General features: G+C 32.2%; 6 protein-coding genes and 1 non-coding gene across 9 annotated transcripts; 4 read left to right on the plus strand and 3 right to left on the minus strand.

Annotated features, from left to right (window-relative positions):
• The first annotated feature begins 2,252 nt into the window (after positions 1-2,252).
• Positions 2,253-7,784, plus strand: LOC148206751 (putative disease resistance protein At5g66900). Its single transcript, XM_088114640.1, has 6 exons — positions 2,253-2,358; positions 4,272-4,527; positions 5,421-5,824; positions 6,053-6,417; positions 6,500-6,771; positions 6,850-7,784. The coding sequence occupies exons 2-6, from the start codon at positions 4,311-4,313 to the stop codon at positions 7,668-7,670; spliced, it is 2,079 nt and encodes a 692-aa protein (XP_087970766.1). The 5' UTR covers positions 2,253-2,358; positions 4,272-4,310; the 3' UTR covers positions 7,671-7,784.
• Positions 7,785-15,087: 7,303 nt separating this feature from the next.
• On the plus strand, positions 15,088-18,717 carry LOC124835336 (putative disease resistance protein At5g66900). The gene is made up of 6 exons (XM_088114644.1): positions 15,088-15,206; positions 15,485-15,712; positions 15,813-16,216; positions 16,759-17,120; positions 17,316-17,587; positions 17,712-18,717. Exons 2-6 carry the CDS (start codon positions 15,511-15,513, stop codon positions 18,536-18,538), a joined length of 2,067 nt encoding a protein of 688 aa, XP_087970770.1. The 5' UTR covers positions 15,088-15,206; positions 15,485-15,510; the 3' UTR covers positions 18,539-18,717.
• Positions 18,718-27,130: 8,413 nt separating this feature from the next.
• On the plus strand, positions 27,131-30,191 carry LOC124835345 (pollen receptor-like kinase 1). The gene is made up of 3 exons (XM_047310263.2): positions 27,131-28,248; positions 28,581-29,171; positions 29,343-30,191. The coding sequence occupies exons 1-3, from the start codon at positions 27,585-27,587 to the stop codon at positions 29,978-29,980; spliced, it is 1,893 nt and encodes a 630-aa protein (XP_047166219.2). The 5' UTR covers positions 27,131-27,584; the 3' UTR covers positions 29,981-30,191.
• A 5,575-nt stretch (positions 30,192-35,766) lies between these two features.
• LOC124835374 (small nucleolar RNA snoR113) lies at positions 35,767-35,854 on the minus strand. The gene has a single exon (XR_007028568.1). It is a non-coding gene; the product is annotated as a small nucleolar RNA snoR113 (small nucleolar RNA).
• Positions 35,855-38,602: 2,748 nt separating this feature from the next.
• LOC124835309 (putative disease resistance protein At5g66900) lies at positions 38,603-42,999 on the plus strand. 2 transcript variants are annotated; one of them, XM_047310224.2, is made up of 6 exons: positions 38,603-38,844; positions 38,978-39,634; positions 40,110-40,525; positions 40,751-41,112; positions 41,436-41,707; positions 41,828-42,999. In XM_047310224.2, the coding sequence occupies exons 2-6, from the start codon at positions 39,004-39,006 to the stop codon at positions 42,655-42,657; spliced, it is 2,511 nt and encodes an 836-aa protein (XP_047166180.1). In that variant the 5' UTR covers positions 38,603-38,844; positions 38,978-39,003; the 3' UTR covers positions 42,658-42,999. The 2 variants fall into 2 exon arrangements, with proteins under 2 accessions (XP_047166180.1, XP_047166174.1); XM_047310218.2 differs by having other exon boundaries at positions 38,603-38,823.
• Positions 43,000-48,162: 5,163 nt separating this feature from the next.
• LOC124835300 (serine/threonine-protein kinase SRK2I-like) lies at positions 48,163-53,370 on the minus strand. 2 transcript variants are annotated; one of them, XM_047310207.2, is made up of 9 exons: positions 52,826-53,370; positions 52,383-52,457; positions 51,958-52,059; positions 51,803-51,856; positions 51,567-51,659; positions 50,872-50,964; positions 49,396-49,500; positions 49,220-49,318; positions 48,163-48,815 (listed from the first exon to the last, which is right to left on the minus strand). In XM_047310207.2, the coding sequence occupies exons 1-9, from the start codon at positions 53,000-53,002 to the stop codon at positions 48,531-48,533; spliced, it is 1,083 nt and encodes a 360-aa protein (XP_047166163.1). In that variant the 5' UTR covers positions 53,003-53,370; the 3' UTR covers positions 48,163-48,530. The 2 variants fall into 2 exon arrangements, with proteins under 2 accessions (XP_047166163.1, XP_087960799.1); XM_088104673.1 differs by having other exon boundaries at positions 53,060-53,362.
• A 6,753-nt stretch (positions 53,371-60,123) lies between these two features.
• On the minus strand, positions 60,124-60,707 carry LOC148206752 (uncharacterized). Its single transcript, XM_088114648.1, has 2 exons — positions 60,505-60,707; positions 60,124-60,420 (listed from the first exon to the last, which is right to left on the minus strand). The coding sequence occupies exons 1-2, from the start codon at positions 60,694-60,696 to the stop codon at positions 60,214-60,216; spliced, it is 399 nt and encodes a 132-aa protein (XP_087970774.1). The 5' UTR covers positions 60,697-60,707; the 3' UTR covers positions 60,124-60,213.
• Between the last annotated feature and the right edge of the window lie 241 nt (positions 60,708-60,948).

A 60,948-nucleotide genomic window follows, 5' to 3' on the forward strand; every position in this document is an offset into this window, starting at 1 on the left:
AGTGAGTTTTAATGGATTCTCACACTTTAAGAGGAGGGATTATTGTTACATCTTTTTTAAGCTATTAATTTAAATTTATAGAAATTAAAGTTAAGTTGTACTGAAAATATAAATCCATTAAAAACACATTTTAATTATAAGAATATTCTCGAAAACAGAAAATAAAAGTCACCTTAACATGCCTGCTGATAAAGTCATCATTATAAATGTCATTGGACGACCTTCAGACATACATAAAACTCCTTGTATTGGTCTCCTTTGGGTCAAATAAATTAAAAGAAACAGGGTTGTTAGTTAAATTGAAGCAATTCTACAAAATATTTATTAAATTAAAGTTCTTTGAAGTTGACATCTTCATCATTATTTTATACAACTATTATATAATTAAATATATTGCTATTTTATTTTAAAATTTTATTTATATCTATTGTTATCATCTAATATAATATTTTATCTAAAAAAAAAACTTAAATAGTTCTTTGAGAAAAAGTGAGTTGTTAATAGAAAAAAGCCATTTACTTTTTGGTTTTGAGGAGGTCACATACGTAGCACCATTTTCTTTATACAGTTTTCTTCCATAGCTGACGCAGGTTTCATATGGTAAGATGACGTCAGCTTCCAATAGTCTTCTCCTTTCCTCAACACCACCATTTTGAATACAAACTATTAATCAGCTTTTATATTTAAGACTTAAATCTTTTATTAAAAAAGTTATTGCAACTTCTCTTAAATTTAAAATGCGAGTTACTAATAACATATATAATTATAATTATTAAAAGAAAGATCACACTTTTAATATATAAGAATAGATAACTTTATATATATATATGGTTCATAACATTTACTCTTCTCTTTACTTTTTCTCATTCGTAGTAAGCAGCATTTTGGCAAGTGTTGACTTTATATATCTATCTAATACATATTATATTAATAAGTCATAGTCCTTTTTTACAATCAAATTGCCTTCTTTAACCCGTTCCTGCTAGGATGCATGCATGCATGCAAGTTTCATATTGTATTATATATATATAAAGCATTGATTCCTTTTCACGTATTATGAACATTTTCCAAGTCTTGACGTAAATTACTGTGATATTTCTCAGCAATAACTTCTATACGATAGATATAAGAAAAGAAACTCGAACAAACTTTTCTATAAAGAATTAGTCTCTTATTTAGTAATTGTCCACACTTACCCTCAAGTTAGTATGACAACTGGAAACAATACTAATATTCACTTCACACGAACGTATAGCTAAAATTAAATTTAGCGAAAAATAAAGTACGACTTAATAAAAAAATACTTAAGCTTTTATAGTAATTAGTATGTGTTTTCGGTGGACGAAAGTGTTGTTCTATGAGCGAAAGGATTTTGAAATGGTTTTCTCATTTTGGATTTAATTTAAGTTTCCACTTCTCTAAAAAATTGATACGAAAGATAATTACTTGTATATCCAATAAAAAAAATTGTTTAAATCCTAATAAACTTTTCTTAAAATAAACAAAAACAAAATATTATAAATGACATGAATAGAATGCCCACTTAGAACTTGTTAGGATAGGCACTAACCATGGCTCTGATACCATATTAGAAAGTGGGTTTTAAGCCTAACTCAACCCCACAAAACCAGCTTGTAGGGTGAGGTTTGCACCTCACTTATATATTATAAATTGGCCTTATCTCTAGTCGACGTGGGACTTCCAACATTATCTCTAGTCGATGTGGGACTTCCAACACAAATTTTAAGAAAATTGAATGCCCTTGCATATTTCAGATCCATTATGCTGAAAAAAAAAAACACAGTGAGAACGCAACATGCTCCAAATCGAATCCCTCAAAATATAAAGAATAGTTGCTTAGCAATATATAGTTAGCCACTTCTGGGAGCTTTGACAGAGTAAACCCAATCCCACACTGTCATTAAAAATAACAGCAAAAAGTCTCATGTATTGGATGAGAAGACAAGAAAAGCTTCTATATCCCAAAGTTGAACTTAAACTGGTATATATATATACCATTATAATTTAAATAATAAAATTAATACTTGTTTATCTTTATCCACATAACACCTTTGAACATTTTCCAATGAAGTTTCATAGAAAATAAAATCACTTTTATATAGGTATTGGTGACCAAACGTAGAAACCACGCAAGAAAATGATGAAATAAAAATGAGGAAAATGTATAGAAATTGCTGATTCTTGTGTATATGTTGATTATAAATGTGTTGTTCTAAGCATTATAAAGTTCCATTGTTTGAAATAACCTGATAAAATAAGCCTTCAAAATCCAATTGTTCGTCTGATTTAGGAGGAGGAGGAGAGAAGAATTCAAATTCATCAATCGCGATTCCAAAGGTATATGCATAACTTATACGTAAGTGGGTAGCCAAAAATACCATAACTATCATGCACCTATATATACTTGAAACTCTTATTTGTTTTCTACACATATTATTAAATAAAACAATTTCAACACAAGTAAATTCAGTTTTCAAGTAAAACCGTGTGTGTGTGTGTATATTATATATATATATATATATATATATATATATATATATATATATATATATATATATATATATATATATATATATATATATATATATATATATTGAAAATTAAATTAAAATATTAGCATTATTTTCGTATTATAATTTTGAAACTCCAATTTTACTAGTAAACATATTTGCTAATTTCTTAAGTGTCGTGACTCGTGTATGGTGCTTTTCCACCGTACTTTTCTACACGTTTCTTATTTTTTTATGCTAATATTTAGATTTAATCTATTTTTAACTTAAATTTCAAAAGTTTAAAGCATTAGTCTATTATAATAACTTGACAGGTACAATATGTTTATCCTGATCATCACATTTTATTTATATGATTTTTTAAAATGTAATCTATTTTATGTAGTATAATCTTAATTATTGGAAATAATTTTCTTACTATTGTATTTTTACCCTTTCTCACACAGTTCAATAGTATTAATCTTCTGGTCTTGTGTTTTTTTTTTTAAATAATTAAAATAATCCCGACGTACACGCAACTTATTTTATAGTACACTTAATTTTGACGAATAATAATTAACACTTACGCATATATCATTACAACCTTAAGTTATATTTTACAAATTTTGTAATAATAAACTAACTTCTAAAACATATAAATTTTTCTTATATTATTTCTTTAAAACATATTGTTAACAAGTTAATATCTTAAAATTTAATAAATTTGTTCCTAAATCAATCACTTACAAGATTTAAAATGATCACCGTATCCTTCTCGTGGAACACTAAAATGGTAACAAAATGGCTTATCAAGATCTATATAATTTTCTCTAATCAATGTGTCTTTTTAAAAAATAAATATTTTTGTATGTTTTTGTTAAGTATAATCAAATATAAATCAATTTCACATTATTTAATGAAAAGACTTCTAAAATATTTTTCATTGAATTCTTTCAAAAATTTTAAATTTCTTAATTTGTATTCAAGTTTAATAAAAGTATAAAAATTGGTTTTTAAATGTGATTAATACAAATCAAATAATAAATGTCAAATTTCTTAATTAGTATGGATTATTATTTTTATATTTTTACTTACATTGGAGACAAAGTGTTTTTCTGTTCAAATAGGAAAATAATTATTTGACACACCTAAATTTTTTACATTCATTTGACATTACCTTTATTTACTTTTTACTCTCTTTTAGAAAAATATAAAACTTTATACTTTTCTGACAATTTTATCCTTGTACCCTCTGTCAAATGAATGTAAAAGTGTATCACTCATTCAAATAAGATGATCGTATGAATCTTTTGTGTTGGAAGTCTCATATCGATTAGAGATAAGGTCAATTCATAGTTTATAAGTGGGTACAAACCTTACAAACTAATTTTATGGAGTTGAGTTAAAGTCCACTTCTAATATTTTGTGTATCCATTAATAAAACTTTTGTACAAAAAAGTTAATTTACATATTTAGTCCTTTAGTTTTTATATATCATGTTTACATTTTTTAATCCTTACAAGTTTATTGGATGAATTCAAATTAAAAGAGATTAAAAATAACATATAAATAAACAGTAAAGAGAAAAAGAGTAAAAAGGGTTGTTTAAAGATTGATATGAATAATTTATTACGAGAAATGAAAAGAATTTGTTTTTGAATTTGAAAAAGTAGATGAGTAAATAACAAATAAAAACCAACGTGTGAAAGTAAAAGAGATTAAAAAAATGGAAATGAATTAAATGGTTTTACATACATGCAGGCAGCAGCACTTAGAAAGGCGGTTGGTTATTAAGTATTGATGGAAGAGAGGAGAAAAGGAGTTGGGTTTGGAAGGATGAAGGGTCCCTTTGGTGTTCCTGAAAAGCCAGAATTCTGTGTTGGGTTGGATACTCCATTGACCAAGGTGAAGATCGACCTTCTCAATCGACCAAAGTCCATTATTCTGGTCACTGGTTTTGGAGGATCTGGGAAAACCACTCTCGCTACTTTGCTCTGTTGGGATCAACATATCAAGAGTAAGTCATATCTCTTTTTTGCTTCTCTATCTCATAAATCAATTAAGAGAGTGAAAAGGAGAGAAAGTATGAGATATAATAAACTATAAAAAGAAACTTGAACGGTTATCTCAGGCCACTCTTGAGTTTATCGAAGAAAATGTTTATTTTGAGAGATATAAATACTGAACTAATTATATAAGAGATCAACAAAACTCTCTAAAAAAACCTTTAAAATAATAAATTAATAAATTTTTTATTTTTATATAATATTCTACTCTTTCATTTTTTATCAAGTTAGACTTACTTGGATTCTAACTATAAATACTTTAATCAAATAAGTTTTACTATATGTACTATAAAAGTTTAAGGAATTATGTGAAAAGTAGATACAACTCACGTTTATTTAAGTATACTTGACTCGTTTTCTGCTACAAGAAGTTTGTTGTTAATTGTTTTTAGGTCAAATCTACTTCAACTAACGGCTTGAATATGCAATCGATTTTTATTAAGACAGCTTATATGTATCTTTAAATCAACCTTTTTCAGATGCAAGTTATTGACTAAAGAAGCAATATATATCCTGACCTGTATGTAGTCAAGTCTTTGTTTAGTGCTAATATATATATATTTTTAATTTAATATACAATATTTTGTATAAATAGCATGGTACTATATTTATGATAGATTGTGTATTTTAAATTGTCTATTATAAAGTATACCTTAACTTTTATATTTTTATTTTATAAGAGGAACGGACTCGATTTTGTTTCATTTATTTTGGATCTTAATGGATAAAATATAAATTGAAATGAATGACTGGATCAAAAGATTTTCTGTCTCTCCATCCGTATATGAATAAATAAGGAAACATATGAAATGCTCTGAACTCAGGGTTATTTTGATTTCACAAGGTAAATTCAGGGAAAATATATTTTTTGTGACCTTTTCGAAAACGCCTAAGTTGAAGATCATGGTGGAAAAACTATTTGAACACCTTGGATATGAAGTACCTAAGTTTCAAAACGATGAAGAGGGAATTAATCAATTGGGAGTTTTACTAAGGAAATTGAAGGGAAGCCCAACGTTGATGATTCTGGATGATGTTTGGCCTGACTCAGAAGATCTGGTGGAGAAATTTAAATTCCATTTATCAGATTATAAACTTTTGGTTACTTCAAGGGTTGCATTCCCAAGATTTGGCACCCCATGTGTCTTAAAACCACTCCTTCATCAAGATGCAATGACCTTTTTCGGTCACTGTGCTCGCTTGGACAGCAACGGTTTAAATATTCCAGACGAAGATACAATCCACAAGGTGCTTCTTCTTAATCATACTTCATGTTCTTCTGCATAATGCAGTCAAAAACAAATTTTAGGACGTTTTTTTATAACTTTATTAGTGTTTTATTTGAAATTTACTTTTTAAACTTTTCAAGATATAAAATTACTTACTAAATTATTGTATGGTAATAATTTTGTTTGATCTATTTAAAGTAAAAATATCATTGTAGTGTTATTTTACCTTTACTTGCACTGGTTGCAGATTGTGAAAGGTTGCATGGGTTTACCACTTGCCATTAAAGTGATTGGTAGGTCACTGAGTCATGGACCAAATGAGTTATGGCAAAAGATGGTGTTAGAATTGTCACTTGGTAATTCCATATTACTTGATTGTAACACTGAATTGTTAACCTACCTTCCTAAGATATTATATGTACTCGAAGATAATACAGTCATCAAAGAGTGCTTCATGGACCTAGGGTTATTTCCTGAAGATCAAAGAATTCCTGTTACTGCTCTCATTGACATCTGGGCAGAGTTGTATGGACTAGACAATGACGGCATAGAAGCAATGGCCATTATCAACAAATTAGAATCCATGAATCTTGCTAATGTCTTAATAACACGGTGAAATGAATGTTTTCTTCTGTTTTGAGGACAAATATTACATTGCAAGTAATCTAAGAATTCATTTCTGCTATTTTAACAGGAAGAATACAAGTGACACAGACAACTATTACTACAATAACCACTTCATCGTCCTTCATGATCTTCTGAGAGAGTTGGCAATTTATGAAAGCACCCTGGAACCAATTGAAGAGAGAAAAAGACTGATCATTCGCACAAACGAAAATGAAAGTGAAGGGGGGCTTGATGATAAGCAACAAGGCTTTGTGACTCGCATATTATCAAATTGTTTTAAATATTGTTGTAAACACAAACCCCAACAGATCACTGCTCGCACATTGTCCATATCAATTGGTTAGTTATCCCTTTGGAATTTTAGTTGCAAAAGTTCTTTTCTTCAATTGACATCGATCGTATGAGTTGCTTTTGCAGATGAAAATGTTTCTTCATATTGGTCACACATGCATCCAACCCAAGCAAAGGTTCTAATTTTGAATCTTCGAGTTAAACAGTACTCCTTTCCAGAATCCATGCAGAAAATGAGAAAACTGAAAGCTCTGATAATCACAAATTACAATTCCCATCCATCTGAGCTGACCAATATTGAGCTACTTGGCTCTTTATCCAACCTGAAAAGAATTAGATTAGAGAGGATTGGTGTTCTTTCATCATTTGTCACACTGAAGAGCCTTAGAAAACTATCCATATACATGAGCCAAGCTTTTCAAAATGGCATCCTCCTAACTTCAGATGCATTTCCAAACCTAGTGGATTTGAACATTGACTATTGCAAAGATATGGTGGTGTTGCCAAGTGGTTTGTGTGATATTATCCCACTGAAGAAACTCAGTGTCACTAATTGCCACAAGCTCTTAGCACTACCTCAGGAGATTGGACAGTTGGTAAATTTGGAACTGCTAAGGCTCAGTTCTTGTACCGATCTGGAAGCGTTACCAGATTGTATTGGAAGGCTTCAAAATCTAAGGCATCTTGACATCTCAAACTGCATAAGCCTTTCAAATTTACCAGAAGACGTTGGAAAATTGTGTAATCTGAGAAATCTGAGCATGATAAATTGTGAAAGGTGTGAATTGCCATACTCAGTGGCGAATCTTGTGAATTTGAAGACAGTGAGTTGCGATGAAGAGACAGCTACTTCATGGGAAGGGTTCAAAGCTATGCTTCCGAATCTACTGATAGAGGTGTCTCAAGTTGATGTAAACTTAAACTGGCTTCCTTCAGTTAGCTCCTAAGCCTCTTTCTGTCACGTGCTAGTCTTTCATTTCCTGCTCAATGAGTTTCTTCTAGTTTTGCTCTTGTAGCATATATTGCTGGTTTCTTTATAATTATACTTTCTTTTCATTATCCTTCATAATACTATTTTATTCAATAATTTAATTTAATATTTTATTATTAACTATGGTTGTCAAAGTATAACTTCTCCTTCTTGTAAATACTATGGCACTTGAAAGAGGTAGGAGATTTGATTTATGTTATGTCATGGTTAAAAATACATGGTTTGGTGTTTCCAACAAAAAATATTATTAATTTATTGTTTTTGGACTTTAATTTCTTTTTATTGAAAACTTTGACTACTTTTACTTTATTTAATAACATTTTTTTAAAATATTTTAACTTTAATTAATTTGTACATAATATGATTACAACTACTAACGGAAACAAAAATGTTATGTATTATCGGAAATTTTATTACTCTAAAATAAGGTGATTTTAAAAAGAATTTAAAAGTATATAATTTTGTAGGAATAATTTTAAAATGATTGTGCGAAAAATATCTGATATTGTAAGACAATCAAGTTGACTTTTAAATCATTTAACATAAGAAAATTACTTTTATTTAATAAAGAATAAAATATTTTCAAGTAAAAATATCATTAAAATTAGTTATAAAAGCGTACATATTATTATATAACGATATATATAATGGTGTTTAAAAATAAATTTTTGTGTAGTATAACTTGAAGTTAAAATTGTAACATTCAAAAAATACAGTATAAAATCATATACGAGAATCATCACATATTAATAATACTACAAATCAGTTCTACACAGAATGAGATACGATTATGGCCAAACGACCTTACATAATAACAAGGGATTTAAAAAGTACGCCAGCTACTACTAGACCGAATGTTTAACAAAATACACTAATATTGTACGGTCTTTACAAAAGATAAAGCCAACACTAGACCGAACGCTCTCAAGGTTCGACCTTCACTTCCGTTGCATCTTCCAATACTTCTTACAGCAACTCTTCTCCTTCTGCTCACATCCACACGGATGATCATTGCAATAGGACAACGACAGGACGCACAACACAGACAAAAATGATAAACAGGGTAAGCTTATATGTAATTTAATTTATTCAATAACAACATACAACATTCATAATTAAACCAACAACACCCAATTTATCATTCATACGTCAATGCATGCAAATAACGACCACTTGACTCTGACTGTCCGGATTGTATGAATCCTGTGTAGCTACGACGTTCGTGCACCTGGGTGATGTAGTAACTCGGATACCCTCAACAGTTGCCACTCGAGGTTGATCTGTTCCCTCCAAGTTAACCTTATGGACTAGGACCTCCTGCCATTCCCACACATGACTTACTCCTCTCTACATGAGAACGAGTAATCATGGAATATCAGGATGAACGCCCGCTAAGCTTTGCCCACATTCATACTTTACCAATCAATAACCACTTCTTGAGATATTCCTCCCTGGAATACTCGTTCATAATAACGCTATTTCATTCACATCACATTTCAAACTCCATTAAAATCAATCATTAATACATTCGATTGAAATACAATCACACTCTCTCATTATCTCATAAATTCGACTGGAATAACATTTCTTAGAAACTAACATGACTGAGCGTTACTTATTAACTTAAATAAACAGACCACTAAGAGTTCAAAACGGATGTCACGAAACCTAGGTCGTGTACTAAGACTCTAGGCCAAACACCTTTTAAAGACCAACACTGTTTGACGCACGATACTAATATTGATGAGAAACTATGAGTAACGAACGCTATCGAGTTTGAATAAAGACTCTTATTCTAAACACGGTAATAATATATATTATAGAAAACAAGACCCAGTGCTTGATTTAAGACCGAGCCCTGTAGAAACCGAACAATATTGAACGAGCGTTGGTCTAAGACCAAGTGCTTATCAGGAACGAGCGCTACTGAGACTGAACGCTTCATCCAAGACCGATCACTAATAAACTCACATAAAACGAATGAATATAAATCTATACAACTAAGCCACCACTTATTCTGAATGAATAAGAACAATAACGTCTACGACCTTAAGTAGTATACAACACATTAACTAAACTGTTTAGGAAGTCTAAAGAAGAACTACACTTAGGTTGAACACTCATATATACATATCTACTATTATAACACACTCTTCATTAACGAAATCCTTCTAGAAGAAGAACTTAATATGAACGGACGCTCAATGAAAACTGAACGATGAATACAAACTCTTTGTCACAGTTTATCTATTACTTATATAATATTACAGAAAGACTCTTAAACACTACGGTTCGAAGATTAAACTATATCCCAACTCAGTTCGCAGTGTATATCATACATCCATCCACACATCCAAACAAGCAGTACAATCATATTTCATACTCATCAAATAATCAAAGAATGTATCATGCAAGCATACAAACATTCAACACAACAATCTAAATCAAATTATATAAGCTTCCCTTACCTCTATACGTAACCGAACGCTCAACTATGCAGAATTAGAGCTCCCTACTACCAAAGACTTAACGTCCGACGACCACGTTTTAGGAATACTGAACCACACAGAAAATCAGAAACGTTCAGAATAATACTACTCGCTCAGGCGACCAGGAATAGAGGTTTGCATGCGAGAATAAACGAACGTGCTAAAGAGGAAGAAACTCACCAGCTCAGAATCACAAACCGATCAGTTTAAACGGAAGCTCTTGACGCCGAGAGTGTTCTAGCAGTGCCTGAGAGGTGATCGGAAGAAGAAAAAGTAAGGTTTTCTTAGAGAGAATGAGGAGCTTTTAGAGAGAAGGAGGAGAAAAGAGTTTCAACAGTTTGGAGAAGAAGAAAGGCATGCAGAGAAGTGACCCGTCATTTGAAATTTGGCCTTAAATATTATCGTCACCCAAAACGAACGGTCACTCTCCTGCAGCCACCTGTTTTCCACTAACTGGGACGCTTACTCTCTCCCTGGCACATGGATTCCACTACTTGGGGTTTTGAGTGTGTTTTAATGGGATCTGACAAAAATTTGTTTTAATTTTTTAATAAAATTAATTAACTAAATATTTACTTTTTCTATTTTGAAGTTTTAATTGTATAGAGTAAGAAATAGTTTAAAGCAACACAAATATGTTACCATTAAAATTTAGAGTATTGATTTAACATTTTGTATTGAATCGTCATATTGAAGTTTACTATGTGGAATTCATATGTCAACCAATACACAGAAAGCAACTTTTTGTATAAGTTGTGAGAAAATGTTTCAGACAAATCAACGCGTGTAAGACGGGAATTTACTTTTCCTTTGAAGGAAACAAGTCATTCGTTTGCATTCAAAGAGAATTAAAGAGAAAAAGTAGAGGAATGGGAGAAGAAATTAGGACACCATTTTTCCGTAGACTCAAGTTGGACCAATAGTTTATACATTTAATCTAACAACAACTTAAAAATAATAATAATAATATTTTTTAAGAATTAGCATAGTAGTGCATTAATTATTTCTTCAGTGCATAGAGGTCTCATCTGGAACATAAACGGAGCTTGGATAAGCAAGAATGATAAAATAAGGAATCATAAGTATTATCCGTTATACTGATTATATGCATGTCGTTTCCTTTATAAAAATACGTATTATTGTCCCTGTTGTTTGAGGCTTGATCCAATCCTCAAATATGAACATTAAATGTTCAAAAGCTGAATTAAAGCTATGGGTTTAGAAATTGAACTTAAATCAACTTGTTTTTTAATTTAAATTTTATTGATAAATACTATTATATAAGAGATTTGATAGATAATTATTATTTTTATCATTTTTATTTTGTTTTTTAATTTAAAGAAGTTATTATTTTTGTAATTTTTATTATGGTTATTCTTATGTTTTTGGAGAATAAAAATTATTTGTAACTATTTTATCTATAAATAAAACACTAATTTCTATGGTCAAAAGATAGAATTAATTTTGGCCTAAAAGTAGTCATAAACTTTGAATCAAGAGATATTCTTATTATTTTTTATTTTCGGTAAGAACACTCAGTTTTTTAAGAATAAATTGGCGTTTATATATTGTTTTTGTTGTAAGTGTTTATCGCGTTTAATTCGAGATACGTTTTGCACAAGCATCATACATTATTGTTCTAAGTTTAAAGTATGTTTAATATTCATATACTAAGAGCTCGAATCAGAGCAATGAGGCTTGTATATGAGCCGTAACAATTTGTATTTTACTTCCTCGAATTCAACATGAGATGTGAGCTTCATATATTGTTTTAAGTATGTTTAATTTTTCATATGTTGAGGGCTCAAATAAGGGACAATTACTTTATATCATATCATTTTATCTCTGAAAAATTGCAATGCTCGGATGATAACTAAGCCTTGACATTCAATTCAATGGAAAATCTTATAATCGAGAGCTCACATATTAGCAGTTTAGATGTTTTAACTTATTCAATTACTTTTTATTACTCAATTACTTTTCTTATTACTGAAATACCTTAATGAGATGTGATAACGAGTCAAAACACTTAGATGATTACTTACATTATTCTTGACTTTTCAAAGTTACTTTATATTTGATTTTACCATTTTTCTTTGTTGAGACATCACGAGATATATGATAGGTAAGTTTTCACACCTAAGTTATTCACTTAGTGTTGGGATAAACTTAAATTTTAGGTTTTTATTAATAATTTTGTTTAAATCTTATTTTATTAGTTTTTGGGTATAATAATATTTAGTTTGATTTGATAGAGATAAAATAGGGACACGTAGTTATGATTTTCGATTTATCTAGGTACAATATTATTTTATTATAGATTAAGGAGATTTTATTTTTAAGATAGTTGATATTTTATTTTTATTTCTCGTAATATTGTAAGTGTTATGGCTATTTAAAGCCCTTCAATTATAATGATTAATAAGTCTCAATTTTAGGAAAATATTTGAGTGTGTGTATTGTGAGATTTTCCCAACACTTAGGGCTCATGAAGGTTGTTGATCCCGAGTTATAAACTTGTCATTTATATATACTTGTCATTTGTTTGTTTTTCTTGTCACTAAGGGGTCATGAAATATCAATCTAAAAACACAAGGCAAAAGAAATCCCAAGCTCGACTAGGGAAGAAACACCCATTTAAAGCAAACTCAACACGACTAGGAGTTGTTATTGGTCAACTGAAACAAAACCAAAAAGTTATTTATTTTGCAGGTAAAGTAAATTATGTCACAAATTATTAGGCAGCTAGAGATGGATGTCATATATAACAAAAAAAGAAGAAATTTACCTAAAGAAGAATAAAGTGAAAACTAAGTGGTTACGTGCAAAGAGATAACACCAAATTTAAGCACTAACAAGACGAATGGATTAGTTAAAATAAAACAAGTGAAAAAGTTTGACAAGAAAGTATTCAAGATTGAGGGGTGGTGTACCGTTATCATCCGAAGCTCAATCTATACTAAAAGATGGTAGAAGGGTTATGACAACCTTTCGTCTAAAAAACGGAAGACTAAAAAGGTTGGAAGGTTGTAAATGTCTCAGTTGTTTGAGACTCAGACCCGATACTCAAAGATGGATATTAAACATCCAAAAGTCGACTTAAAGTTATGAACTCAGGAATTGAGTCTAAATCTCACCTATTTTCAGTTTAAATTTTGTTAATGACGTGGCACGTGGTCGCCTTAGGTGAAATTTATTTTATTTCAAGTTTTAAATAATTAAACCTTCAGAACCTAATTAAACCTAATTTATTCTAACAACATGCTCCGTCGCCACACAACTTCAGAACCTTCCTCAACACTGTTGTCACGCACGTCGTGTCCTCGCATGTCTCCTTCTACATCTCCCTCGTCGAAGACACCGCCTCCACCAACTTCAGCACCTTCTCCATCATCGCTGCTCCCAGCTCCGCCTCCGCTAACAGCCTCGACAATGCCCTCATCGCACTGAGATTCACCAGCTTCAGTTTGTTCCGCTTCGATGCCGAAATCGCGATCAAGCTCGCCAGCGCGATCTCGACTAAGGCGCCGCCGACTTCAGCAATTCTGCAACCACGCCTTCCTTCTCGGCTACTAAAATATTCGACTCAGCGTTCGCAACGATGATCCTAAAAGGTGTATTCTTTTTAGTTTGGGGATATTTTAATTCTAGTTTTCTCTATCTGGTTAAGCTTCTCAATTCTTTGGGATGGACTTTCCAAGGTAACCGGATTACCCAACAATGATGATTTACTGGTTAAGATTTGAAGATTCTGGAATGTATTAACCCCTTAAGTTGTATTAATTTAAAAGTTTAAACATTTAGGCCATTTTTGCTTATTGTTTTCAAAAATAGTATTGGATGAACGAAATTGAGGCACTGATTGTGGTAGCTGATTGACTAATCTCAGTCTTTGCGGTATTTGATGGCTAAGAGAAATACAGAAAAGATAAAATACTTTTGAATGATCTGTGTGAAATCATTGCAACTTCGAAAACCTTAATAGGAAGAGGACACCCAAGGAAGAAGACAATGTTTTAAATTTCACCTAATGCATAATTAAATTCTATCTAATGCGATCTCAGTGTGCCATATCATTAAAATTTGCTTGGTCAGCATGCCATGACTCAATAAATTTTACGCCGTCCACTGAAATTAACGGTAAGATTTCAATTAACTCAATTTTACAGAAATAGGACCTAATTGAGATAAAAAAATACGAAAACCTATTTGAGACGATTCTGGATAAAAACGTACAAAATGATTAAAACAAATATAAAAAATACTTCTCATTTCCTATATTATTTTTGGTGTAATTTTTAATTATTAAATTAAAAAGTGATTCTTTTAAATAATCGCGGCGAATCGACGTACTTCGACCCATAACATTTTTGTTTGAATCAGTGGTCAACCGTCAAATATTGAGAGAGAAAGAAACTACGATGAATAGGGCACAAACACGTTCACTCGGTTGGAATAAATTACCACCAAATCACGACGTAGTTACCGAAACAAATTCTGAGACCAACGGAGGTTATTTCATTTCAATCAGTAATTAAACCTTAAATGAGAAACCTATCTTGTCAATATTTACCTCTTTTTCATGACTAAGCTAAAGCAAAGTAATATTATACTATGAATTTCATTCTTGTAAAACAAGAAATGCATTTGAACAAGTTTTTAAAGCCATGATATTAAAAAATACACGTAAAATAATTAAAGTTTTTGCATTTGCTTAAAATGAAAGGTCTTTCGTCTTTTCTTATTACTATATTTCATCTTTATCGTGGAGGCAAAGAAAAAGTAAAACACGCAACTACGTGTTAGATCAAGACAATTGAACGAACACGACATGCACGCTATAAATATGTCTGCCTTACGATTCAAACCAACCTTTCAACTGCAGTTCACCATACACAAGAACTTCTTTCACAAAACATTCCAAAATTTGACTATCCTCGTAGGTTTGCAGCCCCCGTTGACAAACAGAAAAACATATTCATAGAAAGCATATTTCAATTAAGGTATCGTTTACTGTCGCATTTTATTACTACTATAAGTTTTTTTCATATAGGGTTCAAATATTGAGTTTTCCAGTTCTTCCTAACCAGCTCTCTTGTTAATAATATACAACATACTTTTAGCAAATGAATGGAATAAGCTAACACGAAAAAACTATGCCTTTCCCGTGGCATGGGTTTGGAATACAATGTTTTCTCTTATTATAATGAAAAAAAAAAAAACTTATGCGGCAAAGTTGAGTTTCTCTCCTTAATTCTCACTACTTGATCCTTGTTTATAGAAAGGACTCGAAAAGTTGGTTTGTTCATGGAAGAGACAGCACAACAAATGAAGCGTCCATTTGGAATTCCTGAAAAGCCAGAATTTAGTGTTGGTTTGGATGTACCATTGAAGAAGTTGAAACTGAATGTTCTGAGTGAAGGTGCGTCCGTAATTGTGTTGACCGGTTTGGGAGGATCGGGGAAAACCACTCTGGCCACAATGCTCTGTTGGGATGAACAAGTCATAGGTAGGTTCATTTTTTATTCTCCACTATAACAAATATATATTCAACCATAATAACTTCTTCTTATACACTTCTTCTTAAATGAGTCTTTGGTTTTATCCAGGTAAATTCAAGGAAAATATTTTATTTGTCACCTTCTCAAAAGCGCCCCAGCTGAAAATTATTGTAGAAAGATTATTGGAACGCTTTGGATATCAAGTGCCAGAGCTTCAAAGCGATGGAGATGCAATTGATCAATTGGTACTTTTGCTGAGGAAAATTAATGCAAATCCAATGTTGTTAGTCCTGGATGATGTTTGGTCTTGCTCAGAAGCCGTTGTTGAGAAACTTAAATTTCAGATATCAGATTATAAAATTTTGGTGACTTCAAGGATTGCATTTCCTACATTTGGAACTTCACTCGTCTTAAAACCTCTTGTTCCTGAAGATGCAATAACCCTTTTCCGACACCATGCTTTCTTGAAAAGAGCAAGTTCAAATATTCCTGACGAAGATCTTGTCCAAAAGGTGCTTCTTCCTTCTTTCTGACTCTTAGTTAGATTTTTCTATTACTTTTGTTCTTTCGGTTTCTTGTTGATAACTGTTCGACTTTTTTCTTTCGACTTTTTTCTGGTTTTTGTGGTCGAACCGTTCTCTTGTGAGCATTCGACTATGTACGTTCGATTTTTTGTTCTTAGTTGTACTGTTTGGTCTTTGTTGTACTCGGCCTATGTTCGGCCTCTAGTGTTTACGGTCGTTCAGTTTTATTTTTGTCGCTTGGATTGGCTATACATTATAGTCTGTCTTTGTTTTCTAAATGATTCAATCTCGAAATATTCAGATCATTTCTCTCTGTGTTTTCTCTTCTTTCTTTTCTGGGTTTTTTGTTTCTCTGTTTCACACTCGAATTCAACACTGACATTATACAAGTAATCCATACTTGTTAAGCTAAAATTACTATATTTTTTTTGAAACAAAAAATAACATATTTTGACACCCAGAAAGTGCAATATGTAATGCTTGGGTGCCGGAGTCATAGGAAACTAAATTTACTTGCCCTGGAAATGCAGGTTGTGAGACATTGCAAGGGTTTACCGCTTGCCATTACAGTGATTGGAAGATCACTGAGTCATCAGTCTATTGAGTTGTGGCAAAAGATGGTGGGGGAGTTGTCAGAAGGTCATTGTATACTTGATTCCAACACTGAATTACTTAGTTCCCTCCAAAAGATCTTGGATGTATTGGAAGATAATCCCATCATCAAAGAGTGCTTCATGGACTTAGCTTTATTTCCTGAACACCAAAGAATTCCTGTTGCTGCTCTTGTTGATATGTGGGTTGAGTTGTATGGACTAGATAATTATGGCCTCAAAGCAATTGCCATAGTCAACAGATTGGATTCCATGAATTTAGCAAATGTCACTGTAACAAGGTACTGCACAATGACTTCTTATATTTCTTCTCCACTGCTTCATCCTAACATACTCTACAGCACATGAGAGGAATATTTAATACCTTATAAATTGTTCCATAGTTACCTTGTTAACTTGAGAAATTAAACTTGCATTATGTAATTTATAGAGAGCATGGATTCTTATAATGTAATTATGTTCTGCTAATTGATCAGGAAAAATTTAAGTGACACGGACAGTTATTACTATAACAACCATTTCATTGTCCTTCATGATATTCTAAGAGACTTGGCAATTTATCAAAGCAACAAGGCTCAAATTGAACTGAGAAAAAGACTGATGATTGGCATCAATGAAACTAAACCTGAAGTGTGTCTTGGAGAGAAGCAGCAAGGCATTATGATCCGCACATTGTCAAATAATTTTAGATGGTGTGATGAACAGAAAACCCAAGAGATTCCTTCCGGAACATTGTCTATATCATCTGGTTAGTAATGCCTTTCACTAAAGTATAGACATTACATTTAGAAAGTAAAGTTGCTAAAGAGAAAGTCACTATGATCTATCATTTGTTTCTGTTTTACTGCTGACACCATGAGTTGCTTTTGCAGATGAAACTTGGACTTCATATTGGTCGCACCTACGACCAGCTCAAGCTGAGGTTCTGATCTTAAACATTCGAACTAATCAGTACTCCTTTCCAAAGTACCTGAAAGAAATGAGCAACCTAAAAGTTCTGATAGTCATGAATTATGGTTTCCATCCGTGTGAATTGTTCGATTTTGAACTACTTGGCACATTATCAGTCCTAAAAAGATTGAGACTAGAGAGGATTTCGATTCCTTCCTTTGTCTCACTGAAGAATCTTAAAAAGTTATCCCTCTACTTGTGTGATACACGCGAGGCTTTCGAAAACAGTAACATTCTAATTTCAGACGCTTTTCCAAATCTAGAGGACTTGAATATTGAGTATAGCAAAGATATGGTTGGACTGCCTAAGGGACTGTGTAATATCACCTCCTTAAATATGCTCAGCATCAGTAACTGCCATAAGCTTTCTGCATTGCCTCAAGAAATTGGAAACTTGGAGAATCTGAAACTTTTGAGACTAAGCTCATGTACCGATTTGCAAGTGATACCAAATTCTGTTGGAAGGCTTTCAAATCTACGGCATATGGACATCTCAAACTGCATAAACCTTCCTAATTTACCAGAGGAATTTGGTAATCTATGTAATCTAAGAATTCTCTACATGACAAGTTGTGAAAGGTGTGAACTCCCATCCTCAATCATCAATCTTAAGAATTTAAAGGAGGTGGTATGCGATGAAGAGACAGCTTTTCAATGGGAAGCTTTCAAACCTATGCTTCCAAATCTGAAGATAGATGTTCCTCAACTTGATGTAAACTTGAATTGGCTTCATGCAATTCACTCCTAATATCTGTTTCATACAATTTTTTTTTGTTTGCAAGTGGTGGTTGAAAGTAAAGGGAAGAAAATAAGGCTTCGTTCTCACAATGGATTATCGTAAAAGGATAGTTTTAAGTTCTAAATCTACGTTAGTTGGTTCGAAGGGGTTAATATTTGCCTTGTTCTTACAAAAATATAGTGCTGTCAAAATGACGTGGTGAGTTGGGTTACCAACCCACCTAATTTAATTAAATTATTTATTATTTTGTGTTTCAATATTGTTAGTTAGTATTTTTTATTATATTATAGATGGTGATATAGAAGATGTTTTAAGAGAAAAAAATATTATAAATTTATCTATTCAAAACTCTAATAAATGGACAAGTGATACAAAAATTATTAATATTAAAAACTTATTTGTTCACCTTTTGTATATATTTTTGGATTATGCTTGGATTGTATGATATTTTTTTTTATTTTGAATTATCTTGGAGTTTAACATCATTTTAGTATGAAATTTATTTAAATTTGAATTAGAAAATTGTAACTTTTTTTTATTTTAAGAAAAACTTATAATTAAATTAGTCTGTGTACCAATCCATTTAATTCACCAATCCATTTAATTCACCAACCCATTTAATTCACCAACCCATTTAATCCACTAACCCATTTAACCCACCATGCATTTGGCTTCACAAAATTTTAGAACATTTTGGAGTTGAAAAAAATGAAACAACCACAAATTTATGTGAAAACAATTCTACTATTAAATTGTCCAAAAATTTTGTCTTTAATGGAGGTAGTAAATACATTGCAGTGAGGTTTTACTTTCTTAGAAATATGGTACTTGATCACGTGATTCAATTGAAATATAATACTCATAAACAAGTGGCTCATATATAATGACCAAAGTTGTGAAACTTGAACAGTTTGAGAAGCTTTGACAAATGCCTGACATAGTTGACATTACAGTAAGCTAGAGCTTAATGGAGAGATTATTAGCTTATTTATGCATTTTTTTAATTATTTTCTCATTTTGAACTAGTCTCTCAATCAGCTATTTTTTAGTTGTGTGTGATCTATTTTGTATTCATTTAGTTTTCAAGTGTTCCATGTAAAGGCTTATAAAAGTCATCTTCTTTTCAAATAAGATGTAGAATATTTTCTATCTCCAAGCACCGTGTGATGTAAGTCTTTAACAACTTCATTTTTCATTGCTAGCTCCCACTTAGTATATTCATCTTCCTAAAGAGGATAAGAGAATAGAATAACTCACAATTTATTAAAACTTTACAATAAATCTTTTATTAATTTCCAATTACATCCCTTAATTAAGTAAGGATGGATTTCCAACACAACATTCTCATCTAAACTAAATGAAGCTGTGATTGATAGATTCATTATAACATTGAAAGCTATATATATCGTATAGTTTGTCTAAGAATGAGTTTATTAGACAAATATTCTACATTTAACAAGGGTGTTTAATAGTCACTAAAAAATATGTAAATATGTAAATATTAAATATATCAAATATAACTATTAGAATTATAAGAGATAAGAATAATTTTTTTATGTTTTTATTTAGCATATTATGTTGAAAATTTTAATTTGAGCTCTCTCAAAATTATTTTCGAATTAGAGTAATTAAGTATTCCATGAAAATACTTATTTTCATTTTAATAAATTATGTTATCTTAAATTTCATATATCATGAAATCAATTATGAAAATTTTAAGAGATATGTATATATATATATATATATATATATATATATATATATATATATATATATATATTTATAAATCAAGTATATAAGAATACAATGGATGGTTGAATTGTATATTAATTTTTTTAAAAAATATATAGTAAAATCATTGCATGATATAAATGAGATGGATTACCAAAGACTACATATCATATAAGCCTATCTAAACACAAATTTATCGTAAAGATTTATATGTACACTACTTTTTTTATATAAGGTTATTAGACTAAATAAGTGTTAGACGTCTGTAAATATAAAATGATATAATATCAAATATGACTATTAAAATTATAATTTATAAATTAAATTGCATTAATATTTTTATTTTCAGTACAATTAATATAGTAAAGTTTTTCTAATTCACAATAATGTCATTACGTCAATTTTTATACTTAGTGAATTTTAACAATTATAAAAAATCATAATAAAAAATATTTTTTACTGTTGTTAAGATAAAAAAATCAAATAAAAGAGAAAATTAATTATTTTAATTTAATACAGTTAAGAAGAAAAAATAAAAATTTTATATCTAAGCTATTACTCTAACTATGGAAGTAAAACATTATGAATTTTGTCCATACATATTACAGTTATTGTCAATTTTTTCAAATGGTATCAAATTATTATTCAAAAGAATTTACTGTTAATAAATTTAAAATTTAAGTTTAAGAACGAAATATCTATAAAGTTAAATTTTAGCAAAACATCACAATTAATAAATAACAAAAATCATGTTAATTATTATTATATTTAATTTTTTATTAATTATATCCTTTTTTAAATTTATTCAACTGAACTTTTCCACATATACATATTTACGGATTACTTGCTAATTAGTTTATTAAAAATAAAGTTGAATATAAATAAATAAATTGATATAGAGAGTATAATTTGGTTTTGATTGGTTGAACCAACTCAGTTATATATATGATTTTACTATTTTGCCTCGTACACACTATATTATAAGAGTAAGACAAACATGTGGTCACAAACATAAACATGCAAGTCAAGTCATTGACAATGCAACCTGGAAACACCAAACGCGTCAGTTCATCGTTTTCCTCTAAAAAATCTACAAACTATGGGTATATATAGATTAGGACAATGATATTTTTGATAATATTTTTTTTATAATATTTTGATATTGTTTACATGTTATTGGTTTAAAATTATTTTACAATCAATAATAATAATTATAAAAACTACATAAATCAATAAGAAAATGACATATATATTGATTTTAAAATATTGTTAAAAAAATATTATCGAAGTATCATTATCTATCTCATATACGTCATCTTTATATTTCTTCAAACTTTTCTTCTTTTTTTCTTCAGCTAGCGTATAATACTTCAATAATATATGCAACCAATAGTATGATCAGTTGCTTTACGCAGTGTTCGTTTTTGGGATAATATACTATATTTTAACTCACGAATCTGTGGTTTAATTTACGTTTGTTTTTTTTAACTTTGAAGAGATGACTGACGATGAGATGTGGGGTGTAAAACTTTTTCATTCTTAGCTGAGTGTAGAAGGACAATATCGTGAAAGTGTTATTACTTAGGTTATTACCACACAGATTTTTTAGTAAAGAAATTTTTAAAATCTTTTTAATAATGAAGAATTTAGTGGAAGTACTGTAGGAAACAACTGCCTTTTTGAGATCTCTTGCATAGCCTTTTTCCTTGTTAACGAAACCAAATTTTGCTTCTTTTTTTTTCATATACGTTTTGAAATGTTGGTAGGAATAATATTCTTCATTATAATATTCAAAAGCTGAGATTTCTAAATATATTATATCATTTCATAAAACGAAATCCTCCTTATAATTATCAATGATTCTCATTATTAATTTAGTCATATTATCATTTAATCTTATGATTTCTGAATCGTCCTAATTTAGTTTAACTCGTTTCTATTTCAGTTAGTTTTATATTGAAAAAATGGCTAATTTAGTGCTCTTCAATCTCCTTTCCCAAATAATTATAATAATTATTATTATTATTTTATTATTATCATTAAGCTAATTATTATTCTTAATAACCATTAAAAGTAACTTGATTGAAGAGTCATGTGTCTAATCCAATAAATTAATTTGACACGTGTCTAAGTTTGCTAATTTGAGAAGGTGACACCTTGTTAATTCCATAAATTAATTTAAAGCATTTAAAATTCACGAGAAATTTCTAATAAAATGACCCATCAAAAACTGTAGCGTTTCCAAGCTTTCTCTGTACAAGTTTCCAATGTCTAGTAGACTGTGACATATATTTATTTAGAAGTTGACCGGAATGAAACGTTTTCTTGAGATAAATCAGCAAACACGTATTTGACAGAGAATTCTTATACAACATACTAGTTTCAGAAATTCTACTTCTATAAACTTCTGAAAAGGTTATGAATATTTTTTAATCATACTTAAAATGTTCGTATGTCAGAAAAAAAATTAGGTTATTTATTTCCTGTACTAAACCTTGAATGAGAAGCGTACATTAGTGTATTTTTTCTTCTTTCCCACTAAATTTCTTTCTTACCAAACAAGGAATATATTTGAATAAATTGACAAAGCTTTGATCGTTAATTTGTAACTAACGAAGTAAATGTAATAATTTAATTAATCATGGTATAGATGCGTATGAATGAAATTTTGCACGTAAGTACTTTGCATAAAAGGAGAAGTCAGTGAATATTTATGCAACGAATAATGTTTGGTCTTATCAACTTTATATATGGTGCATGGTTGCAAAGAAAGAGTAAAAGACGCGTAAAGTAATAGAGTTACAAAATTATGGTCGAGGACGCATGACTATATATAAATATATGGTTTTAGGGTCCTAATAATCATTTCATAATTTCCAAGTTTTTCTGCTACGTTAGCTTTCATAAGGAAAGTAAGCATCGTGCTCGTTGTTTCAAATTCGTATATAGTTGTATATCTTTATTAACTTCTTTTTCATCGTACTTACTTTCTTATGTTGACTTTTCAATGCAATATTATATTTTAATGATCAATAATTAGTATCCTAAAACTTTCGCGTTGACCGGTTTGATTTGGTTAAAAGTAAGTAAAGTTTGACAATTATGTCAATAATGGAAATTGGATAGTACCTCCAACAATTTTACATTAATTACTTTTCCTCAACTCTTACATATACTATATTTTAAATTTAAAACGAACGATTTATTATTGTATAAAACTATTTTTATAGCATAAAATTTATTCTTAAAAATTTAAAACCGAAGAGAATAAGAAAGAGGTAATATCTAAGAAAACTATGTAAAGAGGTAATGATAAAATGACAATGGCCTGAGAAGGTTGAAAAAGATTGTCTTAATCAAAACTAATTTGAAACTAAAACCAAAAAAAAATAAAAACAAAAAAAATAAATTTGTAAAACATAGAAGACCGTTATTAGGTCAATTTATATGAATAGTCTCAAAGCTGGGATAGGGGTTGTTTACTCAATTCAGCTTTTTTTTTCGCATTATTTTTTGTAAATTAAACATGTTATGAAGGTATAAAACTTCAAATTATATATTGTACTAAAATATAAGAATCAAACTTAATATAAATATTATAATTTATAATAATCAATGCAAGTTAAATTAAAACTACATCCCTACATTTGTGGTATTCTATTTTGTGTTAATCCTTTTTATAAAATAATTTTACAATTTGTTTGCTACGTAATATATATATATATATATATATATATATATATATATATATATATATATATATATATATATATACACACACAACACACACACAAATTTTTCCATATAATATGATTAATTGTTCAGTAATGATAAATATTGATAGAAAAAACGACTCACATTTTCTCTTATCAACTCTAAAAATAATAAAATATTAAATTAAATTATTTCATAAAAATATAAATCAAATTATGTAATAAAAAATTAATAAAAATAATTGTAGAATGATAATATAAATTTGAAGGGTGCCAATATATATATATATATATATATATATATATATATATATATATATATATATACATATATATATATATATATATATTATATCTCAAATTCATATGATATAATATCATGATATTATGAAAAAAAATATTAAAATAAAATAAAACTATAAAAATGTTTCAGACATTTACATAAAAATAAGTATAAACAAATAATTTATTTAAGAACTTAAAAAATATTTTATTAATTAAATATCTAATTTTAAAAAATAGATTATATGTTGAAATTTTAGCTTTCTTTGTAAAGACATACAATTGTTTGTTTCAGTTTTCGTGAAGATGCGATTACCCTTTTTTGTCAGCATGGTCTCTTGAAAGAAAGCAGTTCAATTATTCCTGACGAAGATCTTGTCCAAAATGCTTGACTTTACAAAAGTAACTCCATTCTTGAACACTTGCAGCTTAACAAACTATACTTTCTTGTATCGAAAAGCAGGTGGTGAGATATTGCAAGGGTTTACTGCTTGCCGTTAAAGCTATTGGTACATCATTATTTAAAGCATAGATTTAAATAAAAGTGGAAGCCTTTTACTTTCTTTACTAAAAGCACATGATACATTGAACCCATCAAAATAAACTTACATCTAATAGATCTAATGCAAACTACAGTACTCTCGATATCTACATCTAGGTCTCAAGAGCTTCAGGAGTATTATTATAACAACTAAGTTATCTTTTCCTTCTTTAAACATTATTCATATGTGTTAACTTAATAATTAATAATCGACTCATAGCTAATCACGACAGTCTCATGGTTGTATAGTGAATATGTTTACACTATCAATTAGTTAAAAATCATTGTAATAAAACAATATGCAAAAATAGATTACATTTATAATTAACTCATTATAAAAATATTTTTTTCATTTAAAAAAGTTTAAGGTTAAGACTTATGAATTTAATTTTAATACAAGGTTGAATTAGTATTAAACAACCTTAACACACTAATATGCGACAAGTCTAATTTGTCATTTCTTTTTTCAATTGTGTATTTTCTTATCCTAAATTTAAATTATTATTTAAAATGAGAATTTAATCTTAGTAGAAAAGGCTATAGGCTTCTTCATGTAGCGGTTCTAAGAATGATCACACGCACGAGATGAGATGTTTATAATTAAGTGTTGTTAAAATAGGTTAGAACTCGTAAGTTAACTCGGTCCACCACAGGTTCAAGAGTTAGGATGGATTTGAAAAATAAATAAATTATACGGGTCAATTTTTAACTCTACTTAGAAACCGACTTATTTAAAACCCAGCTCACTCGGGTTGAACCCATAGTGAGCGGTATTGACTCACAAAACTACTTAGTTTAATTTAATTATTTATTGTTTTATGTTTTTATATTATTAGTTAACATTTTTTATTGTATTGTAAATGAAAATAAAGAAAAGATGTTTCAAGATAACAAAATATTATAAATTTATCAATTGAAAGACTCTAATATTATAAATGGATAAGTGTCACAAAAATTATCAATAAATTTATTTATTTGCTTTTTGGATTTGCTCTTGCATTACATCTAAATTGTATATTAATGTTTTTATTTTGAATTGTCTTTGAAGTTTAACATCATTTTAGAGTGAAATTATTTAAATTTGAATTAAAAAAAATTGTAATTTTTTTTAGATTTAAAAAAAACTTGTAATTAATTGAATCAACGAGTCAAGTTTAACCCACTAACTTGTGGTGGGGCAGGTTAGGTTCAAATTTTTTTGACTCAATAATAAATGAGTATTGGATTGCTTACTAAATGGTCAGCTGTGATGGATTAGCGGGTGATACATTTTGACAACACTAATTATAAGTGTAATTTAAAAATATAATATATATTAATGTGATTCAAGAAGATATATTATTAAAATATTAATATGGTTCTTGAAAATAGCAACGAACTGAGTTTTCTTTTATAAAGAGTGTTCCTCCCTCCCTACGTCTTTTTACTTTCTTTTTACACTTTCAAAATTTCAATTTTATTCTTTTTATTAATACGAATTTAAAAAATTATTAAACTTTAATCAACGAATTTTGAATCGGTTTTCAAAAACCAGTTGAGAAACTTTTTTAATTGATTTTCAAAAAATGATTAAAAAAATTCTTTAACCAACTTTCGAAAATATTAATAATCGATTAAGAAAATTCCTTAACAACCTTTTAAAAGTCGATTTCTTTTTTTTAAAATTTTTTTATTTTAATTTATTTTTTCGTTTTTTATATATAATAATAATTATTATTATTTTTTATTATAATAATAATATTATTATTATTATAATTATTAAAAAATGAAATAGTAAATTAAAAAAATTTAACTGACTTTAAAAAATATTAATAAAATTCTTTTTCAAAAATGGCTTAAGATTTTCTTTTTAATTTTTATTTTATTTTAGTTTAATTATTTGTTTTTATACTAAAAAGAACAATAATATTATTAATAATAAATTTCCAAAGCCTATTAACATGTTTTTTTAATTTTGTTTTTTAATTTAAAAGTTAACATAGTTGATTAGTAATTAATGAGGTATAACAAACCATTCTAGCAATGACCGCTCTCTTTAGTTTTCAGTCCAATTATTTAAACATAAAAAAATGAGGAAATGCCTATTATATTTGGTTCTGGTTTTGGTGTGGAAGTTGACTATGTCTCAGAGGCTAATTAACTCGCGAGTATTCAAATTGGATATGTTAAGTTACTGCAAATATATGTATACACACAGAGACACACGATGAAGCTTACATTATAATACAAAAAAATGATAACTGTGTTGTTGAGAGGTTTGAGAGAGAGATATAGAAAGGGGGGTATAATAATTGTTACATGAAGTATTGAATATATCATATGCATAACATGTGTTTGACATTATGTTAGACCGAGATAGGCATGGAAGGGTTGAGAAAGTTAGGTAGTGGGAGTGTTGTTATGTTTGGTCAAGGAAGAGTCATGGTAAGAGAGAGAAAAAGAGGGTGTAAAAATAGGGATGAATTTGAAGGCTGTCCGGGTCCTTCTCGCGTTGAATGCAAAGACAATGTGGTGAGACCAAGAAAAAAGAAAAAGAGACTTGGTCAACATCTCTCTGCATGCATGCAACCTAACTTGTTTCTCTCACCATCTCCTATTCTTGGCTCTTCCTTTTCTTCTCTCTTTCTCCACATTCTTCCAATGCCATCAAAACTTTTCCACCCTCCAACCCTTCATTCTTCTTCTTCCTCTTCTTCTGCACCCTCGTCACTACCTCCTAATTTCTCCTCCGTTCTGGGTCAGCCCCTCTTCAGGGCGCGCACGCCGCCCCTAGTGCCTACCATTCACTATGGCACTAAGTGGTAGGCATTGCTGTATCATCTTCATCGTTTTTGAATTAGCATCCTTCTTTCCTCTCTCTTATGCCGCTTCTGACTTAGAATTGCTCCTCAAAATGAAAGAAAGCTTAGAAAACTACGGTTCCTCCTTGGACTCCTGGAACTCTACCACTCCTCCTTGCACCGATGGCCATGCCAACTGGCGTGGCATTCTTTGCTACGAAGGAAAAGTGTGGGGCGTGAAGCTTGAGAACATGGGGCTCCAAGGCCTCATTGACATCGATTCTTTAAAGGCCTTGCCTTACCTAAGAACCTTGAGTTTCATGAACAATAGTTTGGAGGGTCCATGGCCAGAAATTCACAACTTGGTTGGTCTCAAGTCTATTTACCTTTCCAATAACAAGTTTTCTGGGGAGATTCCTTATAGAGCCTTCGAGGGGTTGAAGTGGTTGAAGAAAGTTTATCTGTCCAACAACCAGTTCTCCGGTTACGTTCCAACTTCGCTCACGGTGTTGCCGAGACTCATAGAGCTCAGGTTGGACGGGAATGAGTTCACTGGTGCCATTCCCCGTTTTCATCCCCTCAACAGATTGAGATTGTTTAATGTTGCTAATAATCAGTTGCAGGGTCAGATTCCTTCCACCATTAATAGAATGCCGGCTTCTTCCTTTGCTGGTGAGTCACCACAAATTCCAATCTCTCCCTATTCGATTATTACAACATACGTATAACATGCACAAAAACATAGGAACAAGTGAATTTTAAACTTTAACTCAATTTTATATTCTATAAACTCACCATAAAAATGAGGAAATTGATGACTGTCGAACTCTGGAAATTGATTACTAGACACTCAAATTTAGTCGGTTGATACCGAAGAGATGAGGAATAAAAACGTATAATATAAACGAGATGTAACAGAAAACAAAACAAAGTCAAAAGTTGCATGCCTAATGTTTGAAGTGATATAGTATCATTCAATCTAAACTAGTACATGAAATGAGCAGGTAATGAAAGGTTATGTGGAGCCCCATTAGAGTCATGCACCTCGAAGCCCTCCACTGCTAGCGTCGTTGGAGCAGTGGTGGTTGTTTGCCTGGCGGTGCTTGTGATTGGAATAGTAGTGCTCATGATTCACAAAAAACAGAACGGAGCGTGTGCAGCGAAATTGGGGAATCCACCCAGCAGCATCGGCAAAGGGCGTTTGAGGGACGTGGGTGATGAGAGCCGCAGGTCCGCAGGGTCAATGAGCTCCACAGACACCAGAAAAGCTGAACACTTGAGACTCTCTTTTCTGAGAGATGACAGAGAAATGTTTGACCTGCAAGAGTTGCTGAGAGCTTCTGCGGAGATTTTGGGAAGTGGCTGCTTCAGCTCTTCATACAAGGCTGCTTTGGTGAATGGGCCAACAATCGTGGTGAAGAGGTTCAAGCAGATGAACAATGTGGGGAAGGAAGAGTTCCAAGATCACATGAGAAGGCTAGGGAGGTTGAGTCATCCTAATTTGCTTCCTCCAGTGGCTTATTATTACAGAAGGGAAGAGAAGCTCGTGGTCACAGACTATGTTCGCAATGGAAGTCTCGCTGTTCGCCTTCATGGTATGTATTATCAATTTTTTTCACCCTTTTTTGTTCATGAATTGAAACTCATTAGCACTTCACCATTCGTAAATTGGCTCTCTCTTCATTGAAGTCAAGAAGTTGATAGATAGACTTAGAATTTTAGGAAGGGTACATATTCTTAGATACATAAATGGTTTCTTGTTTCAGGGCACCAATCCCTGGGAGAACCAAGCCTTGAGTGGCCAATCCGGTTGAAGATTGTGAAAGGCATAGCAAAAGGTCTTGAATATCTATACAGGGACATGCCAAGCCTAATTGCCCCACATGGAAATCTGAAGTCTTCTAATGTTCTGTTGAGCGAATCTTTTGAGCCTCTTCTGACAGACTATGGCCTAGTTCCAATGATAAACCAGGAATTGGCTCAGGACATCATGGTGATATACAAGTCTCCTGAGTATTTGCAACAAGGAAGGATCACAAAGAAGACTGATGTGTGGTGTCTTGGAATACTGATTCTGGAGATCTTAACTGGGAAGTTCCCAGCAAACTTTTTGCAAAAGGGTAAAGGGAGTGAGGTGAGTTTGGCAAGTTGGGTGGATTCAGTGGTGCCAGAAGAGTGGACCAATGCTGTGTTCGATCAAGAAATGGGGACAACTAAGAACAGTGAAGGAGAGATGGAGAAGCTTTTGAAGATTGCTTTGAATTGTTGTGAGGCGGATGTGGATAAGAGGTGGGATTTAAAGGAAGCTGTAGAGAAGATTCTTGAGGTGAAGGAAAGGGACGGTGATCAAGAAATTTTTTTAACTTCTTATGCTAGTGATGCAGAATTGATTTCCTCAACTTGAAAATGTTGAGACCGCCTTAGTTATTGGTTCATTCCTTGATTTTATGTCCTTCTCAGAGACATGAATCAGATATGAATTAGTTTACCTGAGACATCTTCTTCATCTTACTTGTTATCTTTCATGCTGTAATAATCATACTTGCTCAAAAAAAATGGAGGAAAAACTAAATTAATGAAAAACATATCGGCTTCACCTTAAAATTTAACAACCAATGCCCTGCTTGATTGTCTTTCAGAATATGCTTAAATTCATTTTCTAAATGATTAAGCATAAACTTACATAACTATATATCATTATTAGTGATGATGTGTATTTTTTATCTTTTAATATTTTTTTAGCAAATTTAACTTCTAAATTTCCTTTTTTTTGTTTGTTAAGGTTAAACGATCAGCTATCCGCATAACAAGTACACCAATTGTAATAACAAAGTAATAAGTATTTTATGGTTTCGTCTAAATTATTTATGCAACAACACTTAATAAAATCTATAACTCAATTTGACAATAATGTTTACGAAATAATACTTTGATATTTTTATCAAATAGTTTATACATTAACATAAATTATTTACAATCGTTAAATGATTTAATGCACAAGAAATATATGTTAACAGGTATTTCAAATAAGTTTAAAATATTTTTTAAACTTTTTTGTTTCAAATTTTTTAAACATGTTTTATTTGTTTTTATTTAAAAATAATCTTTTAAAAATTAAAATATTAATGTATATTAAATTATAAAAAATATTAAATTAAATAAATATTTATTAAATTTTAAAAATATGTGAAAATCCGGTTAACATTTTGCAATATATTAAAATAATAATATTATTATTATATAAAACAAAGAAATAAACTAAAATAAAAAAAAAATTAAGAAAATTATTTTTAATCAAAGTTAAAGAATTTTCTTAACAAACTATTATAATAATAGTAATGATAATAATAATATTATTATTATTATAATAAAATTAATTATTATTAATATTATTACTAGTATAAAAAAATTAAATTAAAATAAAAAATTTATAAAAATAACGAGTCTTAATATTTTTTTAATTAACTTCTAAAATTCAGTTAAAAGAAATTTGAAGTGATATTTCAAAAGCTAGTTAAGACTTTATCAACTTTCCAAAATTAATTAAAATCTTAAACGATTTTCATAATTTATAAAACTTTTAACTTATCTTTGAACGTTGATTAATTTTTAATAAAAGATAATTGTTTCGGGTTTGGTGTGACCCTACTAAAACACTCCTAATTGTATTGAAGACATAGGGGATACTAGAGAACGGACGACGAACACTATTCAACGCGTGGTAGGATGAAGATGGGGCGAGCTTTACTCCAAGCGGGCGACCATTGGGAGCTGGACGAACGTTGAAGACTGGTCGGACGTATCTTGCTCTCCCTCCTCCAAGCTAGGTGGGGGACGTACCTGTTAAAGGTGCTCCGATGCTCAAGTCAGTAAAATGACTGAACGATTATAAAAGATGTTAATAATGCATGTGTATTGTGCACCGTGTGCAGTCTGCCCAAAAATCATACCTGAGACTCTTATTTATACTGGTTGTAATGGACTTTTACCTTTTGCGGACCTAATGACGGCCCAATCACGCCGTAATCTTCATTAAGGATTATAATGAGTTATTATCGTTTGTAATCTGATCATATGGCCGGTCGGCCGATATGTGTGATCAGTCTGGATAGAACAGTTCGGTTCACGAGATCGGAAAAACATATAATATACGACCTTTAGGAAGATTGAACTCAGGAAATCGTTCGATTTTGAATGTGTGAGAGACCGTACGGTACACTGGGGACCATACGGTACAATAATAAAATTGAAATTTTAGAGTAAAATAGGGTAAGATGAAACCATCTTTTATAAAATGTGTCCGAATATACTTCTTACCCGATAGAGCAGCCTTCTTTGATTTCTCCGCCGTCAGAAATGTGCTTTACAAAAAGAGAAAGAGAGTTGAAATTTATCTATTCAACTCTTACCTTATAAACATTTAAATCAGTTTTGTTCGACAACCACTCTCTTAACATTTATAGAACGAGATAAGAGAGATAAAACTCAAAATAAGTACAAATTAGTTTTCTTAAATTGTTGAAACCAAACAGCAAATTGCTTAAGTAGACTACTTTATATGGTAAATATCTTACATATTTAGATCTATTAATATATTACTGCATACAGATCATCTAACTGTTTTATTATATTTTAGTCTCACAAGTTTATTATAACGAATTTGATTTCAATTTTTAAATTAAAAATATTTTAATATCTCAAATCTTAAAAAAATACACTTTTAATCTTGAACACTAAATTTGAATATTTTAAATGTTTTTTGTAAAACTGTTTTTAATATTTAATCTCTAAACGCACTTTTTAAATTAAAATGACCAAAACTTTTTTTTTTAAAACGGAGCAATTCCAAATTTGATATAAAAAGCATAACTAAACGTAATAATTGTAAGAAAACATGAAAAATATCTGAGAGGGGGTGAAAAAATTGAGGGTGATTAGGATACGATGTTGGTACTATCAAAACAAAAACGGCGTCGTTTGAACGAAAGAAGAGGGAGATGAGATAAATGAAGAAAACTGAACACCATCTCCTTCAATACGTTTCTGTTTCTTCAGCTTCTTCTTCTATCGCTGCTTCAATATCTTCTTCTCCTTCTCCCATTTCCATCCAACCATGCTTCATCGCTCACTCCTCTCCAACCATTCGCTTCTTTGTCTTCCTGCTTATCAATCGCCTCTTGCAGAACCTCTCCAACGCCCATCCATTACCTACTATCCAGGTTGCAGGTAAACAATCCTGTCCCTCCATTCTTTTCTTTAAAATACTTTTTCCCTCATACCACTTATTTCATCTTTTATTTTCAATAAGAAGAAGATTCAAGGTTAAACCCTTAAGAGTTTTTATTTACTTGGGTTTTTTCATACTCGGTTTTCGAAAATTTAATCCTTTATAATGAAAATTTGACTCAATTGGATTTGGGCACCACCCCAAGTTCCTTCTGCAATTTTTCACTGTTTTCTTTTATTTCAAAAATATTCTATATCTTTCCGTTATTTTTTTTTATTCCAAAAATATCTTACCTCTCCTCATTGTATTGAACAATTTTTCTCTTTCTCTCTCCATATTAATAGAGCATTCACATGACTCATATTTAAACTTGTGATATTTATTTACATTTTCCCTTAAATAAGTTTGATTCAATCTTATTTTCACGGTTCAATATTTTTTTCTTCAAATTACTTAATAAATGGTAAAATTTTGTTCTAAATTTCTAGAAAAATATTTATATATATATGTGTGTTTTTTTTATATTTAATATTTATAATTTTTAACATTATATTATGTTTTAACTTATCACGGTTAAATATGTTTTTCGTCCCTTAAGTATCACACAATTTTGTTTTTAGTCCCTAGTCAAAACTTTGATGGTTTTTAGTCCTTATAGTTTTGAAACTCTGACTATTAGTCCTTAAAATTGGACGATGTTAAGTTTTAGTGGATGTGGCAAACGGCGATGCCACGTGAAATATCAGTTGCTCTCTTCACTCTCTACCATGTTGGATGTTTAAGTGTTGAACTGAGATTAAGTATGTTAATTACGTTCTTGATTGAAATCAAATTTAGGGTTCATAATTTGTCAAAGTAAAATTTTCAATTGGGGGGAAAAATATTTTACTCGAAGCATTGTACTCCAAGCATTGTACTTGAAACCTTTCACTCGTAATATATGAACAAGAAGAATAATAATTATAGTAGCAATACAGGAGAAAAGAAAAATTACCGTTTTCCCTTCAATTGCAAATTGAAAGAGACGAATATTCTGCGACCGAAGGAACTCTAGATTTTCCTCAGGATAAGGCTCGAGGCACAGGTATTTGCACCAATTCGCAACCTCGTATTTAAGTTTCACGCTTAAACATTAAAAAACACAACAAAATCTGCGGAAAAATCAAAATATGAGACACATTACAGAATTCTTTAATTTAATTCTTTATTTGAGGGGAGCGGAAGGGGAAAAAATGAATTCAAGCGTGAAAGAATCTTGAAAAATGAAAATTGAAGGAAAGGAGAGACGAACACTGTAACGTCCCGGCAACTCACAGGGACCGTTGACTGCCCCCACAGACCACCACCAGGCTTTCCAGTGTGCTTTGTCCTCACTCGCACACTTTCCGGGAAAACTTCCCAGAAGGTCACCCATCCCAGAATTGCTCCAGGCTAATTGCTCCAGGCTAAGCACGCTTAACCATGGAGTTCTTATGAGTCAGGCTACCAAAAAGCAAATGCATTTTGGTGATATGAGTAGTCAAATCAATTCCTTTAAGCTATCCTTCAACTGTATAGTCCCATACCTATACAGTCTCCAAATCCCTCTCATTCCGGTGTATGTTCGATTCATCCATGTACCCCTTCCACCCGAAGCTGCCAGGAGCCGCTCCTTGTCTGTGCCCCCTGCACCATGCTTCTTGCACCGGCGTCACTCCCCGCCCTCGTCTCCGTGCCCGGGTGTCACAAACACGATGGAACAAAGGTTTAGGGTTTGGAGAAAGGGGAAATTGGAGGAGGTAGGAAAGCTGGATCGGAAAATGCAGTCCTCGACCATGGCGAAGTTAGGGGGCGGAACCAGAACGGCGTCGTTGTCGTCGCCGTTCTCGACCTCCATGATCAACCCCGTCGTTGGTTGTTCCAAGCCTAATGCGGTTTGTTTGAATCTCTCACGAGTACAATCCTTCGAGTAAAACTACTTTTCCCCCAATTGAAAAATTTACTTTGACAAATTATGAACCTTAAATCTGATTTCAATTAAGAACGTAATTAACATGCTTAATCTCAGTTCAACACTTAAACATTCAACGTGGCAGAGACTGAAGAGAGCAGCTGATATTTCACGTGGCATCGCCGTTTGCCACATCCACTAAAACTTAACACCGTCCAATTTTAAGGACTAATAGTCAGAGTTTCAAAACTACAAGGACTAAAAACCATCAAAGTTTTGAGTATGGACTAAAAACAAAATCGTGTGATACTTAAGGGACGAATAACATATTTAACCCAACTTACCAACATGTTTAACTCAAATAACTTCAATAAAGTATTTAATTTATTAGATAAATAATATAAAAATATTATTAAATACTTAAAATATAAAACAAAAGTTATTTGTTAAAGATTTAAAATTTATTTAGTTCTTTCATCATTATAAAGTTAGTATATAATAATAATAATATATCATTTACTATTAATATTATTATGTTTATTATTTTGTATTTGCATCTAACTTTTAAGTTTATAAAATGAAAGTGGTAGAAGCACTAATATTGAAGTTTTTTCTAAATTTTATATTTTGCAATATATCACAAGTTTAAATCTAAGTCGTATGAATGCTCCATTAATGCAGAGAGAAAGAGAGAGATTGTTGAGGATAGTGGGGAGAAAGTAGGGTATTTTTGGAATAAAATAAATAGTGGGGAGGTGTAGAGTATTTTTGGAATAAAAGAAAATAGTAGGGATGTGCAGAAGCACTTGGGGTGGTGAGGGAGCAACACCCATTGGATTTTTGCCGTTAAGTTTTTGATGACTTTTGACATTTGATAATATTTAATATTTTAAAAACAACGATTTCTTGAGTGTAAAATGTAATCAAGAATTAGGATTCATTGAAATTTAATTAGGGATTTATGTCCTACTCAATCTTTTTCTCATTCTCTAATTTTAACATTGTTTTGAAAATGAAAGGAAAGTGAAAACAACAGGCTCAGAACCCTGACCAGAATTCATCAATCTACTACCAAGGAAGTAAATGGCAGCCGTAAATCCAATTTTAATCATCATTTGCCAGTTAAACTCGAAAAAATCTAAACTTTGTTGAATGCAATGCAGAAAATTAGGATTTAGGCTTACTACAACTAAATTTCACTTAGGGCTAAGACAAGTTAAGAAGATTGAAATACAAACAAAGTACTACACAAAATATTTGTAAAAGTAAACCAGAACATCACAAGCAAGAACTCAATCAATTGAACTTGAGCATAAAGAAAAACAGAAAGAAAGGCATAAGAAAAATCGTGGTTGTGCGATGCGAGACTTCATTTCTGTTTATGGCTCTCCTTGCCGGTTCTTGAAGAAGGCTGAAGGAAGATGGTGTTTGTCATGGAAGTCTGTCGCGGCAATTTCAGAGGCTGTTGGGTGGTCTTTGCGACGACATTGACAGTGAAGATGAACATAGATGGTGTCGGTGTAATAGTGTGGCGTGGATTAGGGTTAGGTGGTGGCTTTGGGTGGTCTAGCGAGATGAGCATGGTGGTTGGCCGTGACAGCGAGGATGGTTGACGGCAAGACTATGGTGACAGTGTCGCGGCATAACACTTGGCATAACTTTGCCCCATTTGATTAGGAATTAGGGTTTATTTAAAATCCACCAACAAACACTAATTACATTGTACATTTAGAAATCCTTAATTTTAAAATGTTAAATGTTGTCAAAGGTCACGTATAAGGGTATGTGCAAGTCACATTTCAAAAACAGTCTATGTCAACATCACATGTCATAAAAAAATTTAACAATGTTAAGCCAATTTAACGGTAGGAGCCCAATTAAATTAAATTTTGATTATAAAAGACTAAAATGGCGAAACTGATCTAACTGGAAAAACTCACTAAATAAGAATTTAACAAATAGACCAAATTTTATTTGGGAGTTGTTCCCTCCATTACCCCAAGTGCTCCTTACACCTTCTTGTTATTTTTTTTTATTTCAAAAATACCCCATGTTAATTTAATTTTATTTACCTTTTCTAAAATTCTAATCCTCCATGCACCCTTCCCTTTTATCTTTATCTGATCGGAGACAAACTACTTTCTCTCTTCATCTGTTCTTAGCGCATACACAAAGAACTGTTCTTAGCGCATACACAGAGATCTGCACCCCTGTTCTCTCTTTGTGCTTAATTACCTCATTCTCCTATTTAACCAAATTAATTTGTTTTTAATTTTGCTCAAATTTTGTTCCCATCCCCTCTATCCGTCTCTTTATCTTTCTATCTATCTATCTTAAATGTCAGTGAGTGTACCCTGCAAAGATTGGCCTAGTCTCCATTACCCAGATCCAAAAATTATCACAATCCCAACCATGGCTGCAGAGCTTGGTACACGTATTCTAACCCCATAAACTCTCTCTGTTAATGGGTTGGAGTGGGTTCAACGGTGGTGGTCCATTCATGGTGAGCATGGTGGCTTCTCTGGTCGTCCTTAACACACACGTGTGTGTTGCCGCTAGCATCATGGTGTGAGTTCTACTTGACACTTTCTACTTTAGTAAGCCCATTGTGGGTTCCAAAACTCCTCCATTGTTGCTGCAAAGCATGATTCAGTGAGGGGTCTTAAGACTTTGAAATAGGTGAAACTGGACCAGTTTATGACCAGAGATGGAGGAATGAAATGGGAAAAAAGTTCTTTGACGACGTCAGATATCTGTGTAAGAAGGGCAAAAGAGGAATGACGGGGTATAGAGGGTAGCATGTGATGGTGGAGGGAGTAACTCTCATTTTACTTTTATTGTTTGAAAATTTAAGACTAAAATGCTTACCTTTTCTTCATGTTAAGAGATGAATTATTATTTAGTATCCGATTTTAAAATGAAGATATTAGATTTTTATATTATGAAAATTATATAAATAAAATCATGTATGTTAAGTTGACAACAATAACAGTAAAATACTTTTTTTTCTTTTTCTTTTCTTTAAATAAGATATACGCAAAAGTAAAGCTGACAAATCACGTGTGGTGGTTGCTGCTGATAACGTTTCCACCACTTTTCGTGGAAAAAGTCTTTTATGTTGTTTTTCCTATGAAATTTCCGAAGAGTATCGTGACAAGACAACCATACGATTTCTGCAATAATTGTAGACACGATTCCGATTAGTTCAATAGTTGTTTGTGTTTTTTATTTCCATTGAATAATTTTTGTCCACCTTACACGCGCCCCATCTTTCGCGGCAGGAACGTACGTTTGAAACGCTCGAAAAGTGATTTATTGCGTTTTAAACATCTTGGACAGCTTCCTCGGTCTAAGGCTGTAATATCTATCAACTTGACTGAAATATAAAAAACAAAAAAATTCTAATATAACGAGAATAGGTGCACTATTTTATTTTGTTATAAAACAGATCAAATATAAGTCATCACATAGATATTATAAAAAAATTGTAAAAAATAAATTATTAAAAAACCATTTTTCAAAAAGTAATAAGAGCGAAACAAAAACCAGGAAATTGAACCTTTCCATTGTTGGTAGTAAAGCACGATGAAATATGAAATGTAAAAAATTAGCCACAGATATTTTAAATGAAAAATGGTAACATAACACCCTTTTATATTTATTTGACAAGAAAAATAAAATAGTCATAATAATATAAAATTTTGTATTTTTTCGAAAAAAAAAATAAAGATAATATCAAATAATAAAGGTAAAAAATTTAGATGTGTTAAATAATATTTTTTATTTTAAACAGTGGGACTAACGTAAATAAAACAAAAGTTTTTTTTTTTAATATCTTTTTTTACTAAACAACCTAAATATTATCTCATCATCTCTACGCGTGTTGGCGAAAGTCACTGGAAACGAACGCGAAGAACTCAACGCAGATTCCAGATCCTGCTTTATATGACTGATAAATAGCGCCTTTCGCGCTCTCATTTTAATTTTTCAATTTCAATAGCTACCAACTTACCGTTGCTTCGCTCCAAATCGCAAATTAAATTATCCCAAAAAGAAGGACTCAAGACGCAAAAACACTACTTCATAGGAGGTTTGAGCAATTTTCTCAAAGGCACAAGTTTTTTCTTTTCGACTTTGATGTCTCAGAGTATATAGATAACTGTCTCATTTTTTCTAAAATTTCAGTTTTATGCAACATCACTGACTTTTGTCTTTCACAACTTGTTCCTTGTTTGATTGAGCAGAGTAAGGAAGCAAAAGATTGGCTATCATGGGAGAGACCGATCAACTTGTTATTTTGACAAGATTTCAAGATGCAATGAGAATGGTCATGGACATAGTCGAAAAGGGTAGGAAGAACAAAAGGAGCAAGCGAATACTTAGGTCAACCCTAAAAAATATGACTCTAGTGGTGCAGGAGATAAAGCAATACAATGAACACTTGAATCCACCCAGAGAAGAAATCATCACTCTTGTCAAAGAAAATGATCCAGGGGAAGATCTTGTGTGCAATTCATGCTCCCGGAGCTTGTGGTGGACCAAATTTCTATCTTGGTTTTCACTCTACGGGGAGGGACTTTTGCATGAGAAGAATGATTCGCTTACTTCGGATGACAAACAAGTTAAGGATATAAAAAATACACTGTACAAGGTGAGAGAGATTATTGAGCTTCTTGATATAGAGAATTTTGAGCAGAAACTTAAAGGAGATGGAACGCCAATTAAGTGTCCTTATGGTGTTCCTGAAAACCCAGAATTTACTGTTGGCTTCGTTCCGGTGTTGAGCAAGTTGAAGATGGAGGTTCTCCAGGAAGGTGTGTTCACCCTTTTGTTGTCTGGCATGGGTGGATCTGGTAAAACAACCTTGGCTACAATGCTCTGTAAGGATAAAGAAGTCAAGGGTAAGAGGTCATTCTTCTTTTGTCCTCTCATGGCTGATAAATTGGCTGACTAATTCTTTATAACTTCATTTGTGGATCCCCTAACCAATTCTTCATAAGTCATCTACACTCATAAAGAACTTTGTTTAGAGTGATTGTTATCCCCTAACCAATTCTTCATAACTTCATTTATAGGTCCTCTATCTCACATTAAAAGACAGACGAGAAAAAGTTGTCTGAAAATTTGTTTGTAGTGGTAGATATGCTCTCATCAATGCTTTCATAAATTCACTTATATATCCTTTATCTCATACATACAATTCTCTGTCATAAACTACTAAACTTTCACTAAAGATAGTAGAAGAAGGATGAAAAATGTTCGTTTGAGAATTGCAAACATGTATGAAAGTTTATATGTATCTGATAAAAATTGTGGCAAGCCAAATGTTTTGAATCCCAATTTCTGTGGACTGACGGATCTCTTTGCTTTCACCAGGTAAATTCAAGAACAATATTTTGTTTGTCAATTTCTCCCAAACGCCTAAGTTGAAGAATATCGTAGAGAGATTATTTGAACATTGTGGCTACCACGTGCCTGAGTTTGTAAGTGATGAAGATGCAATTAAACGGTTGGAAATTTTGATGAGGAAAATTGAGGGAAGTCCACTGTTGTTGGTCTTGGATGATGTTTGGCCAGGCTCGGAAGCCCTTGTTGACAAGTTTAAATTCCAGATGTCTGATTATAAAATTTTGGTGATTTCAAGGGTTGCATTTCCTAAATTTGGCACCCAAATCATCTTGAAATCCCTTGTTCATGAAGATGCAATGACCCTTTTCCGTCATCACGCTCTCTTGGAAGAAAACAGTTCAAAATGCAGTTTAAGTATTCCTAACGAAGAAATTGTCCAAAAGGTGCTTATTCTTTACTTTCTGAGACATGAGTGTGTATAACTGCCCTTCTTGTCTGAAGTCATTCACTTGAAGTAGACATCTCAAGATAGGAAGGACATAACCTCTTGCAATTAAAATAAAACTTATCGATGAGTTAGAGAGTAGAAACCCCCAAAGCAATATCATGGTAGATAACCTAGGTACGACCTTTTGTTTACTAACCTTATTTACTTCACTGAAATGCAGGTTGTGAGATATTGCAAGGGTTTACCGCTTGCCATTAAAGTGATTGGTAGATCACTGAGTCATCAGTCTACTGAGTTGTGGCAAAAGATGGTGGAGGAGTTGTCAAAAGGTCATTGTATACTTGATTCCAACACTGAATTACTTACTTCCCTCCAAAAGATCTTGGATGTATTGGAAGATAATCCCATCATCAAAGAGTGCTTCATGGACCTTGGGTTATTTCCTGAAGATCAAAGAATTCCTCTTCCTGCTCTCATTGACATGTGGGCAGAATTGTACAAATTAGATGATGATGGCATAGAGGCTATGGAAATCATAAAAAAATTGGACTCCATGAATCTGGCTAATCTTTTAGTAGCAAGGTGAGATGACTAGTTGTTTTGCCTTCCCAGCTTCTTTATATACATATAAGGTGAATTTTACTCTAAAATAAACAATTCAATAGCATGTGTAGTTCATGCGATAATCAATTAGTAACTTGTAAATAGATCAAAATGACCATTTCTCTTGGAGTGAATGTAATCTTCGCACATCATGCAACTCTACATTTTTTTTCTTTAACTCATTCTGAGGTCAGAAGTTGAAATTCGTAATTTTTCTATCTAATAGAGAGCGTGTATTATATAATCTTGTTGGATAATTTCTCCTTTTACTAAAGATTTATTTTTTTCTGCTCGTTTACCAGGAGAAATACAGGTGACTCAGATAATCACTGCTACAATAACCACTTTGTCGTCCTCCATGATCTTCTAAGAGATCTTGCAATTTATCAAAACAACCGGGAACCAATTGAACAGAGAAAGAGAATTATTACTGGCATAAATGAAAATCAAAGTCAATGGTGGCTTGGGGAAAAGCAACAAGGCATGATGTCCCGCTTGTTGTCAAAATATCGCGGATGGTGTGTTAAACAGACTATTCAACAGGTCTCAGCCCTCATATTGTCGCTGTCAACTGGTTAGTTATACCGTTTTTAAATTTTATACTTTTAAATGTTAAAACTGCTAATAAGAAAGTATAATTGATTTGCCGTTGATTACTTTTGCCCAACTGACATCATATGGATTGGTTTTGCAGATGAAACTTGTGCTTCATATTGGTCCGACATACAACCATCCCAAGCAGAAGTTCTGATTTTAAATCTTCAAACTAAGAAGTACACCTTTCCGGAGTTCATGGAGAAAATGATTAAACTAAAAGTCCTTATCGTGACAAATTATGGTTTTCATCATTCTGAACTGGACAATTTCCAACTACTAGGTTCTGTATCGAACCTGAAAAGAATCAGACTAGAGCGGATTTCTGTTCCTCACTTGAGCGCATTGAAAAATCTGAAAAAGTTATCTCTCTACATGTGTAGTAACATAAGCCAGGTTTTTGAAAATGGCACCATCCTAGTTTCAGATTCATTTCCAAGTTTATTAGATTTAAACATTGACTATTGCAAGGATATGGTGAGATTGCCTAATGGTATCTGTGACATTTCCTCTCTAAAGAAGCTCAGCATTACTAACTGCCACAAACTTTGTTCTCTGCCCCAAGAAATTGGACAGTTGTTGAATTTGGAACTCCTAAACCTAAGTACCTGTACTGACTTGGAAGAGATACCAGATTCTATTCAAAACCTTTCTAAGCTAAGACTTCTTAACATCTCAAACTGCATAAGCCTTTCAAATTTACCAGAGGACATTGGTAATCTATGTAATCTCAGAAATCTCAATATGACAAGCTGTGCTAGATGTGAACTGCCATATTCAATAACCAATCTTGAGAATTTAAAAGTAGTGGTATGCGATGAGGAGACAGCGGCCTCATGGGAAGCATTCGAAGCTTTGCTTCCCAATCTGAAGGTGGAGGTTCCTCAAGTTGATGTTAACCTAAACTGGCTTCATTCAATAAGCTCCTAACTCCTAGGACCTTGTCTGCTTCATGGAAGGAAACATTTGAAGCTATGCTTCCCAATCATAAAGTCAGAGAGGTACCTCAAGTTGATGTTAACCTAAATGGCTTACCAATAGCCGCAAGTATTTTATGTATCTTGTATAAAAGTTTCTACACTAGCCCTACTTTTGTCACCAAGTGTGATGTATTTGCATGTTTCTTGCAAGTTGCAAACAGCAGATGATAATTGAAAAAGGTAGGAGATTGCGTGTAATGTGTGTGGTGTCATGAATTGACATACTTAGTACTAATACGTGTTGTAAGTTTTCTCACTTCTGAACTTTCATAAAGTATGCATTTTTATCTTAGATTTAAACTTTTATCCCTCGAATTTTTCGTTCTAATTCGGTTCCTGACAAATGTTATGTATTCTTTATCCGAAATCCAATGTCGCAATAAAACAAACATTGGAATGGACACGTCTACGACTTCTTGCAAGGTAGATGCATAATCTTGTTTCTTAACTCACAAAGTGCTTTGTTTATTAACGATGCAAAAGCTGGAGTTTCTAGTTTTTAATCGTCGCACAGACAAGGGACAACTTCTCTGTCGTTTATGGAGCAGTTAAGCTTCGGCACATTTCTCATGACAGTACATTGATTAATCATGTTGTAACATACTTTAACATAAGGGTTAAATATGTTTTTAGTCCCTAAACTATTGGTCGTTTCTGGTTTTCGTCCCTCTTCCAAAGTAAGGTACAATTTGGAACGTTTTTTAAAGATTGAGGACTAAATTGTACCTTACTTTGGAAGAGGGACGAAAACCAGAAACGGTCAATAGTTTAGGGACTAAAAACATATTTAACCCTTAACATAATCGTTCGTCTCATCCGTAATTCTTTTTTGTCTTGGTCTATAATAATTTATTGAATAGCTTTATATCTTTCAGATAAACTCATGACAAACCTCCAATTCCACAAAATTGGATTGGTATTTGAATTTTACAAAATATTTAAATTCTAATTTTAATAATTAGGAAGATGTTTATGAATATATTTATGTTGTATACGTTTATCATCTCTTTCTATTTTAGTTTATATATTGTAATATTTGAAAAATGAAAAATAACATTAGAGTTATGATACAGCATAAGAAAAATACAGTCAAAGAAATTATGCATGAATAAGAGAAACTTCACCAGTGGCAAACTTGATCTTCTCCACTATGCATGAAAAATGATCACTTCACACATACTTTGTCTTTGGTAGTGCAATGAAATTATGGTGCCTTATTTGAGCTTTTCTTTTGTAGGTGATATGCGTAGGTTTCATCTGATCATCACACCAAATATACACTATGATCAACAAGAGTAAACTCTTTATCATAGACAAGCTCATCTTCATCAAATATTAAATACTGGCTCTTTTTATCTTCTTTAGAGTCTTGTGAACTTATCAACAATGGCATTTAAATTTTATGATCTGACATATGGAATTTAAATTTCTCAACAATGGCATCAGATCCAACAACATCAATCGTTTACCTGCATCTTCATCGCTTTGAAACAGGAAACGGCATCTCCAGATCCAAGTGCAAAGAAGTTCTTGTTGGGAAATTTGAATTTCAAATGTCAGATTATAAAACAATGGTGACTTCAGTATGTGAGTTACTCAACAAATCAAAGTCTTGATCCTCCATCGATTAATGACAGCTTGCAATTTGTCGAGTAAGTATAACAACTGTTGTCCTTGAGATTATTTGCTTGCAAGCACTGTTTAGAGAATTCACAAAACCCTTAAAACATAATTATTAGAAAATACCTAAAACAGATATAAAAAAAATTATACATTATATTTATAAATTTATTGATTTAAGATTTTAAGTATTTTATAATATTGAGTTAAGAGTGATATTAATTGAGATATTGATTTTATATTTAATTGATGTTACTATCCTTCCTAAATAAAATCATCAATAAATTTTATAAAAAGTTTGAATTTATACTTATTTTTCGCATTACGACATGTGCAGGGTTTTATTAATGAGATTGAAAGAACCACCATTGTGTATTTGAGGTCGCTATTGTGTTTTCTTTTAGGTCACTTAATGTTAGTTATAAATGGTGTGGTACATTTTGTCTGTGTGGCTTATTTGAGAAGCATTTAATTCCTTATATAGTATTTGAGATGGTGATTTATCTAGGTGGATTTGAACTTCTCTTTTGTTCTTATGGTCTTCCTTCAAGCACAAAAGTTGGAATTCATGATACAGAACATGTATTTTGTCACTTATGAGAACAAAAATGCACAAACACTTACAACTATTATCACCTGTCAACATAAAAACCTATCAACTACGCAACTTCAGAAATGGAAACTTATCCTAATCATACTCACGTGATCCTATGCAAATACTTCTCAATTACTAACAGGAGAAACACAAACATTTTTATTTGTATTTGCATTTTTTAAAATTTTAAAAGAAATAATTTCTTATTAATATTATTATCCTATATGTATAGGCTAATCGATAGAGCTTTCTAGATCGATTATCTAAGTTGAAAGAAAATCGATTGGTGTCGTTTAAATTTTGTTAATCATTCGACTAAACTAAATAGGTAATTAATGTTTAATAGAATTGATTAAGTTGATCCTAATCAAAAGTTCATGAAAGAATCTATATATACATATCAAAAGTATGATAGTTGAAACTTTTACAACACATTTATTACAATATTAATTGCTAAACCAATCGAATATTGAACTAACTTAATTATCGAAATATCTTTAGTCAATACACTCAATCAGATGGAGAACTCAAAATAGTAAAGAAAGGAGTTGAGGAGTGAAAAAAACTACTTGAAGTTGAAGTGACAATCAATCCTATACAATCAAAACATTTTGATATCCATCATGAGATCAGGTGGAATCTTTTATGTCTACATGATGACTTCAAGGAATGTGGTGAACAACCAAGCACAAGAGGAAAACATTTTTAACATAGATACCGAAACCTTTACTTTACTTCAATGTAAACATAATGTCAAAAACATAATCTGAAAGAGAAATAATTAGCACTAAAATAAATTTCCATTAAATGTTCACTTATTTTATTGTCCACAAAATATACATAAAAGAAAAATTTACTACTTTTGTAATGTCTCCATACAACTACTAAAATAACATCACATAGTCAATATTTAAAAATAAATAACTCAAATATATATATATATATATATATATATATATATATAATAGTTTTATACAACTAATAAATAATATTACACTCACTCATGACGACTATGATAAAGTTTTTCAAAAAGAAGAAAGATCACCCTAGATATATACTATAGCACCACAATCATTCAAAACTACATCCACGGCTATAATATCATTCGTTCACACCATTAAAGTGATCATTGTAAATAAAGAGAACACGTTAACAAAACAATACAAAAGAGAAGGGTAAGTTAATGTGCAAAAGAACATTCATAAAATAGGCATAAAGATGTTATCACACATAACTCATTCATAACAACAGTCATATCACTTATAAAGACTCATACTAAACTTAATGATCCAGATACATGTATTGATATCAGACTTTGACAAGTTATGCACTTACGGTAGTCTCTACTATTTTGCATAGCAATTACCAATGGGTTTCATCGTATCACACACGAGGTTAGTCAGTCCGTTAACATCTTTGACCAAAGTAAAGCTCTTGGACTAGGACCTCCTCCTCCTCTCACCTCATACCTTACCCTTCTCTACTTGATATTGAATTATTATTAAAGTGATATGATAACTCTCAATATTATATCCAGAGATATCAATACATACACTAATGAAACACCATCATAAAATCTTTTCACGAGATCCATGAAATTATGCCAAGCACATATACAATACTCATCACTATTACAATATCATATATAAATAAACACCATAATAATCTTAAACATACATAAAGTACATTGTATTCTATCTCAAACTAACAAAGAAGAAAAAAATTTCAAATATAACACTAACATTGAGAGGTAGCGCTTAACACCATACCTCTCGCAAAAAGTGGCGTCCAACGTCATTCTTCTCACAAAAAATCATGTTCTACGACACCTTTTTTGTCGCCTAGCATCCTGGAAGTAAATTGCTCCATACTTGTAGTGCAAGATGACACTTAGCAGTGCACCGCTTAGCGTCAAAACATTCACAAAATTGGGTGTTTAGCATCATCCTGGCATTGCTCAGTAATATCCCATTTGCAAAATAGGATGTTGAGCACTACCCTGGTGCCACTTAGTGTTATACCAGACATTAGACCTTTACTCTGTACATTTGAAGAGAACTTATACCTCTTTAATTGATGAAATGGATATTCTTTTCTCAATGGATTAGTTCAAAACAATTTTAAATATGAAAACTCGTATCACATAACCAATAATTTAGACTATAACTCTCTTAAACACACAAAATCAAATTCAAACCATTGGGCTCACAAACCAAACATTCCAACAAAATTGTCAATTCATCAAAGTTCATACAACATAATCATGCAATTTATGAGTCTACCCATGAATCAACAAGTCATACTTAATGTAGTTTAATCATCTAGTTAATTCACCATACAATATTACAATTCTATATTTCAAGATATACATAACTTAAAATAGTGCAATTAGTTTCTCTTACTCGAGAGACAGACTAAACTTGTTCAAGAACCTTTAAAACACCTTCAGATGCACAGGAAGCTCTATTTGTCCTTAAGAACAACACAAATACAAACAGAGCACACCATTAAAATCATTAATAAGTAGAGACTCAAACACTACATGCGAACCAAGATGATTCACATGTACAAAGAAAACATATTGACAAAAAATATAGATAAAAAATCAACTTACTCTATTAAAGAAACTAATAAGACAAAAGTAGAAAACTTGTCTCAAACATTATTCTAACCGTTTTTTATCTTCAAACAAATTAAATAATTAAACTCTATTTATACTTTAACTTTAACTTTTAATATTATACTTTACAATTTTTACTCATTTATAAGTTCATTGAATTAAATAACTCAACAAATTATTCTAATCCAATCAAATAATTTGGGTTACATTTTACTTTCGACTAAATCGAACATGACCAAATTCTATCTCATTCAAGTTCAATAGAGGCTTTTTGCATGCGGAATCAACATGGTCAAAATGAAATAATAATATTAATATAATTTTCATTTAATTTATCTGATTGTTTTCTTAAAATATTAAATTATTCAACTTTTTCAAATACTAAACGGAATAGACTATTTTCGAAAAAGAAATACTACACCCCTACTTTATCTTTGAAGATGTTTCTTCCAACAACCACATAGGTCACCTCATTTGTTATAAAAATATATTCTTTAAAACAGACTTCGAATTGGTTAAGAAAAAAAAAGTCATGTTCATACCTTATTCTGTATCAAGGCACCTTTTAATCCTCTTGTCACAAGTATTTAATTGTTGAGTAGTATTGAAGTACACAGTAATAAACGAGAAATATACCTACTGAAAAAGAACTGTTTACATGGAATGGAGTGTGTACATAAGCAAGGGCATGAAACATCATTCACCGATCAGCCAATTTAACTAGCTGGGAAACAACGAAAAGGCTAATATGTAAATAATATGTATATAAAAGCAATTTCCCAGGAAGCGAGGAAAGGGTAACAATCATTTCTTCCCTCAGCGACCGACACTGAATACATAAATATTATCATGGAGTTTGTATTGTCCAGGCTAATCTACAGAAAATGCGGGCACCACATACTTCTTGATGCTGAAAAAGCCAACCACAATATTCAGATGCTCTCCATTTAATATGCTGTCTTTCAAGCCAAGCCAAGCCAAGATCAAACTATATGGCATACACTATCTCCCCACTGCTATCTATATCAAGCTCAGATTCAGCATCAGATTCAGATTCTAAGTCATAAATTTGCTCCCCCATTAACTGGTCGAAAGTATAGGTCCCAGCTGCTGGTACCGTAGCTTCTGAAATTATCTGCATGATCGTATCAATGCTCTGCATGGGTTGGTCTGGCTCTTCAAATTGATTACTCATTATCCTCTCATCCATCAGATCCGCAGGAAGATTCTTCAGAAACCATTCATGGTTCCAGATTTCAGACATGGTGATTCTCTGTCGTGTAAATATCCAAAGACATGAGATTCAAACAAATGATTTAGATTGACGATAAACTCCTATTGTTACAGTCAGCACACCCAACTATGTCAAAATACATTCAATATTTTGCCTGTTCTCTATGATCACATTCAGTGCTTCATAGCCCACAACATATTCCTATATTATGATAGACATACAATAAAGCAGGACCAATACAAAATGAAAAAAGCAATACATTGGAATAAATTGAATAAAACTTCATAGGGGAAGAAAAATGCCCGTCAATTACGTCAAAAACATTCAAATGCTAAAAATCCTTTCAAAGTGACAATTAATCTAATGAACAAAATTATCTACATTTGTGTATTGCCCAATTTATTTATTGCTATAGCACGTCAGTTGTTTGAAATAGAAATTACCTCTGCTGGGTCAAAAACAAAAATCCTTGAAATAAGGTGGCGACACTCTTGAGATATTTGAACACAGTCAGGAATGGCATATTGGACACTAAGAATTCTCTGCAAAGAAGCAGACAGCAATCACAAGTTGACTAAAGCAATCAGAAAATGAGCGCATATCTAAAGATCTTATATACCTGAATTGTCTTCCGAAAGTCCTTTGGTTCATTTGGATCTTCAAAAGGATATGCTCCCACTAGCATCACATATAGGGTCACTCCACACGACCAGACATCTGCAAGCTAATTATAAATGCAAGAGAACATAACACAAGCAACCCATTCAGATACTATTCCACATGAAAACTAGTAAAATTAAAAACAAATTCTTTGATGTTTAAACCAATTTCATACTTGCACCACACTAATGATATTGAAAAGTAAAGGAAGGGGTGCGTTAAAAGGATTAAGACAAAATAGGTCCTGAAGGAGGGTACTTCTCTGGTACCATTGTGAGGAAGATGATACCAAGAAGGAATATAATAAATTCTCTGTTTTGTACGTACATGAGTATTCTTATTTATAATGAAGATACAATAATGACAAAATCAACATTTAATAATGGAAAATATTTGGTAACATATTTCCCTATCAAATCATATCTCTTAACACAATCAAATCATATCTCTAACAGGGTGGATCAATCATTAGTAGACGGTGAGTTAGTACAATTGTTAAGATGTGGATATTGCAGACAAAAACACCTCAAACCAAACTTGAAAGTTGAAGCTACATTTGTGTAAGTTTATATACTCAATGTTAATTAAAATAAAAAATGATAGGAAATAAGGGAGGGTGAGGTCAGGTGGTAATGATCTCAACTAGATTTGTGATTTAATTCAGAACTTTATATTTCTTATTGTTATACTGAAAAAACAAAAAATAGAATCCTTTTTTAATCGGAGGGAAATAGAAGGGAGGAGAGGAGAGGGAACAATGAGGGAGCAAAATCCTCTCTCTCCACTTTGTCCTTAGAAAATAAACGGTTCATTAAGTTCTTAGTACATGAATGAATATTACATCCTATTCTCATAATAGTAGACAAACAGGGCAATGCTGTAAATTGTCACTAAGAAACTACAAAGTACAGATTGGACAAGGGATGCAAGGATACAACAAATTTAGCAATGATAGGAAATAATCCAAACACAAATCTTAAATTCAGAGTAAACCGATATATTCTAAATATCAGCATGAGTAATTGTAGACAAAAAATATAATTTATCTGATTATTATGATATATTAAAATTTTAAAAGTGACAATTTGCAAAATGCTAGGAAATGATAAAGGTACTTTTAAGTATATGAGATGTGTTTTGACATTTACATGACTATAATTTTGAAGTGTCTGCGTTTCCTAAGTTAAGTTTCAGGTAGTGTCACAAAGTCCCAAATTAGGCGAGAAACATAAACCAAAAAACTAGAACGACCTTTAGTTAGAGTGCAGACCAAAATGACAATTGGGTTGGGTGAAAAAACTAGACAATATCATTGCTTTACAAGAATTACCCAGCTCATAAAAGATGACAACTTAACAAAATGCTCATTTGATTGTGACAGTAATGGATCTATGCAAAAAGAGAAATACCATGAAATAAAAAGTAAATGCTCTACCTTGCCATCATACTCTTGTTTCAGCAATACTTCTGGAGCAATATATGCAGGAGTCCCCACAGTTGACTTCGGTTGTGAATGTAGCACTGAAGACTATAAATCAAACCACCGATCAGATTTATGAGATATGACAGTCATAATGTTCAGGCACTTATAAGTCAGAAGGAAATTGAAACAACGAAATAAAAGAATGACAGCAAAATTTCAAGGAACTCAGCTTGGATTTTAAATCGAATGCACTCTAGAACACAAGACAGAGATACAAGTTAACAAGAAACAATACCAAAAGCCTGAATGGCCAACTAATCCGTTTTCTCAAGAACCTCAGGAAACACTCTGGTGTTGTGACAAGCTTACAGACTCCTAATTTTAACAATCCAAACCCTAGCTCATGGGAATCCAGAATGGCCAACAAGCTTAACTGAAGAATTTGGTTTATTACAATTCACCATCAGCAATCAAGAAGAAATGTATCCTTTTCAATGTCCCAGATTAGTGAAATAATCTGAGTCATTCCTTTCATCATCATAGTCTAAATCTGAAGAACAGAAGTGACTAAAGAAAAATGAAACAAACACACACACACGTGCAGAAAGTAATTGGAGTTAAATATTATTCAACCTAACAACTCCTAGTAAAATATAAACAGCATGGAACTCACACCTGAAAAGCTAGTGAGAAAACGAAAATCTTACCTTGGAGTACCCAAAATCACATATCTTCAAACGAGGTGCCTGGCTTCCATCCAACAAAGTGTTTTCCAGCTTTAAGTCCCGATGACATACTTGCTTTACGAACAGACATATTACAGAGAAGACTTATATATCAGACACGATGTTCAGAAGACTGATACATTACCTATACTACATTTCAGTCAAGTGTAAACACAATTTAGATTGAACAGTGCAGAAATGGAAAATTGTTCACTTACCATAGCATGGCAATAACTAACCCCGGATATGAGTTGCTGAAAGAAGAACCGAGCCTGAATCATAACAAAGGGTTAGAAACTTACACAAGCACCGTACTTGAAGTACAAATTGATAATGATCAAGTGAAGAATAAGTAAACAAAATAAACAAGAACCTCGTCCTCGGTAAAACGCCCAGCATTGCAGATTCTCTCAAAGAGCTCGCCTCCAGAGGCATATTCCATTACAATCGCCAGATGAGTAGGTGTTAAAATAACCTGTGTGAAATTGTATAAAACATTACAAATAAATGATTGTTCCTCCTGTGAACAATAACAACGGCAAAGTAAAAATACATAAATATCAAGATTTTTAAGAAGACAATCGCAGTTTTGTCATATTGTGGGAAATTGTGGATAAATGTGACCACAATAGCAGCCCCTACCACTCCAAAAACCTTAACAGTGTAGCCATGAACGCGGTCACAGAAAATTGTGGCCGATGTGGCTACAATTGCAGTTGGGGACAGTCGAAAAACCTTAACGTTGAGGCAAAACCACAGTCGCAGACAGTTACTTAAAACCTCGAAAAGTATACTTACCTCTTTAAACCTAACAATATTGGGATGTCTCAAAGACCTGTGGTTAATAATTTCCCTCTTCACATTTTCATCAATCTGTGAGGCACAATAAAGAAACAATGAGTCCAGCACTTCACAAGCAAGAAACAGCTACTTGCTAAGTGCTAACCAATGGCGTAAAGAATTTATTAAAAGAAAAAGAAAAACAGAAACAAGTAGTACCGAAACAAAAATGGAAACACGAAACATAACAAAAATAGCATCACACGTCAGCAACAACCGAAGAAACAATTAAAGCGAGTCGATCATGTGGATAATTAGTTTTTTCCCTCTCTCCCTTGGCCAAAAGCGTGAAAACAAAAAATTTACCAAAAGAAGGGGCAACAAAGGAACACCACCAACGAAAACACACAAAAAAAAGATCAGAAAAACGTTTTTGCTCATTCATTCGTTGTTCAGACAACCTTATCGCCCCTCTCGATGTACTTGACGGCAACGAGTTCCTTGGTCAGTTTATCCTGCATCAGCCTGGCCACGCCGAAATTTCCGGACCCGATGTCACGGACCAGATCGTAACGGTCACTGTCGTGCATGATCGGCATGTCCATGCCCGGTCCGACCGTCAACGCCGCCCGATCCATCTATAAAAACGAACCGGAAGGAGAAAAAAATATAAAAAGCAACGGCAATAACGGAACCTTTTTTGTTGGCTCTGGAACCGCGCTTAAATCCGAGAATCGGATACGGCTTCGTTTGGAGTAGGATGCAGAACGACAACGACGATTCGCGGAAGAGAAAATAGAAAAGAGGAGAAGACTTTGTGAGCGATGGATGGTTTGTTTGTGAGGGAAAGAGAAGAGAAGGTAATAGAATAGATAAAAAAAATATTAGTGGATTGGGTTGGAATGGAAGCAAGCAACTGCAAATTGGTGGAACCAACCACACAGAAAACGGTGCCGTTTCCCCTCTGTCCGAGATGACGCACCTTCCTCTCCATGCCGCGTAAGCAATGTTGTCGCCTTCTTCTTTTTCTTCATTATTATTATTATTATTACTATTATTCTTTTCTTTTCTAGATATTTTTTCACACGCAAATATCTTCCACCACAATTTCAGGTCTGAGTTTTTAATGGTACCCAGTTCTTTTTTGTGAATAAAATAAGTTTTCTGAGAAGATACTAGAAACTGCTGACACTGGATTCCAACATAACTAATTGTTGTGTTTGTTGTCAAAGACGTGATTTTACTCCAAAATATACATTTTTGAATGTGAAAGCCAATAATCAAACAGATTAAGACAGTATGTGTGATGTATGAATGAATAGTAGTAGTAAATTTTTTAATATTTATGTTATTTCTATGAGTTATAAGAAGTTATTATAAGAAGTTATTAGCTGAAGATAGATGAGAAAAAAATTGAAATTTGTGGTGATTAGATAGGGTGGGTGTGGGTGTGGGTGTGTTATGGTAGAGTAGAAGGAAGGCAGGGTGAGAGGATGGTCCCCCACAGTTGAAATAGAGAAGAAGAAGGATTGGATTGAAAATGGATTTGGATGGGAAATGGTCAACGTAGAAGAAGTGTATATAGAAGGAGATGATGGTGATGATGAGAAAGTGATTTTTGGTGCAAAGCAATACAAGATTTGAAGCTTCAGCTTCAACAAGGAGTGATAATTATGATGCTAATTCATTCCACCTTAAAAAGGAAATAAGTAAGCAGGGACAAAACTTCTGATGGGTAATCAGACACAGATTGAGAGATTTCTTGTTCCACATTTTCATATCTTAGTTAGGTCAAGCCATCATCAATATTCAACTCATCCACGAACATACTCAATACCACTTATTTCACTACTACACCTACCCTTAACCACTACTAAAAACAAAACCATATCTCTTTTTCTCCCAACTTACTTTTTCTTTTTTCAACACTCTATCGGAATATTAAGTCACAAACAATTTTATCGTAATGCTTCACGTTCATCACGTCATATTTTAGTATAAACTATCTATTCACATATTATGCATAAATTCGTGCTATTGTTAGAAAAGAAATCCCAGACAACTAATTAATTATATGTGGAGTCCTAATAAATTTAACTAAAATTATAGTTAGCATTTATAGTTTAAGTCTTCCTATTTGAAAAATATTTTTTTTCAAGGAATAAATGTCATTGAGTTCCAAATAAATGATTATGGAGAAGTAAGTTCGTGTTTCTTGAATCTCCACTTGAATCTAAGTCATAAAAAAATCATAATTGAAGGTTAGATAAGCAACCAAGATAAAATTACCTTTGAAATATCACAAAGCCTACTCATATAATTTAGTGGAAGACACATGGATTGTGATCAATTGTTGACAGAGAAAACGATATTGTAAATTTAAAAAAAAAACAGTATGTAAACGTCAAATATTAAATGCTGCTAATAATTTACAAGTTATGATGGACAATAATGTTGAAATTAGTTAAATTCACCTTCTTTCATTGTGTAATTGATCACAAACGTATTGATGGTGGTGTAAGAAATAAGTCATTTTTACTTTGTACAACCCCGATTCCAAGGAAACGGTTTGGACATCCTAGATCTTTAATAGGCAATTTTGACTGCAAAAAACTATTTGAATGAATAATATTAGTTTGTTGGATTTTGAGTTTGTAAAACTATAGTTTAACATTTTTTTATTCAAAACATTCAACTAAGCTCGAGTAGCATATTTTAGTTCGTATAATATATTTTTAAAGGTTCTCCGTATAATCAAAATGTTGCCTATCAATAGAACTAAATGATTGAGATATGTATGATGAAGACATACTTTATGTCCTTTAGAATTAAAAGATCAGAGAAAGTGATGCAAACATACTAAAATTAGTTATGAAATAATTATTTAAAATGCAAGTTTCATTATATTCTCTCTAAATCAGAGAAAGTTAGCAACCAAACATTAAAGAAAGTCATTTGAGTTCTTCTAGCAATCAAATCCATTTTTCTTTTCAACCACCATGGTTTTATAAATAAGTTTAGGTATTATGAGTGCAACAAAGGAACATAAAAGCAAATATTTTTTAGGTATAACAACGGTTTCAGAACCAAAACATATTAAACCAAGGTAAAAAAAAATGGAGTTTTTGGCCTCTGTTAAGAATCAAGGCTAAAATATGAATATTTGGCTTCAATTGTGAAACTAAGACACTAAACAAAATAAATAAATAATAATAATTTTGGGTCTAAGGCACCAGTTCCAAGAGCAACCGTTGTTATAGATCTTGTCAAATTTTAAATATTTATCTAATTATTTAAAATATGACAGGTTCTATGGTAACCTTGAAATCGGTGTCACATATTATTCTCTACTTTGGTTTTCTAAATAATTGATGTCTTCCACTTTTCTTTTAATTTTTTTTAGTGTTAAGGTTTATGTCCTTGGTCGGGTTCACAACCAAGGCCATAAACTTTTTTCTGCCTCAGTTTTTATCATAATTGTTGTCGAAAGTCGACGTTTTTTTTACTGTGGTTCTATTTCTATGACATCCTACATCATAGGAATCCCAGAAACAAAATTGCGTAATATATAAAATATGTACATTACAAATATTGACCAGAATATATTTTTCAATAAAATAACCATATATATTTCACAAAATCTCAATATTTTCATATTCTAATGTACATAATATTACAACCTAACACTTACATATGTACAAATATATAATATATTTTGCAAGGGTTTTCCTTGTGAAACTAAGGGATAGATCAGGAAGTGGAACATGGGTCTTGAATCTCTGTATAGAACACAATGAATTCAATTAGTATATATGATTTCCAAACAATGAACAATTTCTTTTTTATTAAATGCAAATATTATTGTTTCTTAACCACTTGTAATATAGACACGAATAGTTGTTGTCATTCAATTCATTACATAGTAATTGCACTCATATGAGGTAGTTTGTTTATTACACTACAATATATCATTACAATAATATTTAATTAACAAAGATAGCTAGAAAACAATTATAAGAAAGTATTGACCAAATATGCACTCGAATATCCATACAAAACACAGTTGCATTGACCTTTAAGTTACACGAAATGAAAATGATTAAAACTCACAATCAAATATGCACTCGAAGATCAATTACAAAATATTCATGAATTTTAAGACATGTATATTAAAATTTATATACATTAATACAAAAAAAAGTGATTACTCTTCTTAGAATGGCAGAAAATCCCACCATGCAAAAACAATACCTGGACACAAATACAAAAAACATATTAGTTTTAGGAACCAAAAGAATGAAGCAAACCTCACCATGAATAGAATAGAATCGCACTCACGAATGACAGAGAATGGCACTCACAAGCAGCTCCAGACAAGTCAGGATGGTCTTGAAACAAGAAGACATTATAAGGCACAGTGACGACAATGGATAGCATAGACGAAGAGAGCAACGACATAGAAAAAACATAGAAAAAAACTATGAAATATGGTCTGTCATTTCACGAAATTTACTTCTGGAGCACATATGACGTCGGGGAATATTTTAATATCTAAGACAATAAGAACTCTCGAAAAAAATAAAAAAATAATATTTTTATTGACAATTTTGAAATTTGATTCAAATTTTAAGCCTCGGTTCACGATACACCAAAACCTTTTCAGTCTATGGTACTGATTTTCATAACAACCGAGGTCACAAGTTCTATTCAGAACAACCGAGATCATAGATTGTATTCAGAACAACCGAGGTCATAAGTTCTATTCAAAAACAATCGAGTTGATAGATACTATTCAAAAGTTGAAAATTCAGTTTGCAACGAGAATGTCATGCGTAATTTGTACTTCAATTTATTTTGTCCAGAGAACCGAGAACCAAGGCCATAGATTTTGTCCAAAAAGCGTCAATTGAAAATTTTGAAATTAGGTTTAATACCTCTTTTGGTCCCTAGAAAGGGGGCCAAAGTTCAATGTGGTCCCACCTTTTTTTAGAAGTTCAATGTGATCCCACCTTTTGTAAAAAGTGTGCAATCAAGTCCTTTTTGCAAACGGCGTGAAGTTTTTAACGGAGCAGCTGACAGGGTAGACTGAGTATCATTACGTGGCTTTGTGTGGATAAGACGTGGCAAAGAGAGGGTGATACGTGGCTGTGAGAGGGTGAATTTGGTAATATTAGTGAGGTTAGGAAATCAGAAATTAGGGTTCAGGAGTTTTACAGAAATTGCTAATTTGGGATTGATCATCGTGGACGAAGTGCACATTCAGGATCTCAAGCGCGAATTGGAGACCACAAATCTGAAGCTCAAATTGGAAACCGCAAATCAGGTTAGGGTTTATGATATGTATTTGTTGTATATGTTATCACTGTTGTCGCTTTATAGGGGGATTAAGTAGGGGTGAAAAGTTGTCTTGTTTTGATGGTTCATAGTGGTCCCATAGATAGTAGTTTAACTTAAATTAGTGGTCCCCGTTTGCATTTGCAGGGTTGGGGTAGGGATGGGTGATGACATGTTTCAGGTTGTGGTCCATCACGGTGGGACCTTGATCAAAGAAGTCCCCTTTAAGTATATGGGTGGGGAGATAGTTTATTGGGACGTAGATCCCGATAAATGGTGTTATTTTGGAGTATTAGGTTCACTTAAAGATCTGGGTTACATGGAAGTAAAAGAATTATATTACAATATCCAACATGTTTTACATAAGCTTGATGATGATAAAGGAGCCATGAACATGATGAAGGTGGCTAATTATTTGGGGAAAGTGAACCTGTATGTTGTGCATGGGGTGGACGAACCAGCTATTGTAGAAAATGATGACAATGAGATTTTGTACGTATGTGAAGGTCCAGCAGACAGTGGTGAGGGTAGTGACGTTGGAGGAGAAGCACATGTTGAGGGTGACAATGAGGATGGTGAGAATGAAAATGTCTGGGAGGAAGACAAGGAGGATGCAGAAGATGTTGAGGTTGAGAATGAGGGATTAGTGGAAGTGCACATTGAGGATGGAAGGGAGGATGGAAGGGAGGTTGAAAGTGAAGAAGAATTGGAAGTGGACATTGAGGAGGGAGGGGAGGTTCGTACTGAACAAGAGGTGGAAGTTGACATTGAGGATGGAGGGGAGGTTCCTACTGAACAAGAAGTGGAAGTTGACATTGAGGATGGAGGGGAGGTTCATACTGCACAAGAATTGGAAGCAGACATTGAGGATGGAGGGGAGGTTCATAGTGAACAAGAATTGGAAGAAAACATTGAGGATGGAGGGGACAGTGATGATGAACCTGGAATGGATGATCTCAGTGGTGATGAGTATGTGGATGCAGAGAATGATGAAGAAACCCAACAACAATGCAGGGGTTTGTCAGATGATGATTGGGAGTCTGATATGCTTGTAACTCCTGAAAACAGTTCAAGTGAGGAGGATTACAACGAGGATAGATTATGTATGGGTGGTTTCTCAAAATATACAAAACAGAAGTCCATGGCAGATTACAAGTGGGAAGTGGGCACCATTTTCAGTGGGAAGGAAGAGTTTAAGGATGCTATTAGAAGGTATGCTGTTCATGCTGGGAGGGATCTAAAATTTGTGAAGAATGATAAGCGTAGGGTGAGGGTGCGCTGCATGGGTGGCCAAGGGAAGTGCCCATGGGTAGCTTACTGTGGGTACTTGCCATCACGCAAAATTTGGCAATTAAGGAAGATAATTGATACTCACGGTTGTAGTAGGCAACTTAACATCAAACTAATGAATGCTCAGTGGTTGAGTGAAGAAATAGATAGGTCTTTAGTTGACAATCCTAACTTAAAGGTGAATGATATTCGTACTAAAGCATTAAGAAAATGGAATACAAATGTGTCAATATCCAAGGCACGAAGGGCAAAGTTAATTGCCACAAGACAGCTTGAAGGAGATTTCAAAGAACAGTATAAAAGGATATACGACTATGGACATGAGTTGTTGAGGTGTAACCCAGGTTCAACAGTGCAGATTAAAGTTGACTCGCACAATGGTGATACAATCTTCCAAAGAATGTATGTTTGTCTGAAAGCTTGTAAAGACAGCTTCAAAAGTTGTAGGCCCATAATATGTTTAGACGGATGTTTTTTGAAAGGTTATTACAAGGGAGAGCTTCTCACTGCTGTTGGTAGGGACCCAAACGATCAAATGCTACCACTTGCCTATGCAGTAGTAGAAGTGGAGAACAAAGACAGCTGGACATGGTTCTTGCAATTATTAATTGAAGACCTCGGTGGTAGTGAAGTATGTGGGGGGTGTACGTGGATGTCAGACCAGCAGAAGGTAAATATACACCTTATATTCAATTTTAGTTAATGCTTTGTTAAAGGATCTTGTTTTATGACTAAAATTATTTGTGCAGGGGTTGGTCCCAGCTATCCAAGAGCTTCTTGTTATTAGATATTTAAATTTTGTGGTGCTGTAATATGTACTGATTCTTACATGGTGGTGTAATACATACTTAACGTACTTACTGAACTGATTTTCTGTATTTCTTTTATGTGTCGTAATGAATGAAACTGCTTTTATGTATTTGTTTTATGTACTTGTTTTATGTATTTGTTTTATGTATTTGTTTTATGTGCCAATATTCAGCATCATATGCATTATTTGGTGACCTTGGTGAACAGTTTTAAAGCAAATGGGGGACTCATTTCAACATTTTTAAAACATCAGGGGACTGATTTCAACATTGTTAAAACATCAGGGGGACTGATTTCAACATTGTTAAAACATCAGGGGGACTGATTTCAACATTAATCACTAAAATTTACTCATTAAAATAGTCAATACGTAATACATTGAATTGCATAATTCATCTTACACCTTACAATCTAACTAAATGAACCTAGACAGAACCTGAACAAGGCACACCACAATACACACACACAAAGCTACAACTAAGATCTTCATCATTTTCTGCAAGTCCTGCACTGATTTTTCCAGCTGACTTATCCTCCTCACCATTGTGCAATCTTTTTCATCAACTTTCTCTTCAACACACCACTTGAAAAAGTTACACGAGCTGCCAATTGCAGATCCACCCTGTTATTCACCAAGTTATGGATTCTATCAACAAATGCATCATCAATTCAAAAAAACTTTAACTCAAACGGGTATAATTCAAACCTTGTAACGTGGACAACCCCAGAAATTTCTCCCAGCATTCTTCGTAGTTCTCGCCACTTTGGTTACAGCAACATCACCACAGTAACAAGTAGGGATTATCCCACCTCCTCTCACACCACAACCATGGGACCACCCAGAAGATCCTTTGCCCCAACTTCTCGAACACGATGAACACCCTTCAGAAGAAGCCATTCGTATCCCAAATTAGCAATTTCTCTAAAAATCCTGAAACCCTAACTTTTGATTTCCTAACCTCACTAATATTACCAAATTTACCCTCTCACAGCCACGTATCACCCTCTCTTTGCCACGTCTTACCCACACAAAGCCACGTAATGATACTCAGTCCACCCTGTCAGCTGCTCCGTTAAAAACTTCACGCCGTTTGCAAAAAGGACTTGATTGCACACTTTTTACAAAAGGTGGGATCACATTGAACTTCTA

The sequence above is a fragment of the Vigna umbellata genome, chromosome 1 (assembly GCF_029865625.1).
Source record: "Vigna umbellata cultivar VRB3 chromosome 1, Vumbellata_1.0, whole genome shotgun sequence".
Lineage (NCBI taxonomy): Eukaryota > Viridiplantae > Streptophyta > Magnoliopsida > Fabales > Fabaceae > Vigna > Vigna umbellata.

Coding starts and splice junctions, on each gene's coding strand:
- LOC124835309 (XM_047310224.2), top strand. CDS start 39,004: ATGGGAGAGACCGATCAACTTGTTATTTTGACAAGATTTCAAGATGCA. Junction 39,635..40,109: donor TAAGGATAAAGAAGTCAAGG/GTAAGAGGTCAT, acceptor TGCTTTCACCAG/GTAAATTCAAGAACAATATT. Junction 40,526..40,750: donor ACGAAGAAATTGTCCAAAAG/GTGCTTATTCTT, acceptor ACTGAAATGCAG/GTTGTGAGATATTGCAAGGG.
- LOC124835300 (XM_047310207.2), bottom strand. CDS start 53,002: ATGGATCGGGCGGCGTTGACGGTCGGACCGGGCATGGACATGCCGATC. Junction 52,458..52,825: donor ACATCGAGAGGGGCGATAAG/GTTGTCTGAACA, acceptor TGTGCCTCACAG/ATTGATGAAAATGTGAAGAG. Junction 49,501..50,871: donor AACAAGAGTATGATGGCAAG/GTAGAGCATTTA, acceptor ATTTATAATTAG/CTTGCAGATGTCTGGTCGTG.
- LOC148206752 (XM_088114648.1), bottom strand. CDS start 60,696: ATGGCTTCTTCTGAAGGGTGTTCATCGTGTTCGAGAAGTTGGGGCAAA. Junction 60,421..60,504: donor GGGGTTGTCCACGTTACAAG/GTTTGAATTATA, acceptor GGTGAATAACAG/GGTGGATCTGCAATTGGCAG.
- LOC148206751 (XM_088114640.1), top strand. CDS start 4,311: ATGGAAGAGAGGAGAAAAGGAGTTGGGTTTGGAAGGATGAAGGGTCCC. Junction 4,528..5,420: donor TTGGGATCAACATATCAAGA/GTAAGTCATATC, acceptor TGATTTCACAAG/GTAAATTCAGGGAAAATATA. Junction 6,418..6,499: donor GCTAATGTCTTAATAACACG/GTGAAATGAATG, acceptor CTATTTTAACAG/GAAGAATACAAGTGACACAG.
- LOC124835336 (XM_088114644.1), top strand. CDS start 15,511: ATGGAAGAGACAGCACAACAAATGAAGCGTCCATTTGGAATTCCTGAA. Junction 16,217..16,758: donor ACGAAGATCTTGTCCAAAAG/GTGCTTCTTCCT, acceptor CTGGAAATGCAG/GTTGTGAGACATTGCAAGGG. Junction 17,588..17,711: donor AACATTGTCTATATCATCTG/GTTAGTAATGCC, acceptor TTGCTTTTGCAG/ATGAAACTTGGACTTCATAT.
- LOC124835345 (XM_047310263.2), top strand. CDS start 27,585: ATGGCACTAAGTGGTAGGCATTGCTGTATCATCTTCATCGTTTTTGAA. Junction 28,249..28,580: donor GCCGGCTTCTTCCTTTGCTG/GTGAGTCACCAC, acceptor TGAAATGAGCAG/GTAATGAAAGGTTATGTGGA. Junction 29,172..29,342: donor TCTCGCTGTTCGCCTTCATG/GTATGTATTATC, acceptor TTCTTGTTTCAG/GGCACCAATCCCTGGGAGAA.